Here is a 60,948-nt window from a genome sequence, read left to right on the forward strand (position 1 = left end):
ATCTAGTTTTCGGTTTCCCATTAATTATTATTTGAGGTTTGTTTGATGTATTTGCATACCGTTTCCAATTTTCCGTTAAATATTTTTCAAGGATTTGCATCAAAATTTTAATTTCCCGTTAGTTATTATATGACGTTAGTTTAATACAATTGCACCCAGTTCCCGATTTCTAGTTAATTACTTTTTGAGTTTAGTTTATTGTATTTGCATAAAGTTTTTGATTTCCCGTTAATTACTCTTTGAGCTCAGTTATGTATTTGAATCCAGTTTCCGATTTCATTTTAATTATCCAATGTGGTGTGTAATACCAACTTCTACTAATTTATCTGTAGTGTTCTTGCAAACATGACATAAAAAAGTAAATTATGTTTGATTTACTATGTGGGATCATCGAAGATTATCCAGTTCCCGATTTCCTATTAATTATTCTTTAAATTATGCATGACTCACTATGTGGAATATTCAAAGATTATCTACGAATGGGTGTTGTTATATTAATTATTCTGAAAAATATTTGCAAATATGCATAACTATTATAAATTAATATTATATTGATCACTCAACCAAATTTCTTATAACGTGAAAATCTCACTCCCCATTAAAAAAAAACTCACCTTTGATAAAACCCTTCAACTTTATTTTGTTGTTTAATAATAGAAGTTTGATTGAAGTTTTGTGATATTACCTAATAAGATGAAGTTCATATATATTGAAGCTACTTGAATAGCAAAGAGTTCCCAATCATACGGAAAGAGATAAGATAAACATCATTTTAAATGCAAAACTATACTTATCGAGACATTCCTACAACATATAACCCAACTATGTTTTGAGGTTAGTTCAATGTATTTGCATCTAGTTTCTGATTTTCCGTTATTTATATTTTGAGTTTAGTTCAATGCAGTTGCATCCAATTTCCAATTCCCGTTATTTATTTTTTGAAATCAATTCAATGCAGTTGCATCCAGTTTCTGATTTCTTGTTAATTATTCTTTTCGATTAGTTCAATACATTTGCATCCAATTTCCAATTTCCTGTTAATTATTCTTTGAGGTCAGTTTAATGCATTTGCATCCAGTTTCTGATTTCCCATTAATTATTCTGTGAGATTAGTTTAATGCATTTTGCATCCAGTTTTTGTTTTCTCGTTTATTATTTGATAAAGTTGCATTTACATCTAGTTTCTGATTTTCCATTTAATTATTGTTTGAGGTTAGTTCAATGAATTTGCATCCAGTTTCTAATTTTCCGTTAATTATTTCTTGAGGTTAGTTCAATGCATTTGCATCCAGTTTATTTTTTGAGATTAGTTCAGTGCAATTACATCTGATTTCCGATTTTTGATTTCCCATTAATTATTTTTTAAGATTAGTTCCACGCATTTGCATCATATTTCCAATTTATAATTAATTTTTCTTTGAGGTTAGTTCAATGCAGTTGCATCTAGTTTTCGATTCCCCCGTTAATTTAATATTTGAGGGTTAGCTCAATGCATTTGCATCCAGTTTCCGATTTTCCGACAATTATTTTTTTTTATGTTAGTTTGATGTATTTGCATCAAAGTTTTGATTTTCCATTAATTATTCTTTGAGGTTAGTTTAATGCAGTTGTATCCATATTCCAATTTTCTATTAATTACTTTTTAAGATTAGTTTAATGCTTGCATTTGCATCCAGTTTCCAATTTTCCGTTAAATATTATTTGAGGTTAGTTTGATGCATTTGCATCCAGTTTTCAATTTCCTATTAATTGTTTTTTGACATTAGTTTCATTCAGTATTATATATATTTTTTTAAATATTTGTCATTATTGCTTTGTCGTTATTTTTTTTGCTTTTTCTATTATATATTTGTGATGTTATTTTTTGTATAATTGTTTTTAACTATGTTTTGAGGCCGTGTTAAGGATATATTCGAAATAAGTTGGTAATTTATCATAGACCCTAAAATTGTATGATTTGTAATATGGAATTAGTTTCGACAAATTACCTATTTTTTAGCAATTTTTTTTATATGATTAAATATATAAGAATTGGAACACTAAAAGTGTTTGATTCGTAATAGGAAATTACCTTTTACAAATCACCTATTTTTTAGCAATTTTTTTTTATTTGATCAAATATAGAAGAATTGAAAATACACTGAAACTATCAAAATATAAGACTAGAAATACACTCAAACTCTCCAAAAAGGTTCCATTGTAGGCTATTATAAAAGACTATCTTTCATATTAGAGTGCCACATAGGAGAGAGAAAAAAAACTAACTCTCATATTATAGTGCCACATAGGAGAGAGAAAAAACTAACTCACATATTAGAGTGTCACATAGGAGAGAAAAAAACTAACTCTCATATTACAGTGCCACATAGGAGAGAGAAAATCCTCCATTAGAGGTCTCTGCTTTAGTATATAGACAAGGTTTTAGACCTGCCCATATGGCCGGAATCATTTCTAAAATTCACATACCTTAAATTTTTGTGAGAAATTCAATGACTGATAATTATTAACATAAGTTTTTGGAGTTGATTCAGCAATGTTTTATTATTGGAGTCGTATAAAATTTCCTTGTCATATGTTGATTGACTTATTAGAATTAGGGGTGCCAACGGGTCAGTTTTGGGTCGGGTTTTAACGGTTTCGGTTTGGGTTTTACTATTTGCGGTTCTATCGGTTTTGGTTCTCAACGGTTTTAGTATGAGAATTATATAACCCAACCCAAAACCATCAAAACCCACGGTTTTTTTTATGGATTTCGGTTATAATTCGGGTCTTTATTATTTATTATAATTATTAAACAATATCTATCATTTAAACACTAAAACATGTTTTAATTTTTTTTCTTTTCCTACATGATAATATTTTATGTGTAATTAGTGATGTATCAACAATCATATTTACATCAATCTATGAACATATATCAATCATACACGTTAAAATATTTACCATTCCTGCATGTGATAATTTCAAGCTTTGATATAAAAATTAAAATAATCAAATATCTAACCCCAAAAATTTGATTTTTTTTTACATGTATACACATATATTTGTTTCCTCTCGATCGTGTACACATGCAATCACATATATTTATTACCTTGATATATTTTACATGCATACATATATATTTGTACACGCATATTAACTCGCATTATATTTTAAATCGAACATGCGAGTACATGTGTCTTACAATTACATCTCATCACTAATTTTTAAAATGAACACTACATATTGGTTTATAATAAGTGTGTGTACCACAATATATCAAGCATGTGTATCCTATTTAAATATACATGTGCATAAGTTAATAAATATAAAATGCAGTTCTATCGGTTTCGGTTCTCAATGGTTTTAGTATGAAAATTATAGAACCCAACCCAAAACCATCAAAACCCACGATTTTTTATCGGTATCGATTCTAATTCGGGTCTTTATTATTTATTATGATTATTAAACAATTTCAATCATTTAAACACTAAAACTTGTTTTTATTTTTATTTATATTTTTTTTCTTTTCCTACATGATAATATTTTATGTATAATTAGTGATGTATCAACAATCATATTTACATCAATCTATGAACATATATCAATCATACAGGTTAAAACATTTATCATTCATGCATGTGATAATTTCAAGCTTTGATATATGATAAGTGCTCAAAAAGTACAATTTAACCCTCGATTATGCCTCTTGTTTAGCCATCTTAGTGGACTAATAGTGTTTGTAAGTTATGTTTTATGATTCTACAGGTGAAAGAGAGAGTTTTGTAGAATATTAGAGAAAAAGAGGTAAAACAGAGCAATTCAGAGCATTAAGGATCACATGGGAAGCCCGTGGACAATCATGGAGAAGGCCAAGGAATTAAAGCTATTAAAGATGCGACTTGGACCTATTTTAAAGCCTATTTGAAAGCCCAAGGCCAAAGGATTCGTTGCTTGGACCAAAGCCCGCAAAAGAGGATAGAAGGATAGAGCAAAAGAGGGAAAATTGACTTCCGCGTCTGGGACGCATTGATCGCACGTCCAGACGCATTGCTCGCGTCTGAGACGCATGGATCGTGCGTCCAAACGCATAAAATGACACTATAACCAATTCCTTCTCAGTTTTGGAGACGAAGTTGGACTCTGAAAAAAGTTAATTTGTATTTGGAAACAAATGGCGGTTTGGAATGCTTCTAGAACTCATTGTAACCCCTATAAATAGAGAATCTAAATGCCTCATGTAATTTGCCAATTCACTTATACTCTTGTCGCCAAAACTTGAGGCAGAGATAGATTAATAATAAAAGATTCGGTTTTAACTAGCCGAGTCTTAATAGGTTAGTCTTTCTAGTCGTATGTTCTTTGACTCTTCTTCTTCTCGTTCTTTGTGTTCTTCCTTCTATATGGAAGGCTAATCTTCTCCTTCAAGGGAGGAGATGAAGTTGATGGTTAATGTTTAATGATTCTTCTAGTTCATGGTGTTCTTCAATCAGGTTAGTTCTTTATGTTTTTAGTTATTAGTTTCATTGCCCACACCAGGGGATGGAAGTATATAATAGAGTTTATGTTTTGCAATATTAATATCATGCTAGTGTTCTTTACTTTTCTTCTAGTAGTATAGTTCTTTAGAGTTAGGAAAGTATTCTTTGTGTTGCCTTAGAAGGGGTAGCTTAGGGAGTGGCTGCCTAGGGGAAGTATTCTTTGTGTTTGCCTTAAGTGGTGATTCATTGAATGGCCGCCCTATTAGGAAGTACTCCTTGATGTTGCTCTCGGTAATACATTGAATGGCTGCCCGAGCTTACATAAAAGGAAAGAAGATATTAATAGCATAAACATAGGAACAACCTTAAGTAGAGTTAATTGTTAACGATGTTTAGTCCAAGAGGGCATCGGCACTCGCTCGATTGCCTAATTGTAGTCTACTTGTAAGAACAACCATAAAGCAGAAGGTCATAGTTCAAAAGTATTGGTGGATTCTAATCTCTTGAATTTCCTCTCTTATAAATTCTCAATAGTTTAGTTAATTTAGTTTAGTTTAGCATTAGAATCTAAAATCTCTACAATCATAGTTTTTAATCCCTCAAACCCCTTTCCAAATCAGCCATTTCACATAACATACACTTAAAAGTGGAATGATACCCTACTCATCCTTTACTTATTGAGGGATAATTAGGTTGTGATACGCTTCTATTTGTTCAACGACCATCATCCATCTACATCATCCATCTACATCATCTATCTACATCATCCACATACCATCTCACAAACACACAAAAAGGAGCGAGTGTCAAATGGTGTCGCTGCCATTTTAAGTTGTTTATGTTTAACATTTTCTTTCAAGATTAGAACTTTAGATCTTGAGGTAATTTTAGCCGCATCATCCATCCTTTTGAGAAAGAGAGAAGCTTGAAGAACATCTCGAAGACAAGATCTACCATCCAGGTTAGTTGAATCTTCATTCTTTTTATTTCATTCTTAGTATAGTTGCATCATAGTTTAGTTTTATTGCTTTTTAGTATAATTGCATTTAGGACTTTTTCAACAATTGAAGTTGTAAGATAACACAGTGAAACATCAAACTCTAGTGTTTCTTGTCTGAATCTTGACAAACGGACTATCGTCTGTGGACCGTGGTACTTAAGCAATCCAAGTGATTCACCATAACCCTAGAAGAGACAGCTTTGGACAACGGGCGAGATACTAGCTGCAAAGCTCAACCCAATTGAAGGAAAGTAGGTTTGCATATTAGTATAATTTAGAATAGTTGCATATTAGTTTAATTGCATTCAAGCATTGTAGGATAGTTTTTTGCATTTTCGCATAGCATTTTCTAGTGTATGCCCTGTCGTCCATATCATCGCCCGGTAAGAACACAACAGTGGACAAGGTTTAACAACCGACTCACAAGAATACTAGACGAGATTGATACAATGGCCGCGACGCGAATGATGGAGGTATTTTGGACACCAATAATCCCGAAGCTATCCCACCCATGCAAGCACAATAGAAGAAGAAGCTGAGTGATTTCTATTCACCAATCATTGGAGACCCACCAAGCAGTATTGTTTTTCCAGAGACAGAAGCTAACCAGTTTGAACTTAGAGCATCAATAATCTCTATGCTTCCAAAGTTCAATAGTTCAGACAATGTTCAACCTTATGTCCACATGAACAAATTTCTATCAGTCCTCAGAACTTTCAAGAACCAGAATATCAGGGATGAGAGTATCAAGTTAATTCTTTTTCCACTCTCACTCGAAGGTAAAGCATCCGAATGGTTAACTACACAGCCGATCAATTCAATCAATAACTGGGAGAAGTTGAGAACAAAGTTTATGAACAAGTTCTACCCACCCCAGAAGACAGATGCCATGCAGCAAGCCATCGGCAATTTCAAAGGGAAGGTGACTGAAGAATATCATCAAAGTTGAGAGAAATTCAATAATCTGCTAGTCTCATGTCCACATCATGGTTATGATAAGAGCACACTGTCTCATTTTTTCTTTCGAGGACTTTCTACTATGAACAAGCAGATGATACAGTCAATGCATCAAGTTAAGTTTTCATCATTGGATGGAGAGGAAGCCTACAACTTTCTTGAGAATTTAGCTGAAGACACTCAACAATGGAGTACTAGCAACGAGGACGTAGCTAGAGTGGAGGGGGTGCTGAAGCAATTTGGCAACCAAATTCAAGAAGACCCAAATCAAGCGATGATATCAATTATGTCAAACCTATCAACAGGACTTGAAACTCTGAACAAGAAGTTTGATCAGTTCTTCATGAATCCTCCAAAAGCAAACAATTTCCAAGCTAAACCTCAGCCATCCAAGCCTTGTTATGCCATTTGTGAGCTATGTTCTGATGAAGGCCACACTACTGAAGAGTGTTCGTACTATCTGGATACTAATGCAGAGGCATGTAGTATCAACTATTTAGGAAGAAATAACTAGTTCAATCAAGGATAGAATTGTTGGAAGCCACAAAATACAAATCAGAGGAATTTTCCTCCAGGATTCCAAAATCACCAAATCGGGCCTGAATCAACTGCGATCGGTTCAAGATCGGTTCAAGAACCATATCGTAAATCAACAATCATACCAGAACCAGCAATACCAAGCCAACACAAACACAGAGTTAGTACCAGATCTTATGAGTAGATATATTGCCCCTACGCCTCAGTCGAGCAAAGAAGTTATCCCACATTTGGAAAAGGCTATCACCACCATTGTCAATGAGCTTAAACAGACAAATCAAAGAACCCAGAAGTTGGAGAATAACTTTAGTGTCATTCAAGGCCAGATAGGGCAAATCACTGCCGCCTTGACAGAGAGATCAAAAGGAGCATTACCAAGCCAGCCGGAGCCAAATCCGAAAGGAAGAGGTGTCTTGCAGGTGGATAACCTAGAGATTACTCATGACCAAGTTAATTATGTCACCACTCTGAGGTCAGACAAGAAAGTTGATAACAAGATTGTCTATGAACCAGGAAAAGATTCTGCAGAGCTTTAGGTAACTTATGTTCCCACCATCCTACCCATTTCTAACATTCCAGATATATCTAGTGTTGTGCCACCCGCTGAAGTAACTGTTGAGAGAGAAGTTGAAGGAACTATTGTGGAAGTAAGTAAGAATAAGCCATCACGAGTGACTCCACCTATCACTCCACTATCTGTTACCAAGCCAACCGAAGCCGAAAGAAGAGAATCGATATTGAAGAATCCGCCAGCACCGTTTCAATTCCTTCGAAACTAGTGAATACTAGGAAGGATGAACAATACAAGGAGATTTGTGATATATTTCAAAATTTGCATATTAATATCCCATTTCTGACCGCCATCAAGCAAGTTCCCTCGTATGCCAAATTCGTAAAAGATCTAGTGAAGAAGAAGACCAACATTCCAAAAGAAGCTTTTATCGCTCAAAGAAGTTCATCGCATCTACGTAATCTAAGCGGTTGTGGAAACCGAAGATCATGGAAGTCCAACTGCTACATGCGAATGGAGATTCTTTGGAGGAGCAAGCTTTATTAGATTTGGGTGCGGCCAATCTTCTACCATATTTCGCCCACGAAGTTAGGCTTGAAGGATCTAAAACCGACCGATGTTACTTTACAAAGTTGGCGGATAGATCAAGAAAGATACCTAGAGGAATCATTGAAGACGCATATAGTCAAGATCGAAGATTTCTATTATTCGGACTTCATAAGTACTTCGACCTGAACCTAACATCCGGTAGGCAGATACCAATCATTCTAGACAGACCATTCTTGGCCACTGCAAATGCACTCATCAACTGTTGAAACGGTAATATGACGTTATCGTTTGGTAATATGATAGTCAAGACCAATATTTTCCATATGTTACAACAACCACAGGAGGTGTGTGCTGTGAACGAGGTATGCATGATTGAAGCATTAGCACAAGATTATCTGACTCATTCATATCCTGCTGATGAGTTGTTGAAAGCTCTGACAGACTCAGATTGTGAGGAACTTAGTGTCAAGGCAATCAATGCGATTTTGGATTCATCACCTGTTATGGATGACGGCAAGTTCAAAGAAAATTTTGAATCGCCTATGCCTGATAGACCATCTAAAGAGCTTAAGAAGGAGCCACCTAAGCTAGAATTGAAACCTTTACCGTCTACACTCAAGTATGTTTTCTTGGGAGATTTGGGAACCTACCCAATAGTCATTGCATCAGATTTGATTGAGGAGTAGGAATCCAGGTTAGTAGCACTTTTAAAGGAACACAAGTCAGCTATAGGTTGGACAATTGATGATATAAAGGGGATCAGCCCTATGATAGTTCAACATAGGATTCATTTGGAAGAGGATTCCAAGACTTCTAAGCAACCGCAGAGGAGGCTTAATCCGAAGATGAAGGAAGTAGTCCGAGAAGAGGTCGTCAAACTCCTTGATGCCGGTATTATCTACCCTATTTCTGATAGTCAATGGGTTAGTCCAGTTCAAGTTGTGCCGAAGAAGTCCGGAACCACAGTGATTGAGAACGAGAACAATGAGTTGATTCCAACCAGGATTCAGACTGGATGGAGAGTTTGCATCAATTACAGGAAACTGAATAGCGCATTAAGGAAAGATCATTTTCCATTGTCATTCATCGATCAGATGTTAGAAAGATTAGCTGGACAAGCTTACTACTGCTTTCTTGATGGTTACTCAGGATATTTTCAGATCCATATTCACCTAGAAGACCACATTCACATATCCGTTTGAGGATTGCCTGCACCATCTCTCCGTAGTCCTTAAACGTTGTTGCGATACCAACTTAGTTCTGAACTGGGAAAAGTGTCACTTCATGGTAAAGGAAGGGATAGTGCTGGGTCACCAAGTTTCAAAGGAAGGAATTCTAGTAGATCGACCAAAAATGTCTACAAGAAGTAAGCATATTGTCGAGAGATCAGTTTTGAGATGGAAACCAAAGTGTTCACCACCTGTTAGTTTATGGGATTTACTCCCTGTTGACCTTCAAAGGAAGATTATTTCTATGGCTCGTGTAGGGTTCAGTAAAAGTCCATTTACACATAAGAGGAGAGTGAGAAAGCTAGGTTGTTGTAAGAATTGACATTCTGAAACTTGTCTTGGGTTACAGCCATTAAGAGAAAATTGTTGGTACAAGGTATACTTTTGTCAATCACCTGCTGAGAGAGATCAGAAGAATTCCTACAAAGTGAAACGTAGTGGGTGAGAATACTAGTCTTGAGGATCTGACTATAAAAGACTCAAAAGTCTTGAGAATCTGACTTTAAAAGACTCACATTACGTCTTGGGGATCTAACGTAAAAAGACCTAAAAATATTTGATTTGTTTCTTGAACTAATTCTATTGATATTCGGCATCAATGGTAATATCCTACCTTTTTCTCATCCATTTCATTTACTTCTTTATACATTGAGGTCAATGCATGCATAAGTAAGGGGAGGGTGTACTTGAGAAATGAATTTTGAAAATTAGTTTTCAAAAAACAAAAATATTTTTGTTTCTATATCAGTAGCATGAGAAAAATGAATTTTAATGATGAGTCTGGGATAAATATTCTATACTGCTTAGTGTTGAGTTTGATAGATAGTTTATATTATTGATTTCATTACCGCTTAGACTATTTATTATGCTCGGACATAGTTCTTGTTGATAAAATTCTTTATCAAGGCACCACCATAGTACTTGGTCAGTTTTGTATACTTTTGCTAGAAGAGAGATTAAACCCCCTAGTAAACTGGAAGTAGAATTTTTAGACTTAGCCCGTGAGACTTGAGCTTTATACCCATTCTTTGGAGAGTTCTTATGAAAAATCCGAGTCTTAGTGACTCAACATCTTTCAGTTCTCTATGTCATTGTAATATAGTCTCATTATTCGTTGATTTGGTTAAATCACGAAGTGACATCAACTGGGGAGATAGTCATTAGGTTTTGTAGTCTATTCGAAACAGAATATCATACTGATAAGTCAAGTAGTGAACCCATTCAGCCTTTATCCCACCTAGTAGGACCATCATGTTAAACCCTTTTGAGCCTTACAATAAGCCATTTTCTTTCATAAAATCCTTTACCCAACTCCAGACAAGGAGTATAGCCAAAAACCTTTATCAGCCATACCCATATGTTTCTGAGAATACGAGGGGAACAAGGAGGATGAAAGAGCACAAAAGGAAGATTACAAGGAAATATCAGAGAGATACAATGAAAACTATCATTCTGTTCTAAGTGAAAGAAGCTAGTGGAAAACAAGCATATCCAGTACTAATCAAGGATATACCACTGAGTTAAAAAAAAATAATAAATAAGTTGAACAGAATGGATGGAAAAGCTAAGACAGGAGGAAGAATTTTCTCTCTACGTAATTTGAAGAAATCTTCCAAAGAATGAAGCAAAACCCTTAGTGTTTCAAAACAACCTTTGAATCCTTTTTACCTTTCCTTCATAAAACCAATACCCAAGCCAAGTTACAACCCATGACTTATCACTACAAAGATGGTACGAAGTCTAGAATAGGTGAGAGGATGCTAAAGTGAAGGACCCGACACTTCATATGTGATTGACATTCTTTCCATGAGACTACTGTCATCTAGAAGTCTATTTTTCAAGGTAGTATATGGGATGTTTGTATCATTATTCTTTTCCCCACATACATGAGGTAAAATAGTATACCATCTTCTAAAAGATTCTTTTTTGAGAGTATGACCGGTGAGGATTGAAAGTCGAGATTATCTGTCTAAAGGTAAACTAGGGATTCCGTTTCTTGGATAAGAGAGTATAGAAGATTGACTAAGTACACACATAAGCCTTGATTGAGAATTTTATCAATTTTTACTATCTTCCATCATAATCTATGAGTCTTTGCAGCAATGTAGTTAGCAATGGAGACCGTCTGTTGGAGTAAGCACTAAGTGGGTAAGAAATTTCTCTCTCAAAAAATACTATCATTCTTAAACATGATATTGATTGATTTTGTGGGTATATCACCTGAAAACTCTCACGAGACTATAACTCGTCCTTTTTGGGGAACTTAAAGGTTTAAAGCCTTGTTGCATATGGTAAATGCAATCGCGATGCCTGCGAAAGTGAGTTAGGACTTTATTTTTGTTATTAGGATGTGATTTTGATCACTTATCTTTTTTTTTATCTTATTTGCTAATAGACTAGCAAAAGGCTAGTTGGGAGTTGTGATAAGTGCTCAAAAAGTGTAATTTAACCCTCGATTATGCCTCTTGTTTAGCCATCTTAGTAGGCTAATAGTGTTTGCAAGTCATGTTTTATGATTCTACAGATGAAAGAGAGAGTTTTGTGGAATATTAGAGAAAAAGGGGTAAAACAGAGCAATTCAGAGCATTAAGGATCACATGGGAAGCCCGTGGACAATCATGGAGAAGGCCAAGGAATTGAAGCTATTAAAGATGCGACTTGGACCTATTTTAAAGCCTATTTGAAAGCCTAAGGCCAAAGGATTCGTTGCTTGGACCAAAGCCCACAAAAGAGGATAGAAGGATATAGCATAAGAGGGAAAATAGACTTTCGCGTCTGGGATGCATTGATCGCGCATCCAGACGCATTGCTCGCATCTGAGACTCATGGATCATGCGTCCAGATGCATGAAACGACACTGTAGCCAATTCCTTCTCAGTTTTAGAGATTAAGTTGGACTCTAAAAGAAGTTAATTTGTATTAGGAAACAAATGGCGATTTGGAATGCTTCTAGAACTCATTGTAACCCCTATAAATAGAGGACCTAAGTGCCTCATGTAATTTTCCAATTCACTTATACTCTTGTCTCCAGAACTTGAGGTAGAGAGAGATTAATAATAAAAGATTCGGTTTTAACTAGCTGAGTCTTAATAAGTTAGTCTTTCTAGTCTTATGTTCTTCGACTCTTCTTCTTCTCGTTCTTCATGTTCTTCCTTCTGTATGGAAGGCTAATATTCTCCTTCAAGGGAAGAGAGGAAGCCGATGCTTAAGGTTTAATGATTCTTCTGGTTTATGGTGTTCTTCAATCAAGTTAGTTCTTTATGTTTTTAGTTACCACACCAGGGGATGGAAGTATAGAATAGAGTTTATGTTTTTCAATATTAATATCATGCTAGTATTCTTTACTTTTCTTCTAGTAGTATAGTTCTTTAGAGTTAGGGAAGTATTCTTTGTGTTTGCCTTAAGTGGTGATTCATTGAATGGTCGCCCTATTAGGAAGTACTCCTTGATGTTGTTCTCGGTAATACATTGAATGGCTGCCCGAGCTTACATAAAAGGAAAGAAGATATTAATAGTATAAACATAGGAACAACCTTAAGTAGAGTTAATTGTTAACGATATTTCGTCCAAGAGGGCATCGGCACTCGCTCGATTGTCTAATTGTAGTCTACTTGTAAGAACAACCATGAAGTAGAAGGTCATAGATCAAAAGTACTAGTGGATTCTAATCTCTTGAATTCCCTCTCTTATAAATTCTCAATAGTTTAGTTAATTTAGTTTAGTTTAGTATTAGAATCTAAAATCTCTACAATCATAGTTTTTAATCCTTCAAACCCCCTTTCCAGTCCTGTCCTTCACATAACATACACTTAAAAGTGGAACGATACCCTACTCATCCTTTACTTATTGAGGGATAATTAGGTTTTGATACGCTTCTATTTATTCAACAACCATCATCCATCTACATCATCCACATACCATCTCACAAACACACAAAAAGGAGCGAGTGTCAATATAGAAATTAAAATAATCAAATATCTAACCTCAAAATTTTGAATTTTTTTACATGCATACACATATATTTGTTTATTTCCTTGTATTAACTCGATCGTGTACACGTGCAATCACATATATATTTGTTATCTTGATATATTTTATGTGCATACACATATATTTGTACACGCATATTAACTCGCATTATATTTTAAATCGAACATACGAGCACATGCATCTTACAATTACATCTCATCACTAATTTTTAACATGAACACTACATATTGGTTAATAATAAATGCGTGTACCACAATATATCAAGCATGTGTATCCTATTTAAATATACATGTGCATAAGTTAATAAATATAAAATGCGGTTCTATCGGTTTCGATTCTCAACAGTTTTAGTATGAGAATTATAGAGCCCAACCCAAAACCATTAAAACCCACGGTTTTTTATCGATTTCGGTTCTAATTCGGGTCTTTATTATTTATTTTGATTATTATTAAACAATTTCAATCATTTAAATACTATTTTTTTTTTTTTTTTTTTTTTCTTTTACTACACGATAATATTTTATGTGTAATTAGATAGTGATGTATCAACAATCATATTTACATCAATCTATGAACATATATCAATCATACACGTTAAAACGTTAAAGGCATTCCATTAACGTATTATGTTCCTTTGACTGTATTACGTTCCTTTGACTGTATTCTGTTCTGCACTTTTCTCCATTGTTACTGGTGGTATTGCTAGTGTTCGTCCCACACAGAGAGAGGAAAGGAAGCCAATACTGTCTTCCGCTTGTGATTTTTCTGATGGGCTTTCTTTCCACTGGTCATTTGTGCTCCAGTAGAGGCTGCTAGGGTTTCTATTTTCTCAAATCCTAAATTGAGTGTTTTGGAGGCTTTGAAGTGCCAAAACTTGTCATCCTTCAAATTAGCAATTAAGCAGGCGGCTGGTTTCTCTCTGTTGATGTCTGGATTTCTGTTTTTCTCTATGGATATACTTGTAAGTTTCACCTTGTATTTTAAATTTTGTTTTATTTATTTCATTCTTTAATATTTCTTTTATTTATGGTTATGCAGGAGCTACTAGGAAAGTCCAAGTCTACCTCAAAAAGAACTGAGGTAAAACTCCATTGCATGTTATCTTTAAACCTGCATTATTTGTCCCAAAATTTATTAACTTACCAACATGACTAGACCAATGGGAACACAAGGTTCAAGTATTAATTGAAATCATAATACTCAGAGGTGGTGGACTTGGTTATCTTATTGGATTATCTAACTAACATTTTTTCAGGATCTGGTCTATTTGAAATAAAAAACGAACTTTAGTATATATTGAGAATGAAAATTACATAATGATGGTGAATTATTAGTATCTCTGTAAGTTGTAATTGATTCACTTCATAAATAAGATAAAATGTGAATTGCTACTTGGTCATTGTTATATGTTTTAATGAAACTTGCAATCTAAGGATAATCTTTTGAAAACTTGTCTTGTGTCCGTCTTTTACATGATTAGATTGATATAAAATTCTGTTGAGAACGATTATTGGTATGTGAAGTATTTGCATGACTGAAACAGTGCAGGATTCTTATGTGATATGTTTTTCTTGACCGGAAACATGTCTTTCAGGTAACAAGAAGAGGCATCTTACAATTACATCACATCACTAATTTTTAACATGAACACTATATATTGGTTTATAATAAGTGCGTGTATCACAATATATCAAGCATGTGTATCATATTTAAATATACATGTGCATAAGTTAATAAATATAAAATGCGGTTCTATTGGTTTCGGTTCTCAACGGTTTTAGTATGAGAATTATAGAGCCCAACCCAAAACCATCAAAACCCACGGTTTTTTATCTGTTTCGGTTCTAATTCGGGTCTTGATTATTTATTATGATTATTATTAAACAATTTCAATCATTTAAACACTAAAACTTTTTTTTATTTTTATTTTTTTCTTTTCCTACACGATAATATTTTATGTATAATTAGATAGTGATGTATCAACAATCATATTTACATCAATCTATGAACATATATCAATCATACACGTTAAAATATTTACCCGAATAGTTTTAAATGAGTCTAACTTTTTAAGACCCAGAACCCGAATATTCAGTTTCGGTTCTGGGTAATCGGGTACCCATTGGCACCACTAATTAGAGTTGTATTATATTAGAAAACTTCTTAAGATTAAAAGTTCATATTGTATTAGTAAACTTCTTATGATTAATTAAGAGTGTCCATGTGGCATATCTATGTCTCAAGAATGTGCCACCTAGGAAAGAGATTGTCCACATAAGATGTACTCTGCTTTAATATAGAGAGAGAGGTGATAGTAGATAATAAATATAATAGATATCGCACATATATGGTATAACTTGAGCAACACATAGAAAACACATCTTAAAGGTTTGAGAAACGAAGTGCTTGGCTCAATGCAGAACACACATCACATACTGATGAACTGATTGTAAATTTGTAATATACAATCTTTATATGTCAGGTGATCCTTCCAAAATAGTACCAATTATAAATGCACAAAGAAGCACAAGCAACTTTATGAAAGGAGTAGCATTGAAGAAACAAAAACACAAGCACTTACTATTTCTTTTCTTGAATTACCTTAATTTAGTTAATACAGAACACAGACCAAGAGTTCAGGAAGGCAATGTTTGCAGAACGCCACTATTGAATTGTGGTTAGCTGGACACTTAGACGAATTCAATTCTTGCACTAGGTGAAGCTCGAGGGAGAGTTGTCAGCTTCTCTGTAAGCTTGAATAGCAGTCCAAAGTTGTTATGGACTGATTTAGTGTTCCTACCACATGTAATGACCATCGATCCTCTCTAACGCCTTCGTGTTCTTCAACAGAAACCCCGCAAACTCAATTTTATTTTCTAGTTCCTCCATAACAACAGTGACAATCATATCATTCTGTTCAGTACCTGAGAGGAAGTAAATGGAAATATGCTTAAGGTTCTGCAAAACAGGCATGAGATCACACTTCACAGATTCCCAAAACTCTTTTTCCGCAAATGCAAATTTATCCTTGAAGTCATCACTGAGCTGAAAGTTAAAACAAAACTCGTATTATTAGAACTAACGTAGTATTTGAGAAGAAGGGGCTGCCTCAATCCGGGCATAGCAAGATGGGGAGTGGTCTTCAAGGATCATGATGGTACAGTCAAAGGCACTAGGTGGACTAGGAGTGGCCACGAACTAGGAGGCAGAATGCACAGCTATCATAGAGGGCTTAAACATGGCAATTCAACAAGGGTGGCGACACATATGGGTAGACACTGATTCGGTTGCAGCTGCAAACGCATTTCAAGCTGACAAGGTTCTATGGAAGTTGAGAGGACAATGGGACAAGATCAAACACTCCGGCATTTGGCTCCACTTCACCAGCTCTTGGAGAGAAGTGAACTTTGCAGCAGATACAAGTGCCAACAAGGGAGTATAGTTGAACAAAGTAAGGGTCAAAACAATGGTGGAATCATAAACCACCATTCCTAAAAAACGAGAAAACACTGACTTAACTTACGATAGGTTCATCCCCTAGTGTAGTCGAGTCTATCATGTACAAGTCACTAAAAACATGTTTCTTTTGTTCCCTGTTTGTAACATTATTTTTAATTAATACAAAATCACCTTTAGCAAAAAAAAAGTAGTATTTGAGAAGAAAGTCGTCACACTACAAAAGAAGTAATTCTATGTACATTTATCTCCTCTCTGAACTTTGGATATCTTAATGCAAGATTTTCAAGCTTGGAGGAATTCTTAAGCAAGTAATAAATCCCGGGGATCTCCTACTTTGTCATCCATTTAGTCTCTAACTACATTTTGGACCGGGCGTATGCCCGGGATCTATTAAATATTTTGTGTGCTGAAAATGCTTTACAAAATGTCTCACACAAATTTTCGAATCAGAATATATTTTTATTGAAAATAAATCGAAATACGTTAATAAGCAGCGATTATGGTGCATAAGTACTTGGAAACTAAGAAATCAAATTGAGATAACCTCTTCACTTTGTGGTTTAGGATATTAATCCAAAATTTTCAAATGGAATTATCTTAAACTCTTGTATAATAGTTTTTTTAGATTTATGGTGATTTAGCGGCAAATTTTCGAATAAGAATTTATTTTTATTGAAAATAAACCGAAATACATTAATGAGTAGCGATTATGGTGTATAAGTACTTGGAAACCAAGGGATCAAATTGAGATAGCCTCTTCACTTTGTGGTTTAGGATATTAATCCGAAATTTTCAAATGAAAATTATCTTAAACTCGATCTAGCTTGTATAATAGTTTTCTTAGATTTATGGTGATTTAGCGGTAAATCATCACCGCTTGGCTTACGTACTAATGTGTACAAATCACTAAAATATCTATCAAATCACTAAAACATATTGATTGTTTCCATATCCTCAAATAATACACTACTCCCACTTGAAAATATGATTTGTAATAGGGAATTAGCTTATACAAATCACCTATTTTTTTAGTAATTTTTTTATTTGATTAAATATATAAGAATTGGAACACGAAAAGTGTTTGATTCGTAATAGGAAATTATTTTCTACAAATTACCTATCTCTTAGCAATTTTTTTTATTTGATCAAATATATAAGAATTGAAAATACACTTAAACTCTCCAAATATAAAAATTATAAATACACTCAAACTCTCAAAAGAGGTTCCATGTACGTGGGATTATAGGTTTTTAGAAATGACTATATTTCATATTATAGTGCCACATAAGATAAAGAAAATGTTATCTCTCATATTAGAGTGCCACGTAGGAGAGAGAAAAATCTCTTTTTGAGGTCTCTGCTTTAGTATATAGACAAGGTTTTTTACCCCGGCCATATGGCCGGGATCTTTTAGATAGTTTTTGCCATAATTGTTTTATAAATTTTGCAAACTTACTTTGTGGATCTTTAATTTGTTGTTTAGGCAAAACCATCAATTAAGAAATAATCAATTTGTTTATGTTGCACACCACTTTTGCAATATTGTTGCAAGGGGAATTCTATGTGCTAAGAATGTTTTTAATGGGAATGGATATATGGAGTATAAACATCTTATTATTTAGACACTTACGTAAATACCTCGCTCAAAAGAGTTTCCAAGCTGGAATAGAACGCCCACCTAAGAGAAATTAAGAAAATCTTGCTTGGGTGGTAATTTCCTCAATTTGCTGAATTTAAGGAGTCACTACCTTGTAAATCAAACAATTGCTTAGCTCAGGGAGCATATGATAGAAAGATAAATAACTCACGCCAAACATATTTTAGGTAACGTAGTTTAAACTGGACCAATCAATTTCAATCTGGGATAAGTACTATAGTGATCAGTTTGATCAGTAGTATAACTTGTGAATCATGTCTAGATGCCTCAATTCTTAGCTTGTTTGTGAATATATTGTAGTAGATGTTTGTAAAGCTGTAACCATTGTAGCATTCTCGATCTATAACCACCCGGTCTTTGAGTACTTACTTATCTATTATAAAGAGGCTTCATAAATGATGTCAATACTGCACCTACACATCACGTGCTCACAATTGTTATTGTATTATCTCTGAGAGGTTTTTAGGGTGACCTAATACTTTTAGCTATCGTTGAGTTTTGAGGCTATACCATTATTTTTAGGAATGTGTACGTCCTTAAGGTTCTTAGCTTTCGAGTGGGAGAGGAGACACAACTTTTGGACACGAACTCTCTTCTAAGAAAAAATATAATTAAATTGATGATATATATGAAACCGATATATATATTGATAATCTGCCAAAGTTGTATATAATAATCGCTTAAGCCAAGCCAATGTCTACCCATTTCATTGGAGCTACAATAATATAATTCCAAAGTTTTTTAATTTTTTTTTGTTATAACTTTCCATCAACTACATTCAACTACATTCTTGAAAACATAGTTTGAATAACATTATCACACGTCTAACAACAAACAAATTGAACACAAATCAGAGCACTACTCCATTATCACATACACTTTATTTACCAAAAATCAGTTCAATGGATCTTATACATATACCTATACATAATCAATTCAATACATGCATATTCCATAATTAATATATAAATAACACCGTACCAAATAGCTAGCTTGAAGCTCTGAACATCAAACTTTTTCTACATAATTAAGGTAAAAGACTAAAGGATTAAACACCGTACCATATATAGGTTGAAGCCTTGAACACCATAACCTTGACTATATATATTTAGTATTATACACCAAAAAGAAGGCATACTACACATACCTATGGAAAGAAAGACGGTCTTAATAATCTCTATACCAAGAAAACCATTCCTCTTATTTCCTAATTTCGTGTCTGATTTCCTATCTTATTCCACCATTAGATAGTACTGTGAGGTATGGAATTTAATCAATAACGTATCTCATGCACTCACGACTGTCAATACTTGCAACATGTATATCCCAACCAAGACCATGAATGTAGATATTAATGAATATCGCAATATGCAATTGTAGGAATTAGTTAAAGATACAAATTCATTGAAGTGAAGATCGAGTTAGTAATGGAAACCTTGCATAGGAATTCATGTTTTGAATGCAACGAAGGGTCAAATTTCATGCTATTTGTTTCCTGATCGGATCAGAATTGATTTCTAAATGTGGCTTATATTTGTTTACCTTTTTTTCAGTATATTATATTTGTTATTAGTTCAAGGCTCAATTATGAAACTAAATACACAAAGATATAATTATTAAGGCATTTAATTATATTTGTTTACTTAAAAGTCCAAGTTCAATTAGGAAACTAAATACACAAAGATATAATTATTAAAAGTGTCCACTTGGGAGAACTCTCTCCTTGGAGAGCGCCACCTAAGAGAGACTGTCCACCTCAGCGGTACTCTGCTTTAATATAGAGAGAGGTGATAGTAGATTCTAGAGACGTTGCATTCAAGGACAACAGATTAGAATTTTACACCCCTATTATAGACAAAACATGAGCAGATCGAAGATAGTACATAAGAGCACAATTACAAGGGGAGTTATATAAATAGAAAATTTAGATTTTATGGAGATGCAAGTTATATCCCAAGGAATTATATTTAATGGAAGCCACATAAAATTAAAAGGACACATATATACCTGAACAAAAAACCAGCAGATTTTGAATTGCTTCACATGACAAAGTTCACCTAGATATACTAGAGGTAATACAATTTCATCTAGATCATTTTCACTAAAATTCTCATCAAGATTAAAGGCATCCACATCATTAGAAAAGCTAATTGTTACCAGAGAGGGTGTATCCTTCAGAGTTCAGACGATATGATAGCATGCCCTCGCTAACGCCCAATGAAATCCTAGGGAATGCAGATTTGGAGCACAAATTACGATCTCAGTAACCATCCCACCTATTTCATAAACATCCTATGACTTAAGTTTCGGATTTACAATGTTGATGTTTAAATCACTGCGCATGCTGCAGCATACAAGAGTCAAATCTTCTAGCATAAGAAGGCTAGAAGTGAGGTGCCTAACCATGTCCCTTGATAACTCAATAAGTTGAAGGTGAAGGGTTTTGAGTGAGCTTAATTGCACTAAATTAAAGCAGGCAATTGGAGATCACAAAAACCTAGGCGCAAGTGTGTTAACGATCTGCAATTGAAGTGTGTTAACGATTGATAGATCATTATTTGCAACCTTGTACCTGAAGATCACTGACGAGCATTAGGAATGGATTCACTTAACGTAAGTTCAAACTTCTCCACATTGTGTCTTATGGCAAACCAAATCCGTGAATCAACTAGGAGAGCATCACTATCTTTGTATTTGAATGCAATGAAAAGTTTATGTACTTTGGTCCCGTGGTGACTAAATAATGATCTATCAATGACCGTAGCAAAGTCAGCTTAATTACCTTTCCAATCATCAATCGTTAAATCCAAATGTGAAATTGATGTCCACAGATACCTTTGATACTTGATAGTACACTTGTTTTAATTAAATCTGGCATTTTTAAAAATGAAAGGATATGTAGTTGCAAGGAATCGATCAGGCAAATCTCTAATGCGATCACTGCCGTGTACTAATGTTTTTTTTGCCTGTGGTGACCAAATATCACAATTTCTTTCTTTTTCTTTTTTAGTCTCCGGTTTTTAGAAGAGTGTTTCTTGCTGAATTGTTGGATGCTTTTGTGCCGAAAGATGGCTTGTATCTTACAAACGACCAAGGTTCAAATTATAATATTTGGGGAGATGATCTTGACGTCATGCAGAACTTCCTACCAAAATCAGTAGTTTTAATTTTATTTTATTTTTTCTCCTTAACAAAGTTACTCGGCAATATTGTCAATAAGTAATTTTTCAGTACGAGGATTTCCATGACGTTGAGATCATCCTCTTAGAGAAAACATTACCTTAGTCAAAATCGTTTCAAGAAAAGCCATGCATCTTTTTGTTAGAATTTTTCTCTTTAAGGTGTACCTACATAGATCATACACATTACACAATTGTTAATTGTCGAACTACGCCTCGAGTGACATTGAGAAGACTCACTAAACCGTGATCTTAAAGAACATGACCGAAGTCATTTACATTGTCTCAAAACCACACGTGTCAAGTCATGACACGTGTATAAAGTGAGTATGGGCTTAACGATATGTCAATGGATTACTTTTTGGGCTTAAAAGCGTATTTATTATCACGATGGGGCTATAATAGAAATACACCCATAATATATAAGTTGAGGTCCCCACCCCAAACCCTATTCTCGATTCTCATAAGTTTTCCATCCAATTTGTGAGAACGCGAAGGGTTTGGAGTGGAAGACAACAACGTTCATTTCTTTATTATAGGACTTGCTTGATCAACGCTATGGCTTCGGTATGTCCTATTATTATTTGTTTTCTTTATTGATTGACATGTATTCGGGTATTGGAGAAATCCTCACAATTGGTATCAATGCTTTAGATGTTAATCATGAAGAAAACATACAGATTTAATTTAATTACTGTGTAACATTGAGTAAAAAATCGAATTTTTTTTTAGTTATGCGGTTAAGTTTGCGAAAAATATATTTTTTTTCGTTTTTATTGGATCACCGAATCTGTTCCGGTAAAAGGTTTTCATAGGGTCGCAACTTCGTTATCCAAGAATCATGTTCATAAGGTGGATGATGGATTTCGATTAATATACCTTTGATTCGTTGCCGCTAATCCGTTAAAACTCGTTTTTCTCGACTTTAAATCCATAGATCTTTGTAATCTATCTTTGGATTGTGCTGAAATTTGGTGGGTAGGGTCGTACTAAACTCTAGATTACATCTGTACGGTTGGATTTGTGTTTGCATCATCTGGTTGTGGCGTTCAGGGGTGGCAGTAAGGTTGCCGAAGCATCAAGGGTTTGTTTTGCTTCAGACTCGAGGAAGGTGACGATGAGTTGTCCTTGAGTCAACTCGTCAATCCCAAATTTTGAGTTTTAAAACCGATCCAAAATTTTGAGTTTTAAAACTGATCCAAAATTTTGAGTTTTAAAACCGATCCAAACACAAATTTTTTTTTTGGGCCTTTTTGTTTTATATTAAAGCCCACTAAAAGAGAGATTGTGTTTTATTAAAGTCTGCCCCATAGCCCAAAGTCCATCTCGACCCATAAACTATATTAGGCTTGGGTCTGACCCATGTATGCCAAGTCTGACTTTGCAAACAAAGTTTGACTTGTGCTGACCGGGTCCTACTCATGCTGAATGGACCTAGTTTGACCCGGTTTTGGGCCTATTTGGTATTTTTTGGGCCCAATTACCTTATTTCAGTTGTATATAACTCAATTTAAGTCCGTTTTGGGCGGTTGAATAGTCAAATCGAAGAGTTTTTCGAGCCCAATAAAGTAGACGAACTTAAAGTTCAGTTTGATCATGTTTGGATTTCTTAAGTTTGCTATTGGAATTTTTTTTTCTACTATTATCATGTTAATTAATAGAATTGAATAATAGCATGTTCCAAACATTTGAAAATTAGCAATCTAAACCATGAAATTTGGGTAAGTTCAACGTGATACGCTGCCTAAGTGGCCTCTTTCATGGAAAATTTATTTGGGTTTAATGGTAAAGTTGATTAGATTGTATATGGTTGCGTCTTAATCCTTACCCGGTAATAATCGGCCCAAAGGAAGTTTATTACTTTGGCCGGATTAGTGACGATATAAAGGTAATTAATATATGTAAAATAATTTTAGGAGTTACTTATGCATTCAATAGTCGGCCCTAAGGAAGACTTATTGTTTGGCCAAGCCTAACTTTTGTTTTACATATGTCGATTAGCCTTATGTGTTTAGGGAAAACCACTTACACGTTAAATGCTTGTCCAAAGACTTGAATTATAACGGTGTGTTAGGTTTTCTCATTAAGGCCCCCTACTAAAGTTTTATAAATGTTTTTCTTTCTTGTCATTTGTCTATTTGATTATTATTTTTTCATTTAGACTAATGAATGCATGATAATATTACAGCTTATTATTGTCTATGCATTAAAGAAAATGGCATATGTATTAATGTGAGTTATCTTTTGTATCATGTTCAGTGAATACATCTTCTATATCTGCCAATTTAACTAGTATTCCAGTTCTTACTGGTTCCAACTTTACAAAATGGAAAGAGCATGTTCTAATCGTTCTTGGATGTATGGATTTGGATTATGCATTACGTGTTGATGAGCACCGCTAACCTTAAAGGCTGATAGTGGAGTTGAGGAAAAGGCTACCTCTGTGAAAAGTGGGAGCTCCAATCGCCTTAGTCTTAGTATAATGAAGCACTCTATTTCGAAACTTTTAGGTGGTGCAATGCCTAAGGAAGAAAATGCCAAGAAATTCCTAAAAGCAAGTTGCGGCCGATTTGTTGCATCGAAAAGGTGGAGGCAAGTACGCTTCTTAGCAAACTTGTCACCATGCGGTATACTGGCAAAGGAAATGTTAGAGAGTACATTATGGAAATATCTAATCTTGTTGCCAAAATGAGGGCACTAAAGTTGGAGTTCTCTGATGATCTCCTTGTGCACCTCATTCTTATTTCTCTTCCCACAATTTGGTCCCTTTAAGATCAATTATAATACTCAAAGGGAGAAATGGACTCTTAATGAGCTCATTGCTTTCGGTGTGTGCAAGAAGAGGAAAGGTCAAACAAGAGAAGACAGAAAGTGCTCACTTGGCCACTTCCTCTATTGGCAATTCAGGCACTAAGAAAAGAAAATGGAATAATAAGGGTAAAGGAACTGCAGATAATGTGACACCACAGGTGAATGCGAAAGATAAACAGGTTCGGGCTACTTTACTATTGCTTTTGTAAGAAACATGCAGTCACATTAAGAAAGAATGTCCAAAGTATATAAAGTGGAAAGCAAAGCAAGCAGTAATAAAAATTTAGTTTTGTTTGTTCTCAATTAAATCTTGCGAAGTACCTTCTAATTCTTGGTGGATAGATACGGGAGCAACTATTCACATTAGTGTTTCCATGCAGGGTTGTCTAAGGAGCCGCAAGCCAAGTGATACCGAAAGGTTCATTTACATGGGTGATGGCAATAAGGCATGTGTTGAGGCCATTGGAGTCTTTAGATTAAAATTAGAGTCTGGTTTTTATTTGGATTTAGATGAGACTGATTATGTACCGTCTTTTAGACGGAATTTAATTTCTATTTCCTGTTTGGACAAATCCGGTTATACTTGTTCAGTTGGAAAAGGAATATTTAGTCTCTTCCAAAATTCAAATCTTATCGGTACAGGCTCTTTGATTGATAATCTATACAAGTTAGACTTGGATGCCTCTCACTTAAGGTTAAATGAAACTTTGCATGTTAATAACTATGGTACTAAGCGTAGATTAATTAATGAGAACTCCTCTACATTGTGGCACAAGCGTTTGGGTCATATCTCTAAACAGAGAATTGAAAGGCTTGTGTCAAATGGAGTTCTTGGTGCCCTTGATTTTTCAGACTTTAAAGTTTGTATTGAATGTATAAAGGGTAAACAAACAAATATAAGGAAGTTTGGTGCCAGCAGGAGTTCAAGTGTCTTAGACTTGATATATACCGATATTTGTGGTCCATTTCCTACGGCTTCTTGGAATGGTCAACGGTATTTTATCACGTTCTGAGATGACTATTCTCGTTATGGGTATCTATACTTAATTCATGAAAAATCACCATCCATTGGATGTATTTAAGGCCTATAAAGCTGAAGTTGAAAATCAACATTCTAAGAAAATTAAAGCTATCAGATCCGACCGTGGTGGTGAATACTATGGTAGGTATGATGGAAAAGGCCAACATCCAGGACCATTTGCAAGATACTTGGAGGAATGTGGCATCGTTCCTCAATACACCATGCCAGGGACTCCACGTCAAAATGGTGTATCTGAGAGACGAAATCGGACTCTAAAGGACATGGTTAGGAGTATGATTTGTCATTCTACCTTACCAGAGTCTCTTTGGGGTGAAGCCTTAAAGACTGCAGTATATATCCTTAACCGAGTACCTAGTAAAGCAGTAACTAAAACCCCATATGAATTATGGACTGGAAAGAAACCCAGTATAAGGCATTTACATATTTGGGGTTGTCCAGCTGAGGCTAGGCCATATAGGCCTAATGAAAGAAAACTGGACTCAAGAACAGTTAGTTGCTACTTTATTGGTTATTCGGAAAGGTCAAGGGGTTTCAAGTTTTATTGCCCCTCTTCCAATACCCTAATTGAGACGGATAATGCCAAATTTATTGAGGATGTTGAGGATAGTGGGAGCACACAACAACGAATATTGCTTTTGAAGAAGAGCATGTTGATATTCCTTTAATGGATATCCACGAGATGAGTTGATCACACCCGTCATTAGGCGGATGCGGTTGTAGATCAACTAAATATTCCGAGTTGGCCCCTGCTATTATAGAAGAACCTCAACAAATTCAATTGGAAGTGCCAATAAGGAGATCAACTAGGGAGGAGCGGAGAGCGCCTATTAATTCGTGATGAATATATAGTCTATCTCCAAGAGCATGAGTTTGATATAGGAATGGAAAATGATCCTACTACTTTCATTCAAGCCAAACAAAGTGCTCACTTCTTAGATTGGATGAATGCCATGATAGAGGAGTTAAAGTCTATGAAAGACAATGACGTTTGGGATCTTGTCGAAGTTGCCTAATTGAGTCAAACCCATTGCTAACAAATGGATTTTCAAAACCAAAAGAGACTCAAAAGGTAGCATTGATGATATAAAGCACGCCTTGTTGCAAAAGGCTTTACTCAAAAGGCAGCATTGACTATAAAGAGACTTTCTCTCGGTTTTCATCGAAAGACTCTTTTAGACTTATTATGGCACTTGTAGCTCATTATGATTTAGAGTTACACCGGATGGATGTTAAGGCGGCCTTTTCTGAATGGTGACATTCAGAGACTATCTATATGAGGCAACCTCATGGTTTTGAGTCCAAAGGCTCAAACATTTGGTTTGTAAATTAAAGAAATCCATCTATGGCTTAAAGCGGGCATCTCGTCGATTGGTATTTAAAGTTTGATCACATCATTTCCTCTTTTGGTTTTAAGGAAAATGATGTGGATCAATGTGTTTATCACAAGATCAGTGGGAGTAAATTTATTTTTCTAGTGCTATATGTTGATGACATCCTATTAGCGAGCAGTGACATAGGCCTTTTGCATGAAACCAAGCGATTTCTTTCAAGGAATTTTGAGATGAAAGATCTTGGTGAAGCATCTTTTGTGCTAGGCATTGAAATTCATCGTGATAGATCACGTGGCATTCTAGGCTTATCACAAAAGGCTTATGTTGAAAGGGTGCTAAGTAGGTTTGGCATGCAAAACTGTGCACTAGGTGATGCCCCCATTGCTAAGGGTGATAAATTGAGTTTGCTTCAATGTCCAAAGAACGATTTAGAGAAAGAACAAATGCAAGATATTCCTTATGCATCAATAGTAGGGAGTCTTATGTATGCTCAAGTTTGTACGCGTCCAGATATTGCGTACGTAGTTGGAATGCTAGGCAGATACTTAAGTAATCCAGGAATGGATCATTGGAAAGCGGCTAAAAAGGTGATGCGGTATTTGCAAAGGACAAAAGATTTTATGCTCACATACCGAAAAACCGATCATTTTGAGTTGATTGGGTATTCGATTCAGATTTTGGTCTGGTTGCTTGGATAGTAGAAAATCCACGCCCGGTTATGTTTTCATGTTAGCCGGAGGTGTTTGATCATGGAAAAGTGTCAAACAAACACTAATAGCCTCCTCCACTATGGAAGCAGAATTTATTGCTTGTTTTGAAGCATCAAATCAAGTAAAGTGGTATAGAAATTTCACTTAAAGGCTTCATGCAATGGGTTTCATTGAGAAACCATTAACGGTTTATTGTGATAATAAAGCCGCAGAACTTTATTCCAAGAACAACAAGAGTTCGTCAAAGTCTAGGCACATTGACATCAAGTTTCTTGTCGTGAAAGAGAGGGTTAAAGATCATCATATGACAATTGAGTATGTTAATACAAATCTCCAGATAGCTGATCCGCTAACTAAGGGCTTACCACCTAAGGCATTTAAGGAGCATGTAGCTCGTATGGGGGTGGTTAGTCCTTCTGATGTTTCCTTTTAGTGGGAGTTTGTATTAATTTTTTGTTTACTATTGATGATTATTTTTTGAAATAAAGTTATCTACTTATTCATTTATGGTTGCACATATAAAGTTTGATTAAGTAGAATAAAGAAATCATTATAAATCATAAGGTTGGACCAGTTGAAAATGAACATGTTCCCGATCACATTACATGTTATTTTCATGCTACACATCCATACTTAATCTATGTCGTTGGAGATATTAGTATTGTGACCACGAGATGGGTCTAGTCATGCTAAATGTGGCAAAGGTCATTTTGGATCCTATATTTTTATTTTCAATGGACCGATTGTGTTTTTGAGACGTCACTCATTATTTCGACAATAAAATTTAGAGCTCTTAAGGTCAACATTGTTTAATATCGTTATGACCTATGTGGTACAAGTGGGAGATTGTTAGAACTTTTCTCTTTAAGGTGTACCTACATAGATCATACACATTACACAATTGTTAATTGTCGAACTACGTCTGAGTGACATTGAGAAGACTCACTAAACTGTGATCTTAAAGTAACATGACTGAGTCATTTACATGTCTCAAACCACACGTGTCAAGTCATGACACGTGTATAAAGTGAGTATGGGCTTAACGATATGTGCAGATACTTTTTGGGCTTAAGCGTATTTCTATTATCACGATGGGCTATAATAGAAATACACCCATAATATATAAGTTGAGGTCCCCACCCCAAACCCTATTCTGATTCTCATAAGTTTTCCATCCACTGTGAGAGAACACAAGAAGGGTTTTGGAGTGGAAGACAACAACGTTCCGCTGCTGCTTATAGGACTTGCTTGATCAACGCTATGGCTTCAGGTATGTCCTATTATTATTTGGTTTTCTTTATTGATTGACATGTATTCTGGGTATTGGAGAAATCCTCACACTTTTGACTTTGAAAGAATTCGAAACTGAACCTTCTTTGCAACATACTCACGCACAAACCAAGTTGACACCATTCCAAGTCCTATATGCCAAGAATGGCGAAATTAAAGAGTCTGGTGCTTGCTTAAACAGTTGTTCTAATACATCAAAAGGTCAAGCAAGAAAATAATTTTCATTAGCGGTCACGGATACATCATAATCTTTTATGAATCAATTTTGCCAGGATACAACTCTATGACATGAGCAAAACATTCAATAAAACATCACAATTGTTAGACACACAGAATGGCTGCCTTGGGCAGAACACATATCATACTATTGATAGCCTAAATCCTGATCGTAATTTATATACATAATTCTAACAAGTTCACACGCACCAAGAATAAACCAATTAGTGAACTTTGAACCACCAAATTCACAAAAGCAAAAGCACAAGCATATAAATCAAAATAAATGCTTAAAATCTTTAGTATGATACATAGACCAAAAATTCAAAGAGGCCAATGTAAGCAAAACACAGTACATTTTTTAATAGTATGTCTGCCAAAGAAGTGCATCAAAAGAGATTAAAAACTTATTAGATGACTTCAATTCTAATACGAGGTGAAACTCGAGGAAGAGCGGTCAGCATTTCCATAATCTTGGATCGTATCTCAGTGTTCCTACCATATGCAATGACCATGCTCTCCAATGCCTGTAGGTTCTTAAACAGAAACCCAACAAACTCAATCTTATTTTCTAGTCTCCCCATACAACCAGCAACATTGGCATTCTGTCCAGTGTCTGAGAGGAAATAAAAGGAAATATGCGTAAGGTTCTGCAAAACAGGTGCGAGATCACACTTCTGAGATTCCCAAAAACCTTTTTCTTCAAATGCATATGCACCCTTGAAGTCATCACTAAGCTGAAAGTTAAAACAACAGCTATCGTGTCAGAATATACGTCGTGCTTGAGTGGATCTTACCAAACAAAACTAAGAGCTAAGAAATGGAGTAATACCTTTATTTCCTCCCTAAATTCTGGGTATGAAATTTCGAGATGATGGAGATTGGAGGAGCCCTTTAGCAAGTAGGAAATCCCAGGGAGCTCCCATTTTGTCAATTCAGTCTCTAGTTTTAGACATGTAGCATCGAAGGATAAAAGTTTATACTTTTGCACCCCTCTTATGGACAAAACCTGAGCAGAAGATAGTAAAAAAAGTAGAATATAGAAACTTTAGATAAATCTATGGAGATGCAATTTATATCCTAAGGACAGTTACTTAATGGAAATGGAAGCAATAGACAATGGAAAACATACATACATAAAAGCATGTCCATATCTGAACAAGATACCTGCATATTCTGAGATGTTTCACATGACAAAGATTACCAAGAAGTTCCACCAGGTAATATTCACAATCATCTTTATCATAGACAAAATCAAGATTTAAACTCTCAGAGTCAAAAGAAAAGCTAGCAGTTACGAGAGAGAGCGCGTCCTTAACACGATACTGTACCCTCGGTAAGTAACAATGGAATCCTAGTGATTGCAGATTTGGAGCACAAATCTCGATCGCAGTGTCAGCTTTAGTTCCGTAAAATTCAAATATATCCAATGACGTTATGTTCGGATTAGCAATGTCAATAATTAGATCACTAAACTTGTTGCAGCTGTCAAGAGTCAAATCGCCTAGCAGAGGACAGTTAGTAGTGAGGTGCCTAATCATGTCCTTTGATAACTCAATAAATTGAAGATGAAGTACTTCGAGTGAGTTAAATTGTATTGAAACAGGCATGTGGAGATAACAAAAACTTATGTACATGTTATTGATCTGCAACTAAAAAGTGAATGAGGCAACTTGTAACGTGTACCAGACAACCACTCATCATCACTAAGAAAGTCACGTTCCTTTAATGCAAGTCCGAATTTCTCCACATTGTGTCTTACAGCAAAACGAATCCATGAATCAACTAGTATAGCATGAGTATCTTTGTAATCAAATGCAATTTGAAGTTTATGAAGTTTTGATCCCTTTAGATTAAACAATGTTATATCTATGAGTACTAGTTTTCGAACCCGTCTTACAAACAGATGCCGTTATATTAAATTATTCTAAAACAGAACTATGAGATATGAATATAATATTGATTACTTATCCAAATTTCTTGCAAAGTGAAAAACCCATTACCCTTGATTAAACCCTTTGACATTTTTTTTGTTGCTTCATAATGAATGCATCGAGTGTCCAATTTTTCGTTCAATGCAGTTGCATCGAGTTTCTCATTTCCCGTTGATTATTCTTTGAGGTTATAGTTACCAACCAAACTGGAGAATTGAAGAACCGTCCATGTTAAAATTTTAGTGTAGCTATATTGCACTAAAACAAAATCTTATAGTTCTCATTTGTACGTATTCAATAATATAATTTCAATGGATAATAGCAATACACCATTGACATAATTGAGCCTAATCTACTTCATTGCATGTACAACGTTATTTGTATAATTTTAATTAATTTTTAATTTAATTTAATTTTTTTTTCCCTTTCTAATAAAGACCACTCCAACAACAATAGCAATGCACCTTTGACATAATTGAGCCTAGTCTATTTCACGTCTGGGTCCATAATTCAATTTCTTGCCTTAAGATTCTTTTGAGTTAGAGTTGTCAACACCTACTTCTATGCATGACTCCATTGAACTGATTGAAAGTTCCTTCCTGATAATGAGTTTAAGATTCATATGATATTTAAGCATGCTCGAGTCCTTCTGGTAAAATGAAAATTCAGCATTATTGTCGTAACCGAATTTTTCGTAACCGGATTGATGAAATTCCACAAAGAGCCAAAGAAGCTAAACTTCTTGGAATGCTTCCTAATTTTGTTGTGCATGAGTTGCCACCTCGAGTCCTCGACACCTGTCTAAGATCCCATGGGATTCCATAACTTGTAAGAGTACGCCGAAAATCAAGTTCCATCCATAATCATCTATTATTCTTGCTAACGGCAATTTTCATTGCTAACAACAATGGACTGTCCTGAGCCTTATAATTAGAAACAATACCAAAATCTTTGTATGTAGTCCCACAATTTTGGCATTGGTTTCTTTTAGTATGTACAGATCCTACTATATTGGCATTGGGTGCTTTTATCCTCATACGCTATTTACACATTCCCGTCAACACATGCAGTTATTCACTAATACTCCACTACACCTATATTGAGTGAAATACGCAAGTAGTATTGAAAGAAATGTTAATTGGCTAACTCTTGCACATAACATTTGATAGATTAAAAAACATTATAGACCCCAGAGTAGCAGGGCAATAGTAACATTCTTGAATCCTGATTCTTAAAATCTCATATGGTTTGCAGTTTTACAATATCATTTTCTACCAGAACTTGTTTACCTTCCACAGAATAAATAAACCTTCCAAAAGATTAGCAACAGAATAAAATGAGAGGTTGTTGTTACCGTAAATGTAGAGCAAGGAAAATACATAAAAAGAAAAAAAAAAAAAAACTTTGTTACACTTCTTATAGACCAAATAATGATGCACAACCATCAATCAATTTCAACCTTTAACGCCACCAGAATACTAATCATTGTCTAAGACAACTCTTTTTATAAAGTAGATGAATTCATATGTATAAACTACATTGGAATTAAAGAGGCCAAAGAAAAAAAAAACTTGGCAAGAACACCAAAAGCCCCACATAACTGGTTTCTTCTCGCAAATGGCAATTCAAATAGATTTTCATGGGTTGTTCATATATAGTTGCACATGCATTGGAAAGTTCAACTGGAATCCTAAAGCACACAAACAATAACAAATAATATTGGTTTAGTTAGGAGTCAATTATGTACTTAATTAAGTTCATAGAACCTAGTTATTGTGTCAAGTCCTGGTGAATATATACCAAAAGCTTGCCGATCTATGGTTAAACCACATGTATATATATGGTAGATAAGACTAATGATTCTAGATTTTAATAGAGGTCACGTAAATGAAGCCAAAACACATTATTCAGAATGTCTCACCAACTTTGAGTAATGTGAAGATTAGATATTGTTGGAAGAGTTTGAAACAAAAATTGTTACACTTCCTTTAGTGAAACCAAAAAAATTTATACTAATAATTTTTGATAATTTGTAATCCTTTTACCAATTAAGGAAGTGCATGCTTGCAAGCTTTTTTGAATAAAGTATAAGTGAGGGTGGTGAAAAGGAAACGTAATGGTATCAAGATCTTGTTTACCTAGTCAAATATGGGATACTCGACAGGCGCTTGTTAACCAAATTGATTGCAAGCTGATGTCAGTATTCCCAGACCTACAAATCCACTCTTTAAGTGTTTTAACGCCCTGGATACTAATAACGCCAAACAAAAACAATAACGAAAAGATTTTCTGTTAAATTTTTACATGCATCAAAATTAAATAAAGAAAATAGCATAAATAAATAAAACACTAATGAAATACACAAACATTGCCTCAGTCCCTCATTGAATGAGTTATGTTAAAAGATAGGTTTAAGATAACTAAGAAAGAAAAAAGTTTAAGATAACTAAAAAAGAAAAAAAAGAGAACTAACCTTGAAGGAGTTTCAGAAAATAAGTTGCGCCGAAAATCTAAAACCCCAAACCTTTTTTTTCCCCCTTTTGCTTTAAGTTGTGATCACAAATATTATGATTAAATTGTCTAGGGGAATGGGGGAGAGAAAGAGCAGATGCTGAGACAACTAGTATAGATTTCTTTTTTCTACAGGCCTATGGATACCAAAGTACAATATAATCCAACAAACAAATCAACTCAGGACTCAACCTCAATTCGCATAACACTCGCTCTTTAGCAATTTCCATTGAACACTCGTCCCTAAGTCCAACGCAAAGGTGCTCTTCTCCACTGTTTGATGTCATGATAATCACAATGTTAGAGAGTCCACCGAATGCCCATTGCTTACTATACCTTCATTAAACAATTCCATATAATAAGGTTTTCATCCTCAAAGAGTTCCCCAAGAATACTGTTAGCTAGTTCAAATTTACCATCATTTGAAAGAACTAAGATTAGGATTGATTCAATTGGTCCTCCCGACTTATTTATCAATTGGTACAATAGGTGGAATTGGTGGTAGTGCGGAAAACACACATATGCCAGACAATAAATCCTCCATCTCCTAGTCATATAATTTGTTGGCAAGTAAAACTAACATATGGCATATAAAACATAATACGTAATGACAATGAACATTCAATAACCTGGACGGCCTGCTTGTTGATTTTGGAGTGGGTATCAAATCGCCAAAGCGTCAATCCATCAGTCTACTTCTTCTTATGTAGGTTCAGCAGCATTTTACCCTCAAATTAATTCATTCTTCCTGAAATTATATTGATTGAGTAGTAATGCCTGTTCAACCCATGAATCAATGATCTTTCCATTTATGCCATTCACCTATTTGAAAAAATGTATATTCATAAGACCTCAAACTCGATGAATAATCATATATGTTTGATTATGTGTATATTAGGAGTAGATAATTCAACAAAATCATAGCACCTGCTCTGCCCCAAGAGTATCAAGCATCACATGAACAAAAACAAATACTAAAACGGTGCATATCTAATAAGCAGAGGGACTATCTAATGGACCCCAATCCTGTTTTGCGTCATTGTAAAAAATCAGAAACTTAAATCTCTATGCAAAAACACTATAAATTAGAAACATGTTTTCACTTCTTGACATGTAAAAGAATATATAAAAACTTGCAAGGGATTCAACTATACGTAAGCCACTTGCAAGGGTTGTAATTACCCTAGTGCAACTCAACAAACTCTTCTTTCTAGATAAACATAGTAGTATTTTTTTTTTTCTTTTTGATAACATAATAGTATAGTGGAAACCATTCTTAATTCAATTCTTAAACAATATGACCAATGAAAATAAGGCCTAAACTTACCAATCAAGTAAAGTGAAATGGACTAAGTAAGAGCATGGAAGGACTTTTGCTTACACATTTGGAGCAATAACACCACCATCTAGTGCCAAAGATTGACGTCGTATGTGTTAACGATAGTTATTTATTTCTCCTTGTCACCCTCGTTCTTTTGAGCGCATGTAATCTCCAACTTTGGAAATGGTATGCATTGCTTATAGATTGGTTCTGTACCAACAATGAGAATCAGATAGATTAAACCCAAAAGCATTAGCTCTTAACAAAAAATATGACAATCTTGTGGCTTATATTAAAACAAAATCCGGTTTGGACTCGAAGTTCCTGGGACCTGTGGTGGAGAAGGGAGATACCCTTATAGAGTATAAAATACTATGTACTGATGTGAACTATCAAAAAATTCTTTTTTATGGTAAAGCTTCCTCCTCTGGTTCAATAAAAGCTTGACCTAATAAATTGACTGAACACTCAAAATTGAAATTGATATATGTTAAAAATTGATTGAAGGTAAGAGAAAAAAAAAAAGGAACATACCATGAATTTGTAGATTGAAGAACATGATTGGCGACGGTTATTTTCTCTGTTGATTTAGTTCCATTGATTATTTTATCACCGATCAACTAATCCAATACCAAGCCAATCTTAACTTGAAATACAAAGACGTTCTTAATCAGTACCAAACACCAATATATACTGTTTCAACCATATCGCAAACATAAATTTCAAGGGGAAAAAAATGAAAATCAATTCAACGGGATTGTTTATGCAAGATGATATAATTACTAAGAAATTACACAGGAGATTTAGATGTAAATCTCAATTCTGAAATAATCTGAAGAGTTAAGATTTTACCTTATTCCCCAATGTTCATCTATAAAATTACATTACTGACATACCCATTCCAATTACTGTAGCTTTTTATATGTAGTTCCCCGACTTGGAAATGAATCAAACTGCTTGTAGGCATTACATGATGCATTCAAATTGAAAAGAAACACTGAAAATAATAACTTAACTTAAGAGCTTTCAATACAATTGCTAGTGTGCCCATGGTGCAATAATCGAGTTTCAACAGCGGCATTAGTACACTTCAATTATAAAAAAAATGAACTCTTAATAATAGTTTGTAAAGGATGGGTATTAGTAAAATAAGTTTACGGCTATCACTATTATCTTGAGGGTACCCAAAATGTTTAACTCCCTACTCCAATCAATTGCACCCATACCCCATAGCAGCAATCCCTATGTTCAATTCCTTCAAATGAACCTCAAGCATTTTGTGTCTCCTTTCAAACACAACAAAACTCAAAAAGGGTAGTTCAAAACAACAAATGCAAGAGATTGAACCTACTTCTATTTTATTAAAATATTCAATAATGGAAAGGGATAGTATGAAAGGGGACAATACCTAGAGAGCCAAAAGGGATTCATTCTTCCTGAGTAGTTCTTGAAGAATGACAAGCATATAGAAATTTGACAATCTCCTGACTTTGGATTCAAAGACTTGCTCAACCATTCAAAACTTTGATCAAACCCTTTAGCTTCATGAAATTTGTTCGGGTTATTTTGTCAAAAATTGAAAGACTTGCTCGACCATCTTAAATGACTAAAGTGGCTTTTTGTAGTCTGTAGTTTTAGACTATACCAAAAGAATCCCATAGAGTATCCCCTTTCATCATAATGCGGCGAGTAACATTATAGTATTTGCAATTGCTCCATGCCTAGTGAGACAGCATTGTCAACTATTAGCAAATAAATTTTGATACATAAAGTAATTACAATAAAACTTGTAAAATTGATTGACATATCATATACAATAAAATTTCATCTTTTCAAAGACATAATCGCAACCCATCATGCAGGTGTCACCAAGCATGATAACATAGGAGGCAAGTGATGGATTAATACTAATCCATTATTCTCCATTCTTAGTTTGTATCTCCAATCCATGTACTTGATTTTTGTTAAGTATTCTAACGAAACTTGCATTAGTATGTGTTTCTAAACCAAAGCTCTCAAAGTTCATTCTCCTCAACATCTGCTCTAGCTTAGATACTTGTCTCACATAGGAACCAAGAAATATATGACCAGGTGGAATAAGTAGTAAAAATTGTTATACTACTATCACTTGATCAGAAATAAATTGAAGTTCACTTGAATTGGGATATGACCAAGTATGTAAAGACAATCAAACTTCTGAGCACAAAAAAATAGTTACATTTTAATGCGATCGAAATTAGTGGTAGGAAAAGAAAAATCTAAGAACTACTTTTAATGTTCTATCTAAGCAACCGGTTGTAACTCTACATTGTAATAACTAATAAGCAATTGGATATCTACGTGACTGTCATGACATCAATTAAAAAGTGGCATTAATATTTGCAAAGAATTAAAATTGGTAACTTACGTGACACGAAATACCCAAAAAGAATGTCCCACTCCGCAATTTGTTCTCTACTTCTTTGTTGATCAAGAAGAATGACCCATTTCTATGTTACAAAGATGGAGTTTCAGTAAACCAAGTTAAAAACCTCAATAAACCAATACACGTTCAAGTTTCACGAAATTAATCCTAAAATTGCCCCATCCTCAAATTTAAATACCACATTTAAAAAAGATGAACCATACCTCAACTATAAGTTAATGTAAATTTTGAGAGCTGACGATGGATAAAGAGATTGCAAATTAAAAGTTCCGCGAGAGCAACTGGTTAGAAGAGATGAGATTTCTAAGGAACAAAAGGAGATAAATCAATAAATTTTACTCATATTTTGGTACAAATGGAGAAAAAACAATCAATTACAATTGAAAACAAACAATTTTCAAAATCACAACTGAAGTTGTCGGATTCTCACATAAAAAAAAAAAAAAAAAAAAAAAAAAAAAAAAAAAAAAAAAAAAAAAATGTATGAACAAACCTTCGTATCTCTTGAGATAAACAATTATTATTCTCTTCCTATGAAAGCTCCTATCAAAGGGTCTTTAAAAACAGGGTGGTGTTTTAGAATTGCAATGGTCTTAAATTCAACTATGAGATAACGCATCCTATCCACTAATTACACACCGTAGATGAAATTAACAAAACATATCCAAATCAATAAATCCTCCAAACTCACAAAATATTATACGAAGGTAGAAACATTACTTCTCGTGAATCTTCTGAGAGTGTTGCATACTCCGCTTTCAGCTTGTTAACCTACGCGGTCAAATCCTTTAGCATTTGGACTGTATCACCTAGAATAGTTGTTTTGTCATTCTTCGGCCGATCAGGGTCTACAATGTGCACGTTAGTCTAGCATACATAAGTCTCTCATAGTTTCATAAGCGCACAACTATCAAAAGCAAGTGACACAGAAGATAAATAAGGATATATGGTACCTAGTGCATTCCCCAGTCTTACTCAAGAAATTGCTCATTTAGTGGGTCCCTTCTCAACTTGTCACGGTCTACCTTCAGAACTTTTCTTGCATTAACAGGATCTTTCACTTCTACTTTTCTACAGCTAAAAAATGTAGTTTCCATTAATTATGACAATTTTTACAGTAAATCTTTTCTCTGCTATTCTATCCTTTTTACACATTAAATATTTTGGTCCTTTTATAGGTGAGGAGAATCCAATATCAATCCAAAACAAATGTGAAGGACAAAGCATCTGTAAAGCGTATGGGGCATGGGTATGGGTATTGGGAAGACTTAATTTATATGCTTATCGATTCTACTAACTTTATAATGGCTTGAGTATCAAGTCTTCTTTACTTTGATTTCTCGATCAACAGTTAATTGGTTTTGGAAAATTCATCTCTTACAACTAACAATTAAAAAATGAATTCGATGGTTTTGGAAAATTAAACTGTGGGAATAAGAAGAAATATTACAACAAAAAATTAACTAAAAAAATAAAGACAGTGATAACAGTATGGAAATTGGTAAAAAGGTAAAAGAGAATAAACAAAAAACAAAAAGGGGGCGCATACCTGATATGAAGAAGAAATTGAAAAGATTAGAGAGAAGAGAGACAAAATTTAGTGAGAGAATCTCTAGGGGTGTTTTTAATTTTAGTCGTTGTGTGTGTGTTTTTTTTAGGTGAATAGGTCGTGGGTTTTTGGCGGGTCTAGGGCTTTCCAATCTATGTTAGAGACATGTATTGCAGTTTTTCTGTATGTATGAAAGTTATACATTGACCCGTATCATTTATTTTCTTTTTTTTTATCGAGCAGAATTTTATGAGCAAAATGTAAAAGGTAAAAGTTAAATAAGATGTTGGACCTGGTGCTTAAGAGAATGAAGAAACCTGCACCAGGAAACATCTGACAATTGCGATTGAACGTACTGTTGCAGCATAGATACAAAGTGATTGAGTTGATGCCTGATAACGACAGCAGAGATATAACATTTCATTACATAAAACAATGTAAATACAATGCAGTTTTGGCCTTCTGCTCTAATACAATCACGAATAAAATGAGGAGCTAGATAAAAAGAGGAAAATTTGTGTCAATAAGTCTAACAATAATCATATTGGCAACCATTTCAAATATTAGATAGCATATTAATTGAAGAAGCACCAGAATCCTAATTTAACAAAGAAGGCAATATAGGGAGGGGGGTAACAAGATTCACCTCATTTTCATTTAAATGTTGAAAATTGTCTTCTCTTGCTCATCAAGTTGACAGTGATGACTTTTGGCTTATTAAATGAACCAAATGGGGTTAGCGAGATTCACCTCATTTTCATTTAAATGTTGAAAATTGTCTTCTCTTGCTCATCAAGTTGACAGTGATGACTTTTGGCTTATTAAATGAACCAAATGGGGAATATGATTATAAAACAGAATGAGTTTCAACAGTAGCACACATAATAATAATGTACAAAAAAAGTGTGAAGCTGCAGATGTAGGGACCCATTATCACATTACTTCCATGAAAGCTATACAACAGTACAAAAATTCCCATATAGCCGGGGACCAAGTTCACATTCCCAATTACAAACCGCACCACAGTGCTTTGGTTCGGCACAAAAACTTCAAAGGTTCAATATCATAACCAATTCAAGTGGGAGAAAAAAAAAGTAAAGAACCATCCATATCAGATAGACATATAGAAGATTTAACACAATAAAGACCAGCATAGAAACTTAGTCTACAAATATTTTCCGACCTATACAGTGCCAATTAAAACAAAGCTTCTACACCTCATGCCCATGAGTCCAGTACACAGGTTTTTTTTATTAAAAAGAATAAAAAAAAAAAAAAAAAAAGAAAGAAACCCCTACTGGGAACAACAAATGGTAGACATCGCCTGCTATAGAAATATATCTTTACGCATGAAATGGAAGGAGTGAGGATATATACCAAAATATGGACCAAAAATTATACCACAATTTTTTAGAAGTCAGCCAAAACATGCCTAGTACAAAATACCTTCATTGAGCTCCAGACATCCGTTAATAAGAAAATTGAAAATATCTAAATATGTCTTTAGTGCACTTGGGGTCAGAACGATATTGACTAGCAAATCCACTCTATATCCCAGAGCTATAAAGTCGAAGTCGTGAACTCGTATTGCAAAATAGCCAAAGAACCAAAGCTAAACATCATTAAGGAAAAATAGATGAAGCATTAGCATTAATACAGTTCCTCAGATAATGTAATTTCTACATAAAAAAAATATTTACCAGTACCAGGACGAAGGGATTGCTAGAGCATGTTGGATTTCAAAGAGAATATAGAGGAGCAGTAGCAGTGCAAAGATCCATTCGGCTTTATGAGTAGAATGTGAATGAGGGCTTGAATTACACTAAAGTAATTAGCGTGAATGGGCTCTGTTAGATGTTGTTTCTTCTTTTTTTTTTTTTTTTCCTGCCGATTCATTGTTTTCTTTTTTTTTTTCTCGTGACTATGTACTCATCAGAGAATCTCAAGGGTTGTTTTTAATTTTAGTCACGGGTTTTTCTTTTTTATTTTGGGAACAGTCGTGGGTTTTTAGGACGGGTTTCCATTCTAAATGGGAGACATATGTCGCAGTTTTTTTCTCCATTTTTTTTTTTCGTAATCCCTTTCCTCCTTATTTCTCATGAGTAAAATAGGATACTTAAAATTTGCCGAGGTGGACAGCCTCAGAGAACTTGAAATAAGACTACTATTATATATATATATAAAATAGCCAAGTCAGTTTTACCTTTCCAGTTGGCAATCCCAAAATCTAAACATGACATCAAGGTCCACAAGTCTCTCCATCTAGTTGAGAGTACACTAGTTCTAACTACATATGGCATTTTTTGAAAAGAAAGGATATATAGAAACAAGAAATCAGGCAAATCACTAATACGATCGCCATTGTCTACTGATGCTTCTGATTTTTTGCATCTCTTTGTGTCTGTTCCTTGAATCCTTTTCTCCATGATTGACTAATAATCCACTATGAACCTACAAAATGGTGAATTTTTTTTACATATTTAGAGCACCCTAAAAACATTGTGCAGTAAGAGTAAACAAACGGCTCATCTCATATTTCACGTAGAAAAACAAAAGGCTTGGAATTAGGTTTTGGCTTTTGGCAAGTATGGTCTCACCGTCATGGAGATTCTTGTAAAAAAAAAATTAGTTTTGGAAATTTACCTAATTCCATGTTTTGTCCCATCAATCACAAGCACCCTTGTGATGATAAACTCAATAAATGAGAATCCAAATATAAATAAAACTTATAGAAAACATTATATTCCACTGCATTTAAAGAGCTTAAAGCATTTGCCAAAATGTTTTTAGAAAAAACATCAAACAGTACCTATCAATTGCATTAACTTTACCCCCACATGAACCATATGACAATATCAAAGAAGAAACTAACGGATTTTCAAAGGAAAACTCACCACAAAACGATGTGAATGTGGGAAACTCGAAAGGCCATTCAAAACCATTCGAGAGAGAGACAATTGCTCTACATATATATTTCATGAAACATGCCGATATCCTAATTTGGCAATTTCTTTCGGCATTTCATTTAGAACTCGATCCGTGTTTTTTGAGACCATCACAAACTATCCCATCGCTGCACATGTAGGCTCTAGCTGATTAAACACAACCAAAAACTTGGAAACTACAACTCCTTTGTATTAGTGTACCAGAATTAGGAACTAAAAAACCTGATTCACTTCAACTTAAAATCATTATAAACTGATTAAACAGTAGTTTATATACCTCAAAAGATAAGAACCAAATGAACAAAATTAATAGATAAATAGATATATGTGAACAAACTTGCCATATTACAACACTACAACTTGAGAACAGATTCTAAAGAGTCTAGAACCAAAATGTCTGCAGAACACACTATGAATTGTTTGTCTGCCAAACAAGTCATACAATATAAGAGTCAAAGCTTAAATGAATTCAAGGGTAGCACGAGTAGAAGCTCGAGGAAGAGCAGTTAGCTTTTCTGTAATTTTGAATAGTAGCTCAAAGTTGTGGCACACTGATCCGGTGTTCCTACCACATATAACAACCATCTTCTTCAACGCCTTTGTGTTCTTCAAAATAAACCCAGCAAACTCAATCTTATTTTCTAGTTTCTCCATAACTGCAGCAACATTATCATTCTGTTCTGTGCCAGAGACAAAGTAAATGGAAATATGCTTGAGGTTCTGTAAAACTGGAGCGAGATAACACTTCTTAGATTCCCAAAATTTCTTTTCCTCAAATGCAAATGTATCCTTGAAGTCGTCACTGAGCTGAAAGTTATTACAAAATTCATGTTAGAATCTACGTTGTCTTTGAGTGGATCGTGCGAAAAAAAAGTATGAGGTTAAAACTGGAGTGGTTACCATTATATCCTCTCTAAACTTTGGGTAATTTATTTCAAGACAATCAAGATTGGAGCAGCCCTTTAGCAAGTAAAGAATCCCTGGGAGCTCCCATTTTCTTAATTCAGTCTCTAATTGTAGAGATGTAGCATTAAAGGATAAAAAATTAAAATTTTGCACCCCTCTTATAGACAAAACCTGAGTAGAAGAGTGTGAATAAGAGCAGAATAGATCAAATTTAGAGTCTACGGACATGCAATTATATTCCAAGGACAGCCACATGAAAAAGAAAAGACACATAACAAGTATGTCTTTACCTGAATAAGATACCTGCATATGATGAGTTGCTTCACATGACAAAGGTCATGAAGAAGTTGTACCAAGTGATCATCACAATCATCTTCATCATAGACAAAATCAAGATTAATACTCTCAGACTCAAAAGAAATGCTAGCTGTTCCGAGAGATAGCGCGTCCTTAATAAGATACCATGCCCTCGGTAAGTAACAATGGAATCCTAGTGATTGCAGATTTGGAGCACAAATCTTGATTGTAGTATCAGCTTTAGTTTCGTAAAATTCAAATATATCCAATGACTTTAGGTTCGGATTAGCAATGTCAATAATTAGATCACTGATCTTGTTGCAGCTGTAAAGAGTCAAATCTTCTAGCATAGGACAGTTAGTAGTGAGGTGCCTAATCATGTCCTTTGGTAACACAATATATTTCAGCACAAGTTCTTTGAGGGCACATAACTGCATTATAGTAGGCAGACGGAGATCACAAAAACTTAGGGACAAGTATTTCAGAGAGCTGCATTTAAAAAGTAAACTAGGTAATATGTACCGTGTATCAGACCAACGCACATCAGCTCTTGGAATGTCAAATTCAATTAATCCAAGTCTGAATTTCTCCACATTGTGTCTTATGGCAAAATAAAACCATGAATCAACAAAGAAAGCATCAGTATCTTTGTAGTGGAGGGAAATGTAAAGTTCATGTACTTTCGACCCGTCGTGATAGAATATTGACCTATCAATGAACCTAACCAAGTCAGTTTTCCTACCTTCCCAGCCATGAGTCTCAAAATCTAGACATGATATAGACGTCCACAAGTATCTCCATCTTGTTGAGAGTAGACTTGTTTTAACTACATCTGGCATTTTAAAAAATGAGAGGATATGTAGTAGCAAATAATCAGGCAAATCACTAATACGATCATGGCCGTCTACCAATGTTTTTGATTTTTTGCATTGCTTCATGTTTGTTGCTAGAGTCCTTTTTTCCATGATCGACTTATCTACAAAAGGCCAAAATATATAAGTTTGGTTACTTTTTCACAAGATATTCCAGTGAACAAAAAGTACACACTCAAAGTTGTTAATCATATGCTTTTGCCCCTTAACTTAACGTAGTAAACTATCATAAACAGCTTCATAAAGTCATAAACTATTCAACTAGGAGTGCATGAGCATGAAAAATAAAATATAGCAAGCAGAAGGAAACTCACCTCAAAGGATAGAAAAAAGAAAATGCTATTGGCTAATCACAAACGAGTCCCTTATTCAAGATGAAACCGGAGCAAATTGTAGAAATTGGTTGAAGTGGGAGAGGGTAAAGACACAGCCAAATAGTCTAGGGATGGAAATTGGGTTCAGCCCGCCCATAATTGTCTGGCTTGGGCCAGGTAAAGCCCCAAATTCCGGGCTGGGCTCGGATTGGGTTTCGGGTTTTTACGACCGCAAACTCATCAGAAACTTGTTCGAAGAGTGAACAATAAAATATCATCTATGTATTCATTCATACTTGGTTCAAAATAAGTAGTGTAATTCCTCTGTATTAGTACACCAGAGATACAAATAAAAAAACACTGGATTTGATTAAACTGAAAATAAAGTCGCCACAGTAGATCAAAAGTTGGCCTAATACTGCGCTCAAGATACTTAGGCAAATTCAATTCTAGCACCAGGTGCTGCTCGAGGGAGAACATGCAACTTCTCTGAAAGCTTGAATAGTAGTTCAAAGTTGGTGCAGGATGAATTGGTGTTCCTGCCGCATGTAATAACCATCCTCTCCAGTGTTAGAATAGTTGTATGAACACAGCAACTAAAGTAGAACAGAAGGAATAGTAGCAATGAATAAACAAGGGACAAAGAAGCGGGAATAACCAAGGCGGATTAGATTATCATTCCTTAAGGAAAGATTTCGCCCCTTCCAATGGTGCGTAAAGGCAACAAAGGCGTCTTTCTCCGTGATTCAATGGTTAACAAAGAAAATGACTTTTGCTAGAAACAGGACTACCCTCTAGAACGGCAATATAACTCTCTACGGGCGGAAATGAAGAAGAAGAAAAAGAACCGGTTTGAGTTTACGCTTCTCCTGAGTTGAGTTTCGATCAAGTCTCTTTTCTCTATGGACTCACAGATAGAGGTTAGGAGAAAGAGACCAACTCCTAATAGAACACTAAAACTTGGTTTGCCAAGAAAAAGGCAAAACAAGTTTAGGCTATTATCTCAACCACTACCCACAACAAGTAGTAGCCCAAGCCCAAGCCCAACCCTACTCGATGTGGTGGATAACCAATGTGGGACTATCTACTATGCACTAAAGTGGCGAGAATACCATTTGTTCATCTCCTCCACTTTGCACACACACACTAGTATTTAAAAATACACAAATTCTAACAATCCCCACTATTTCAAAATACTAATAGTCCCCCACTATTTTGGAATAGGATATTACAAAAAGAAATGGGTTAACGAAATGCCGAGAGAAATCAAAAAAAACAATGCATAAGATACTTGGTGCTTTTTCGGGCTTGAACCAACCATAGGGTAACATGTCTTATAATACGTGGAAAGTGGTGGATTAAAAAATCTTTGAACCAACATTCCCTTGTAGTAAAATAGAGGACATGCACCCACATTGCTCTTTCATTATATGCCTTACTTCAAGGTGTTGGCTTTTTGGCCACTAATTTATGTTTATGTGAATGCTCTAGAGTATTTGCCTCGCTACTCATAAGAACCGACCAGTTCTACATTCACGTAGGTGGATATCCATCAAGTGTACATAGCAGCTAAAATACACTATCTCATAAAAATAATGGACTATGGATTCCATTAAGAGTAAAATAACTCATCCTTTTCTCATTGCTATTCAAGTTATACAAAGTATACAATAATGCTATCTAGTCATAGGGTGGGGCGTCCAAAGAAAGACAATAGCATACCCAGGCGGCGAGGGTGACTTGTTTTTCCCTTTGAACCTACTTCATGGGATCTCCAATCACATAGGTGGGGTTGCCGTCAGTGTCGCCCTCTATCTAAGGCAAAAGTCCCATCCCCTCGACGGTATAACCACTTGCCTCCAAAGAAGTGGTGCGGTTAGACATGTAGCCAAACTAAGTCCAACCTAACATAATCTCTAGCAGCTGCTTGATTAAGTTATATCTCAACTTACATGTATTCTTTTCCCATTGCACATAAGTTAACATGTCTTAGCTATTGCAATGAGACAGTTGCAAAGCATATACACATCGAGGTCGTTTTAGAGCCAATGGGAAGATTTGCCAAGAGGTTGCTAACCTACTTCAAGATCATCACATGCCTTTTTACTAAAGGCGATTAGCTTGGATGATATCCAAGACACTCAATTTCCACCAAAAGGTAAACACATAAACATTCTTGGATCCAGCTTTATAACATATTACCCTTCTAACAATGATGGAAATCTACTAAATATCAGTCCATAATCAATGACTCTGCTATAAGACTTGGATAATCGACAATATACATCAAAGTTCCTTATAAGGACCACAATGGGTTATCACCGAGATGCCATTAATATAGGCAATGTCATGTCTCACATACATTATCCATCAAGTACAATTGGCTACCATTGATATTGACATATTTAGTATTAGAAAACACAAGGAGATTATTTTTCATAAGATGGATATTTGCCACAAAAGGTGTTAACACATGCTTACTATTATAATACCCATACTTTTCAATGAAAAATATTTCTACTAAGTGTTATAACAATATAATGAGACCAACATGAGTTTTAATTCCTATATATATTCACCAATCATTCAATTCTGTAGTGCCCGAAATTCCCTATATACCATCCGGCCGGTTACGGTTTAAAGAATGCATTGTGGCAAACCATATTCAAATCGGCAACATCTTGACAACCTAATATAAGATTCTTCAAAATGAGTTTAACAACATAATAAACTACCATTTTCAATGATGGTTTATGATGTGTTTCAAATAGAATTTCTCCTCACCACATTCTCAATGCTAGCACTCATGATATTAAATCATCTAAACAAAGAGAGATTAACACATATGTATTGCTTTTACTCTAAAGAAAGTACACATTTTTTTTTTATCAACAACGGTACTTTGACATCCATATGACACTAATATGTTGTTGAATTGCTCATGCCATTTATAGACTTGAATCAACTCATACAAAGATTTAACTAAATTGTATACCTTCACTCATCACCGGTACTACTTGGTATTGTAGTTCCGCACAACTACTCAACTAGAGTCTTTAGAATTCGTAGAAGAAATTCTAGTTATATGAGCAAGGTTTCAAAATAGTATAAATCTTGTCTCTCGATGAAACCCTTTGGCTATTATTATTAGCATTGTATTTTACAATACAACTATCACGTTTTAGTTTTCTCTTGAAGATCCAATTCAACCTATAGATCCCCCAATAAATCAAGAGTCCAGTTTAGAGGAGTTGTATCCTTCAAAAGGACACTTCATGGAGGCAACAACTTCCTTATAGGTTAATGAATCTTCCTCAAGAAACATATAAACATCATCACCGTGAATGGTGGAAATACTCATTGATAGTCTTCCAAATTTCTTGTGCGAAATAATGGGATTATCTTATGTAGTTCATTATGAACATTCAACCACTCTATGCGAATTTCTCGAGAAAAGCACAACCTCAAAATAAAATTAGCATATAAGACATTCAATAATAGTGTGGTATCTACAAAATTGTTATCACTCATGACAACCTAAAACAAACATCACTATTATGAGTTTCACCAATGAACATCTACTTGATAATTCTAGGTCTCAAAAAAATATATATATTTCTTTTAGATTCATTCACAATAGCCTTGGCAAGACACCCCCACATTTTGAAATATTTTTGGATAGGCCTTTCCATACTTTGTAGTTCCTATGTCTTTCCAATTATCTTGTGAGATGAACTATGGTAAAACGATTGTCATGCATATCGGTCACTACCCCCTAATTCAATGGTTACTCAACCTAATCAAACTTACATGCAAAACACATTATACCGCTACAAACACTAAAAGAAACAACAACAATAAAATGCACTCTTATGACAAGAATATATACTTTTTTACTCAAGTCTATGATTCTAGATCATATTAAACATAGTCATATTATGTTCATGCTATCTATATGAAAGGAAATCCACAAGTGATTCAAATGAATTTTAAAGAATAGAAAGAATTAGATGAAAAAGGTTTTACTCGGAGATAATATCATTATCATCCTTCTTTTCATCATTCAACATTCCAACCGTCATAGGGAGACAATCCACGACTTGTACATCACCTTGGCTATTTATCCATAGTCATAGGAGGATAATGCATAATAAGACAATCTCCAAGCGTTACATCTCCTTGTCTAAAATAGTCACTGGAGGATATTGTCTAAGAAGACAAACCATTACCTTACATCTCCTTGACTAAATTAGGTTTAAGAGGATATTGATTGTTTCCCATATTGTTTCCTCTCGTGAAACAACGATGCTCATTACTTAATAATATATGACATGGTTAAACTTCATGTCAATGTTAAATAATGCATTCATGCCAAACATGGTAAATATCATATCATAGGTTCAGGGAAAAGTAAACTTTAACTGTACCCCTCACAACAAAAAGTATACAATATTTAAAGAATCTAACCAATGTCTGAATATGCAAAACAACCTGAGGACTCCACCTCCTCTTTTTATATGAGCTCAAGTAAGATAGAATACCCTATCAATAAGACCTCAAATACTACCACAACATCTAATGGCTCAATCCATTAATGTCTTCAACTAGAAAAATTTACTAATAAACTATTATCAAGTTTAAAGTAAATCCACGATGATTAATATCCAAAACTAGCATGCTACACAACTTTAACATATGCTATATTGGATATAAGCTACAAGTTACTTCATCTAACATGTATTTTCACAACAGTACAATTATAACCATCGTCTAACAACACGTTTACTCAATAAAGATAAGCAATTATGCATTGAATACATTATAATTACTATCCAAGATTTGAGTGTGGTTGATATTAACTATCTTAAGGTCTCTTTAGACCATCTACATACATCTACATATGTACAAAGAAAATTAATATCAAACTACTTCTAGTCAAACCAATTAATTCCTCGATTGATAAACACGATAATTTGTTGACTAGGTTATTAAAGAAGTTTAAGCTTAGGGATTTCCCTCCTAAGAAAAACTAGCATGCAACTCAAGGCAAGAATATCACCATATAAATCAAACCAAAAGAATTGCAAAGAGTGAAAGAATACGATACCTAACCGATTGAAAAATCGGATTACCATATTTTCCTCCTAGAAAAACAGTTCAAAAGAACTGTAATTCTGAACCAGCTCATGAAGAATTGGGTATCAAGCCTTATACCACTGGAAAGCTCTTTGAATCAGCTTTTCAACCCAAAAAAGCGGATTGCAAAACCGAGTTCTGAGCTGAAAGTTATAGCAGTTTCCGTAACGAGTGACGCTTCAAAAAAAAGACGAACTTTGACGTTTTTCTTGATAGAAATCTCATATTTGACTCCCACAAACGTAGGAGAAAGGTCTACAACCATATAGGGTTTGATAAACCACAAAAGATCAATAAATATTCAATCTTTAATTGGTTTCCTATCAAAAACGAAATTATTAGAAAATTTCTAAAGTCATAACCCAATAACACAAACAATAACTCAAAGTAAAAGACTTATCTTTCGATTGTCATTAAAGCACTCTCCTTTTGTTCTACTACAAAACTCTTTCCTTAAGATTGTTAGAATAGTTGTATGAACACAAAGAACCAAAAGTAGAAATGAAGGAATAGTAGCAATGAATAAACAAGGACAGGAATCGGGAATAACCAAGGCGCGGATTAAGGGTCAAATGGTGCGAGAAGGCAACAGCCTGCGCGTTTCTCACAGGATTCAATGGTTAACAAAGTACCTGACTTTGCACTAGAACAAACTACCCTTCTAGAACAAACAATATAACTCTCTCTGGGGCCGACAAAGAAGAAAAAGAAAAAGAACTTGAGTTTACGTTTTCTCGAAATTGAGTTTCGATCAAGTCTCTTTTCTCTATGGACTCACAAATTATTTTTATAGAGGTTAGGAGAAAGAGACCAACTCCTAATAGAACACTAAAACTTGCTGCTCAAGAAAAAGGCAAAACAAGTTTAGGCTATTGGTCTAACCACTACCCACAACAGTAAGCCCAAGCCCAAGCCCGAGTGGTGGATAACCAATGTGGGACTATCTACTATGCACTAAAGTGGCGAGAATACCATTTGTTCATCTCCTCCACTTTGCACACACACACTAGTATTTAGAAATACACAAGAGATTCTAACATCCAGTGCCTTCGTATTCTTCAAAATAAATCCAACGAACTCAATCTTATTTTCTAGTTCCATCATAACCTCAGCGACAATATCATTCTTTTCCATGCCTGATAGAAAGTAAACGGAGACATGCTTAAGGTTCTTGAAAATGGAAGTGAAATCAAACTTCTCTGATTCCCAAAATTCCTTTTCTTCAAATGCAAAGGCATCCTTGAAGTCATCACTGAGCTGAAAGTTGAAATGAAAGTCATGTTAAAATGTATCATTTAATTTGAGTGGATTGCACTAAAAAACATTAGCTAAAAAAATGTAGTAATTACCATCATTTCCATTGTTAATGCTGCGTACTTAATGTCAAGACGACCAAGATTGGCAGAGCATTTTAGCAAGTAACAAATTCCTGGGAGCTCCCATTTTGTCAATGCAGTCTCTAGTTCTAGAGATGTACCATTAAAGGGTAAAAGTCCAAACCTTTTTTGCACCTCTCCTATAGACAAAACCTGAGTAAAAGAGTGTATATAAGAGCACAATAGAGAAAATTAGACATGTCCCTACCTGAACAAGATACTTGCACATCCTATAGAGATGCAATTCTAAGTTGCAACAGTAATAATTATTTAATTGAAACCACAAAAAACAGAAAAGATACAAATATGTGACCTGCCCATACCTGAACAAGATACTTGCATATTCTAAGTTGCTTCACATGACAAAAATCCATAAGAAGTTCCAAGTAATGCTCACAATCATCCTCATCGTAGACATGATTAAGATCGAACTCATCAGAGACAAACGAAAAGCTAGCGGTTACAAGAGAGGACACGTCCTTAACAACATATAATTCCCTCGCTAAGCAAAGATAAAATCCTATTGAATGCAGATGTGGAGCACAAATCTCGATCACAGTGGCATCCCCACTTCCTTGAAGTTCACATATTTCCAATGACTTTACATTACGATTAGCAATGGCAATGTTTAAATCACTATGCATGTTGCAACTGCCAAGAATTAAAGCTTCTAGCAGAGGACAGTTAGTAGTTAGGCGCCTAACCATGTCCTCTGATAACTCAATACAGTCAAGACAGAGGACTTTGAGTGAGCATAACTGCACTGAAGCAGGCAAGTGGAGATCGCAAAATTTTAAGTGCAACCCTTTTATAGAGCTGCAATTGAAAAGAGAACTAGGCAACTTGTACCTAGTACCAGACGACCACTTCTCAACATCGTCAACGTAATGTGTACGTAATGCAAGAACGAATACCTCCACATTGTGTTGTATGGAAAAACGAATCCATGCATCAACTAGGATAGCATGAGTATCTTTGTAATCAAAGGCGATGTCAAGTTCATGTACTTTAGACCCGTTGTGACTAAATAATGCTCTATCAATGAACGTAACCAAGTCAGTTTTACGGTTTTACCTTTCCAGTCTTCAATCCTGAAATCTAAACGGGATACTGATGTCCACAAGTATCTCCATCTTGTTGACAGTACACTAGTTTTGATTACATCTGGCATCTTTAAAAATGATAGGATATGTAGAAGCAAGAAATCTGATAACTGACTGATAATGTCACCGCTCTCTACTAATGGTTTTGATTTTGTGCACTGCTTTGTGTTCGTTCCTTTGGTCTGTTTCCCCATGATCGACTTACCTACAAAAAGTTTAAAAAAAAAAAGTTGCGTAATCATGTTGACAATATGCATGTTTTGTAGATTGCTGAAAAGGCAGTCGTTTCCATCAATCACAGACGCCTTTAGAATTAAAACTTATATAACTAAAACTTAAAAGGAAAGAAAGATTGACCAAGCATGGGACACTTATACCTGAAACAGTGGACAAAAGAAGTGCAACTGAGCTAATAAAAAACCAGTTCCTTATTAGCTGATGAAACTTGGTGGGTATATATATTCAAAGATGAAATGGAGCATGATGACAACGAGTGTGTGGGAATCCGAAAAGCCATTTACCTCGCATTTGAGTCCCAATGTGGAGAAGTGTGAGGCAATTACTCTTAACATTTAGTCTTCATTGCATTGAGAATGTACCTAGACTCCTAAAGAGTAGAGACCTGATCGTCCAGTCTTAGGCCCAAATTCGGATTTTCAGTTCTTCCAATGAATACCGTGTCTCCCTCGCTATAATGAGAACTTACCAAGGGACAAGGAAAAGTTAATTGATTTTTAGATAAATAACCAAGTTCTGATTGCGGTTGTGATAGGCTTTTCATCTTATGGTCATAAACAAATCAATTTTATTTGCATTTAATAAGTTCCACTTGCCAGTACTCGCCGTTCTATGTTACTGCTCTTCTGCCAGTCTATTTTTTGTTTCAACTTTAATTTTGCAGTCATCTGAACCTGGAGTAAAACCATGCTCTGTTTAGGCCTCTAAAGCGACATTGCATTCTGATCAGCTTTCCCAGCTGAGCTGATGGTACATGGGTCATGGGGACCTTATACATTTGATAACAATACAAGAAGTTATTGCAGTACACTTTGCTGGTGTTTCAATGTTAGACGGTAATGACATCGCGGAACGGTTATAGTGGCAATAAATTAAACGTTAAGTTTTTCTCATTTTGAATCTTCATCTAGGAGTCTATCTGATCTGCCGTAGGAGAATTCAATTGGTGATTAGATTGTTCAGTAAGTAGATTCCTAGAATATTGCACTAGTTGAGTCCTGCATGGATTGGCTATCTGCATATTTGGCTCCTACATGGTCAAACACAATTTGATCTTAGGTCCACAACCATTCAATTCGTGCTCTCCCGTGACTACATACTATGCTTCTCACCATTGATAAAAGGAAAATGATTGAGTCCTGCAACTTCTTTATGTTAGTAACAAGCTCAACAGATTCAGTGGCGTCAAGGTTGCAACTTCGTTAATATAGCTGTTAGACTACCTCCGATTCTCCGAATGTCAGAACTAAATGATACGAAAGAACAGTAAAAAAGAAGAGTATTAACGATTGTAGATGCACCTTACGTAACTTGAGCAACAGATTCAGCAACCCATGTAACAGATGTTGATAAAAAAACGTGGAAGGACAGAATGTTGAGAAGACCATATCAAGTAGGCATTAATGACTGTTTTAACTATTAAGATCCTAACGTTAAGAAACCATTTCTCGATACAGGAATAAACAAAATTTTGCATCTGCTAATAGTTGCTAACATGACTGCCTACAAGAAACGAACAAGGACTCCTAAATCACAATAAACTTCAGATGAAAGATACGGGAAAAGAAGTGCACGCAACTCTTATTAGGGGCAAGGATTAGGATGCCTAGCATGGACCTCATTAATTTCTAAAGTTATTTCAGGCGTTAGCTTGACCTCACACGCCTTGATGACCTCCCTTAGCTGCCATGACCTTGTTGCTCCAAATATTGCACTTGCAACAAGAGGGTGTTTCAAAACGAAAGCTGGTTCAAAAGAGGAGGAAAAATAATGAAAGTCTGAATAATTTGAAAAAGATGAAAAGACAACAAACAAGACGAAGAAGAGGTGCAAACATCAAGATATCAAACTGCCCACAAACAAAAAGATGAACTCTGCACTATGAAATTTTCAATTTACACAAATTTGAAGCAGGTGACAAGAAACAACCAAAAGGTTCAGCACCATACAACCCCATGTCAGTGTTACATTATCACCATTGTATTTGGTAGTTCAAGTTACAATAGTGAACACATACAGCCCCATGTAATTGACCCCGTAAAATAATGGCATTATGGCAAGGCCTCTTTCATTAGCAAAACTTTACTAACGATGATGTCAGATGACCCTTACGGATGAGTGACTATCATTTGTTTACTTGTATAGTTGTATATGATTTTAACATAAGGGAAGTAAAATAAGGAAATCTCTAGAAATAAGCTACGGAGAAGGTAAATACAAATGTAATGAATTCAAACTTTTAAATCAACATAAGAAAAACTAGCCACCATACCTATTGCGAGAGCAACGGGAGGAAGAGAATAGTTCTTTGCAATACCTATGTATTCCTGTAAGATGAAAGATAAACGAATTTCAGCAGGGGATGTTCGATAGGAGATTTCTAACTAGAGTTACTTCTGTATCTACAACATTTTCATGTACAGCTTGGATAAGTAGAATGATGAACAAGGTTTTAGAGTTGCAAGGAGCATTTAGACACCAACGATGAATGATCAAAAAGGAAATTCAGACAATAAATGAGAAGGACAATAAGTCATTTTCCAATGACATCAAAACGAACTCTGAAGTGTACACAACAAAGTCTCAGGGGAAAAAAGACATCTGTCACAGGAATGGACTGAAAGAGTAATTATAAATCTTTGTTAAAGAAGACATGGGCTACGATAAATATTTGTAGGCGTGGACAATTGGTTAGAAGTCAACGGTCCACCAACCTGCCAATCCCATCCACCAGGCAAAAGTTGGGACGCATTCTTCAGTCTTCATTTTCAAATGCTTGAAACAGACTTCCATATACATACCATGACCTACTATTTAGTACAAGCATTTTTTTATCGATACACATTTTAAGTTGAAACAGTTGGGATTAAAAAAATAAAATAAACATAGAAATAAATAACTAAATTTTCTTTTAACAAAATATACAGGTGTAGCCTGAATCTGGGACTCAAAGACATAGATTTCAGAAAGTTAGGGGGGTAACCAAATGGTAAGACTGCGCTTACAATGTAATCATTTATTCATATAAATGACTAATAGAAGAATTAACTCAAAATATTAATGATGACAATACATTAGGTAGTCATAGAAAATTAAATTGCAAAAATGTTCTTTAATTCTGTTACCATGAGGTGTATGCCTGAAAACACCTAAAGGTTGTACTCTGCTAACCTGCAAGCCCCAAGGCTATATCCTGAAGTCTTGCCACAAGACCTCATGGCATATACCTCAAACATATTCAAACATTCTTAGATGGTAACTGGTATTCACTAGATCATCAATCCATCATCAAACAACAGAACTAGTCTAGTACCTATAAAAATTAGGGTTAACTAGTATTACCCCCCCCCACTAGATGAGCCAATTAGGATTCCCCCCCACTAGATGGGAAATTAGGGTCTCCCCCCTAAATACACACAAAAAAAAAGTCAAAGTGGGTTGACCGAATTTTTTTTGTGTGTATTTAGGGGGGAGACCCTAATTTCCCATCTAGTGGGGGGGAAATCCTAATTGGCTCATCTAGTAGGGGGGTAACACTAGTTCACCCTAAAAATTACTATCCCAATTAAGTGATAACTTTTTTCTGGCCAACAAGACTCCATCTGCTACTTGAAAAAACTATTCACTAGCACGAGGCGAACGGTACTATGAATGTTTGTTAACCTCACAAGAAGTGGTTTAAAAACAAGGTGTTATGCTAGTTTAAGAAAAGACTTTATGTAATTTTACATTGAATTATATAGGTAAAGGAATTTACTGTTAACGCTCATCAGAATGTGTCAAAAGGCAAAGTCAAGAGATTCATAGGGTTCAATTGATAGGGCATTTGACTATGAGTAACTTCCCCCCTTGGACAGTGGTCAACAATCTTAGCATGTCACTTTCAGTGATGCACTTCTTGTTTTCATCATTGACATGCACTAGGATAACTTTCTCAATTAAATTCTTAAGAAATCTACAGACCTTGATAGATGCTTTAATGAGGTCATTGGAAAGATTGTATCTGGATTCTCCTTCAGAATACCTCCCTGTGGAAGGAAAGAAGATAGAAATCAAACAATCTGAGTTCAAGTAGGGACTTTGCTTGTAGGTAATACAAATTCTCTTTGCAACCTAAATCCATTAGAAAATCAACCTTTGAAGAGATTCATTCTAGAATCTGGTGGACCCCCACAAGGAGATGAATATTTCCCAGAAAGTAAGCCCATGGCCAATGGACTGTAAGCTAATAAGAAGATCCTGAAAATTCGATGAAAGATAGTCAATAAGTCAATACTGGGTTTAGAATGGAGACTTGCTAAAATAACTGAAGTTAACTAGTTCATACAGTCCAAAAGTATGATGGCTTGGTAGGAATACGCAAGTGTTTGCAATTTGGAACATGTTCAGCACACGAGTGAGCATATATACTTTCCAGCTCCCCCCTACTGGGGCAGGTTTAACTACTTAGGCATTATAATGGAACATGAGTGCACACAATGGTTTCAGATAGAAAATCTCGCCAAACAATATAGATGACTTTTTTCATTTCAAGCAGCAATTATCTGTAACTTTAGTACTTCATTACTTCATTACCACGAAATCTGGAGTATTTAATGAATGACAAAATGAGTAACTTTACGTTTCTTTTTATAATGGTTCATAAATCAGTTTGGCTGCGCATAATTACCCCTCATGATGACAGCACTCAGCTAGTCCAGAATCAAAACTTCGACAAAGTAAGTTATATGAATTCTGTTACAAACATTGATACAAAATATGCATGAGTGGTTATCCAAGTCTAAAGAAAAATAGGATAAAGAACAGAAAGTGGACTACACAAAACAAGGTCTAGTCCATTTGATACCTGTACGGATACTATCTTGGGATAGCTAGGAGTATCTCTAGCAACCTGAAGGAACTTCATGAGACCGTACGCTGTTTCATTACTTATGCCAATATACCTGATCTACAAACAATATTACTAGATTATTTTGGTGCAAAAATATAGTAGATAAAGTTTGAGGTATATCCTTATTACCAACTAACCTTCCCCGCACTAACAGCTTTCCCTAACGCGCTAACTTGCTCCTCTATAGGTACTGAAGAGAATTGCCGCGTTGGATCATAGTCAGTTTCTCCAAACATGGGAACGTAGCTGGATCATACCAATGAAACAATCAGCTATAAAAAAAAAAGAATATCCACTTTACTGTCAGTTCCGTAAAATGAAAAGTGGTGCATGCATACTAACCGATCAGGCCAATGGATCTGATACAAATCAATATAATCAGTCTGCAAGCGCAACAAACTGCATCAATATATTGTACAGTATTACAGTGAGCTTACAAAATAATTTTTTAGAAAAAGACTAGCACATAGAGATAACAATCACCAAAATTATTTTATCTAAAACCCAAACAAATACTACAAACATTGGGGAAGGAGGTGGAGGGAGATGATTAGGTGTACACTCTAATGCAGCAGAAACTTTATCGGTTTACAGTGATATGAGATGAAGTATTACCCAAAAGAAGTGAAATAATATAATCAATAATGTTTGTATCACTCTATTTGAATCAGTCACACCCAACTTCTCACCCCCACCAACATGTGATACACAATGTAACACACTTTTATCATTCAATATCAGAACATAACCAACATATTCCCTCAATTAATTTATAGAAACTTCAATTAATTCAATATACATAAAGCAAACCAACCTATTATCAATAGCACTGGTAATATTTTTGGCATCCAAACACATTGGTCCACCTCTAATCCAAGTCATCTGTCCAGATGGTCCAGCAACCTATACCAATCAAATAAAAATTCAATAAAAAAATCATATCTTTAAAAATTACAAACATACCCAAATGACCATAACCAAGTTTACCTTAGTAGATAAGACTAGTTTATTACGAGAAATCTTCCGTTCTCTAATCCAACGACCAAGATACTCTTCACTCCTCCCCTGTGTTTCAGCCCGATGAGGCACAGGATACATTTCAGCAGAATCAAACAAGTTTATTCCAGCATCAAAAGCTTCATCAAGAAGGCGAAATGATTGGTTTAATGAACTCTGTTCACCAAATGTCATGGTACCTGTAGGAACAGTAAACTTATTAGTACAAATAAAAGAGAGAGAGAGAGAGAGAGAGAGAGAGAGAGAGATTTGTACCTAAGCAGAGCTTGGAGACATTTAAGTCAGGAGCCAAATTGAAGGAGGGAACTGCCATAGTGGCGGGAAGGGAGGTGTGTTGAAGATCAGCGTCTTATATTAGTTTCACAAGATAACGCGAGGAGGGTCTGGAGGCCCAACTCTAGGCCCAAAGGCCATTGATTATCAAGTTTTTCTCTATTATTATTTTTTTTTTTTTTTGGAGATTTTATGTGATACTCTAAATGAAAGATATTTAAAGTTTTGAACAATGAAATTAGCTAGATATTTGAGACTCTGAGTTTGTAACCAACGTACTTACTTTTCTTTTATGAAAAAGGGTAGCTAGGGGACCTCTTAAACAACCTTGCTTAACAAAAAAAAACTCATTTTGTTATATAATTTTGTAATATCTAGCTTTTTTTGTTAATAGTTGCAAAATCAATTACAAACTTATAATTTTATTTGTAAGTATATAAAAAAAAAAACACCAATTCGATTTCTTCAATCCTCGAAGATCTCATTTTGTTATATCTTTTGTAATATAGCATTTGTAATGGGATGATACAAACTTATAATTGGAGAAAAAAAAACACCAATTCGACTACAAATGGTCTATATTTTTATTAAAATCTATAAATAAATTCAAGATTAAATTTTTATAAAAAAAATAATCAATAATTAAATTTTGTTATTAAAAGAAAACATTATTTTCTAGTGTAAGTTACGTGACGAGTCGCTTCTTTTCCAACTCTTCTTATTCTTCGTGTAAAGCACTCATAAAATGGTGATCCAACACTCGCCATGGTAAAGTTGTATAGAGTCTTTTGTATGAACCTAAAATCTCAATCACTCAATAGTGATCTCTTTATTTTTTCTTTCTTCTCTCTCTCTCTCATTGTCTTTCTCCCCCTTTCTCTAATGCAGCCTCCCCCTTTTTCTATCTTCATCCTCTTCTTTTTATACCCCCTCCCCTTCGGATCTGGATTGCCCACCTATCCTCCCATCCGGTGGCTCCCCTTTCTGCCATACCTATGCCACGTCCGCGGTCTAGGGTTCTGACGGTTATGTTTTCTTGCTCCCCAAGTTATCTTCTTATGCTGCATTCCACTCTTTGTCCCGCTGACTTGGTCTCCGTCCCTTTATGGGGTCACCACGCACTTTGTATCTGGGTCGTCCATCTGTCCTCTCATCGTGTGGCTTCCCATCTCCGTCGTACACATGCCCCATCCGCTATCTAGGGTTTCGCGGTTATGTTTCCCTGTTTCTCGGGTTATCTTATTACCATGCATCCCCTCTTTATTCCACTGACTGGGTCTCCTCCCCTTTATTGGGCCACCACAAATGCCCCTTCTCGACTCTGCGGTCCTATTAATGGACCCGGGGTCGAGAACCCTCATCGCCTCATTCTCTGTGCAGCCTAATATCCCTTCATTGGTTTGCGTGTGATGTTGATTGTAATCATCATGCTCGTTTTCTACCGCCCGTCGTACTTTGGGCTGACATTAGTCGCCTATTGGCTGGATCATTGGCCCGACCCCTTGATTTCCCCAACTCTCCGAAATTACCTTTTTATCCCTCCTTTATTTAAACTCTTCCCCTTCTCCTTCCTTTCTCATTTTAACTCTCACACTCTTCTTTCGCTCCTCAATTGCTCTGCCACCTTTCTCCCCTCCGACCAACTTCCGGCATACGTGCGCGTCCTCACTTCCTTCGGTGACTTCCTTTCCCTTCAAGCATTATCTTCAGGTTCTTCACTTCTCTACTTGCTTCTCTTTGTACGTTTTCTGAGCTTTCCACTTTTTGTTTTAGTTTGCAATGTTACTTGAAATTATTCAACTTCTAGCGTATGTTCCTCTCCTTTTCCAATGTCGAATTCGGAATCCGGTGACTCTTCCTCTTCCCGGTCCAGTAGAGTAGCGTCTCCACCCCCTCCTACTGCCCCCTGCTGCGGTCCCATCCACCTCTGGCCGCCCCGATCTCCTTATTGTCGCCCCCTTCCCGGTACCATAGACCTAATTTGGGCACAATTAGGGCTGCCTATGGCATTCCGGCCAACATAGTTTTAGAACACGTGCCATATGTCACCCACTACCCCCACTTGGTTCCCCGGCGTCCGGGGCACCTTGTAATCACTGTAGGTCAAATTGTCGCCGGTTTATGGTTGCCTCTCACTCTACTAGACATCGAGGTATGTAATCATTTCAATATTCTCCCTTGTCAAGGCATAGAATTTTTGGAGAGTTATGTATGCCACAAACTCGTATAATAAGACCGGATACGATTACGAGCCGCGATATCTTCTCTCAATATTACATCAAGAAAAATACCAAAGATGTCGGTGTGGGGTACCAGTCATTTTGTGTGCGCCCCCAGAAGCAATCCCTTTTACTCCGCGTCACAACCTCGGATAAAGTGTGGCATCACTACCCGTTGTACGTATCAAGGCATGCAGTTTCTGTCCGGGAACCTTCCTTCCGATTTAACTCTCACCCATCTCGCCTTCATATCCCGCGGTGCGTATCTCCGTTCCTCCCTTCTAACTTGATGTATTGCCCCTATTATCTCTAAACCGTGGTATCTCTTTGTTTTTCAGGTTGGCGGCCAAACTCCAAGTCCAGCATTTACTCCGGCATCTCAAGTCCTATTTTCCAACAGCTTCGTGACCTCCGCCCTGCCCAAGCCGACCGCCTGGGTATTCATCCTACTACCGCTACCCCATTGCTACCAATCCCCGACCTTCATACCATAGGCGGTTTCTCAACTCCATTTTACCGTCCTCCGCCTCCCAAAGAGCGTAAACCCCGAGCACCTCCTCTTCCAAAGAAAAGGTCTCACACTCACACCTCCCGCCGCAATCGTCCCCGAACCTCCTCACACTCCCCCGCCTCCCTTGAATCTACCTATCCTCCTACCTCCTCCGCTCCTGAAGACGTCCCTTCATTCTGATAT

General features: G+C 35.4%; 3 protein-coding genes and 1 long non-coding RNA gene across 10 annotated transcripts; all 4 read right to left on the reverse strand.

The window, feature by feature from the left end:
* Positions 1-36,155: 36,155 nt before the first annotated feature.
* LOC147499234 (uncharacterized) lies at positions 36,156-39,400 on the reverse strand. 3 transcript variants are annotated; one of them, XR_015194443.1, is made up of 6 exons: positions 39,315-39,400; positions 38,961-39,023; positions 38,073-38,196; positions 37,323-37,967; positions 37,102-37,183; positions 36,156-36,415 (listed from the first exon to the last, which is right to left on the reverse strand). It is a non-coding gene; the product is annotated as an uncharacterized LOC147499234 (long non-coding RNA). The 3 variants fall into 3 exon arrangements; XR_015194442.1 differs by having other exon boundaries at positions 37,323-37,928; positions 38,961-39,060; XR_015194441.1 differs by having other exon boundaries at positions 38,961-39,060.
* A 2,510-nt stretch (positions 39,401-41,910) lies between these two features.
* Positions 41,911-44,059, reverse strand: LOC147499235 (putative F-box/LRR-repeat protein At3g18150). Of its 5 annotated transcripts, none has more exons than XM_086561041.1 (5): positions 44,003-44,059; positions 43,339-43,416; positions 42,810-43,247; positions 42,514-42,690; positions 41,911-42,420 (listed from the first exon to the last, which is right to left on the reverse strand). In XM_086561041.1, exons 3-5 carry the CDS (start codon positions 43,194-43,196, stop codon positions 42,073-42,075), a joined length of 912 nt encoding a protein of 303 aa, XP_086417167.1. In that variant the 5' UTR covers positions 43,197-43,247; positions 43,339-43,416; positions 44,003-44,059; the 3' UTR covers positions 41,911-42,072. The 5 variants fall into 5 exon arrangements, with proteins under 5 accessions (XP_086417167.1, XP_086417168.1, XP_086417169.1 ...); XM_086561042.1 differs by lacking the exon at positions 44,003-44,059 and adding an exon at positions 43,559-43,703; XM_086561043.1 differs by lacking the exon at positions 44,003-44,059 and adding an exon at positions 43,559-43,699 and having other exon boundaries at positions 42,810-42,892.
* A 287-nt stretch (positions 44,060-44,346) lies between these two features.
* On the reverse strand, positions 44,347-51,685 carry LOC147499236 (putative F-box/LRR-repeat protein At3g28410). The gene is made up of 5 exons (XM_086563443.1): positions 51,589-51,685; positions 50,838-51,487; positions 50,488-50,667; positions 50,177-50,395; positions 44,347-44,564 (listed from the first exon to the last, which is right to left on the reverse strand). Exons 1-5 carry the CDS (start codon positions 51,683-51,685, stop codon positions 44,436-44,438), a joined length of 1,275 nt encoding a protein of 424 aa, XP_086419569.1. The 3' UTR covers positions 44,347-44,435.
* Positions 51,686-53,183: 1,498 nt separating this feature from the next.
* LOC147499237 (uncharacterized) lies at positions 53,184-58,203 on the reverse strand. Its single transcript, XM_086561039.1, has 11 exons — positions 58,018-58,203; positions 57,733-57,941; positions 57,560-57,648; positions 57,088-57,144; positions 56,883-56,991; positions 56,701-56,802; positions 56,524-56,588; positions 55,990-56,093; positions 55,818-55,882; positions 54,127-54,181; positions 53,184-53,599 (listed from the first exon to the last, which is right to left on the reverse strand). Exons 1-11 carry the CDS (start codon positions 58,073-58,075, stop codon positions 53,439-53,441), a joined length of 1,074 nt encoding a protein of 357 aa, XP_086417165.1. The 5' UTR covers positions 58,076-58,203; the 3' UTR covers positions 53,184-53,438.
* Between the last annotated feature and the right edge of the window lie 2,745 nt (positions 58,204-60,948).

Source organism: Coptis chinensis, chromosome 5, assembly GCF_015680905.1.
Source record: "Coptis chinensis isolate HL-2020 chromosome 5, ASM1568090v1, whole genome shotgun sequence".
Classification (NCBI taxonomy): Eukaryota; Viridiplantae; Streptophyta; class Magnoliopsida; order Ranunculales; family Ranunculaceae; genus Coptis; species Coptis chinensis.

What these genes read in the sequence shown, in the direction of transcription:
- LOC147499235 (XM_086561040.1), bottom strand. Translation starts at nt 43,253, where the DNA reads ATGCAGTTATGTGCCCTCAAAGAACTTGTGCTGAAATATATTGTGTTA. An exon ending in TATGCAGGTATCTTATTCAG is followed by an intron (nt 42,691 to 42,809) that starts GTAAAGACATAC and finishes TCTTCTACTCAG; the next exon opens with GTTTTGTCTATAAGAGGGGT. An exon ending in AGTTTAGAGAGGATATAATG is followed by an intron (nt 42,421 to 42,513) that starts GTAACCACTCCA and finishes AATAACTTTCAG; the next exon opens with CTCAGTGACGACTTCAAGGA.
- LOC147499236 (XM_086563443.1), bottom strand. Translation starts at nt 51,685, where the DNA reads ATGCCAGATGTAATCAAAACTAGTGTACTGTCAACAAGATGGAGATAC. An exon ending in CAGGATTGAAGACTGGAAAG is followed by an intron (nt 51,488 to 51,588) that starts GTAAAACCGTAA and finishes TTGATTACAAAG; the next exon opens with ATACTCATGCTATCCTAGTT. An exon ending in CATTAACAATGGAAATGATG is followed by an intron (nt 50,396 to 50,487) that starts GTAATTACTACA and finishes TTCAACTTTCAG; the next exon opens with CTCAGTGATGACTTCAAGGA.
- LOC147499237 (XM_086561039.1), bottom strand. Translation starts at nt 58,075, where the DNA reads ATGGCAGTTCCCTCCTTCAATTTGGCTCCTGACTTAAATGTCTCCAAG. An exon ending in CAGATCCATTGGCCTGATCG is followed by an intron (nt 56,992 to 57,087) that starts GTTAGTATGCAT and finishes GGTATGATCCAG; the next exon opens with CTACGTTCCCATGTTTGGAG. An exon ending in CCAAGATAGTATCCGTACAG is followed by an intron (nt 56,589 to 56,700) that starts GTATCAAATGGA and finishes TGTTTGTAACAG; the next exon opens with AATTCATATAACTTACTTTG.